Raw genomic sequence first — 72,089 nt, 5'->3', positions numbered from 1 at the left:
GCACAGCCCTAGGCACTAGAAGCACAAAATAATTCCAAGTCCATACAGGAGCTGGACTCGGGATGGAGAGCAAGGGGTAGGGAGGAAGATTCTAGGATTTCCAGCCTGGAGAGAAGCACATGGCAGACAGGAGCGGGGAGGGGGGCGGGGGAGTGTTGGGACAAGTGAGAAAGATGGTTGGCAAGAAGGTATGGATGGCGAACTGGGGTCCTGGAGAGTCAAGAAAGAGCCTAGACTTGATGTAAAAGGCACTGTGGGTTTTTGAGGAGAGAAGCGATGTGAAGAGAGCAGGGAAATGCATTTCAGTCTGGGAACATTGTACAAGATGGTAGAGAAAGAGGCAGAGATGCCCAAATACTCAGGAGACTGGATTCCGGGGCTGAGCTAGAGGGAGCCTGACCCACAGAGGCGGCCCAAGTCACAGCAGGAGGCCGAGTACAAACTGTTCCAGAGGTAGCATGGGGAGGCCCCAGATTCACCAGACCTGGACGACCACGCAGTCAACAGGGACACCAGTGCATGCAGCCTGGGTGAGTAGACAGAGACGGGACACTGGCAGAAGCAGACTAGTTCTTCCTCTTATGAGTAATCAGTTTGTCTACACTGACTGTAATTAGGAATATAGGAAGCCTCGGGCAGAAAGCACTGCAGCTCAGTACAAGCCCTTTTCTTTTTCTTTCTTTTTTTTTTTTTTTTTGAGGAAGATTAGCCCTGAGCTAACTGCTGCCAATCCTCCTCTTTTTTTGCTGAGGAAGCCTGGCCCTGAGCTAACTTCTGCGCCCATCTTCCTCTACTTTATATGTGGGACGCCAACCACAGCATGGCTTGACAAGTGGTGCCATGTCCACACCCTGGATCCGAACCGGCCAACCCTGGGGCCACCAAATCGGAACGTGTGAACTTAACCGCTGCACCACCGGGCCAGCCCCCCTTTTTATTTTTCTTAATTAATAGACTTTATTTTGGGGGGCAGTTTTAGGTTCACGGCAAAACTGAGTGGAAAGTACAGAGAGTTCCCATATACTCCGTCCAAACACACACTCAAGAGTCCCCCGTGGTGAACATCCCCACAATGGTGGGGATGCTTGTCATGATCGATGACCCCACATGGACACATCATCATCACCCAAAGCCCATGGTTTGCATTAGGGTTCACGCGTGGCATTGGAAGTTCTAGGGGCTTTGACAAATGTATAATGACACGGGTCCTCCATTTGGAGAATCCTACAGTATCATTTCACTGCCCTAAATCCTCTGTGCTCCACCTCAGCCCTCCTGCCCCCAAACCACTGCAAACTACTCATCCTCTTGCTGTCTTTATAGTTTTGCCGTTTCCAGAATGTCCTATAACCCTTGTCTTTCGGAAAAATAAGTTACTTGATTCTTAAGTAACACACGCAGAGGTACAACAATCAAAAGTTACAATTTTAAAAAAAAAGTGTCCCTCCTTCTGTCCAGCAGTCACTCACCCAGTCCCCTTGCTACCAGTTTCCACCAGTTCACACTAAACAAGCATGTGTGTCACTTTTGAGGGGAGAGGTTGAAAATGAGGTGCTAGCAAGACAATTAGGTAAAGAGATCAGTAAACATCACAACAATGGAAAAGAAATTCCAGTGACAGGTCAGACCTGAATATGTAGATTCGGACGCCTCTGCCCAGCGTGACAGCTGGGGATGGATGAGCTCTCCCCAGGAGAGCAGGGCGCAGGAAGATTAGCTACCCAGGCCTCCGGGAGTTCCTTCATTACAAATGCTTCTTAGAACCTACTAGAGCGAGGCCCTGTGGGGAGCGCTGGGCTGGCGCAACGAAAGGCACAGACAAACGCAGGAGGTTTGCTCACGAGGCTGCAGGGGGTCTAAATACTGTCCCTTCGTGGAATGAAGCCAAGGAAAGAGCCAGAACAAAAGAGAATGGCATGTCTCGGCCAGCAGATGCAGGAGAAGCAAGACAAACCAAAAGCTAGGGAATCTGGCAAAAAGATACATTGGTGGAGCAATTTTAGCTGGATCCTGGGGGACAAAGCCAGATAACCAAATTACCGGGGAACGCACAGTGAAAAAATGAAGGCTAGGAAGAAAAGTTTTTACGACAGGTCATAACCCTTTATCCAAAACCTTAGGAGTCTGCTGTATTTCAGAATTCAGACCTGTTTGGGTTTTGGAAAGGTAATACAGTGCACAGGCTATATTAGATCCGATGTAACGCACTCGGCTGCCTCTGGGAGAAGACCCCACGATCAAACACACTAATATTTCCGCAGTAAACCATACGAATATTCACACCAAATAGGACAGACAAAGATCATCAAGTTTCAGCTCTATCTTAAGAAAATCCTTTTGGTTTCCAGAGCTTTGTAGGTTTCAGGGCAAGTAAGAGACAGAGAAGGGACCTCGGCTGAATTTCTTTTCAGCTTTTAGGTTGAGCAGCACGGGTTGATTTTTATACCCGGAATAAAGTCTTACACGGCCACCAATCGTGAAGGTTCCCCAAGTGGTTTCACACATGCGTCCTTCCTTTAAGCTGAACCCTCAGTGGCTTGAAGACAGAATTCAAGTCAGATTAGCTTTGGGTCCTCAGCATAGGGCATAGGACCTGGCACATGGGACATGCCCAATGATTCTGGCTCACTGAGTTTTCACTGCTTCTAATTCCTCAGCACTGGCCTGATCACTGTCCCAACTTGACTCTTTCCACAGCCCACCCTCCAGCCCCTGTCAGCCCACGCTCCAGAATTACTCCGCTATTGATATGCAGCTGGCGCATCCTATTTCTCTTCTTAAATCCAAACTCAATAGCCATCTGTTTGTTCTGGTATTCTAGCACTAATTGCCATTCCTGATTTTGTTTGATATGTTTGACCTGGTCTTTTAGAACTAACTCTTAATTGTGTTTTTATTTAATATGGAGAGCACATAGAAAGCGAGAGCATACGGAGTGCTATATAAATGCAAATTTTATTGTATTTCACTCCAGACCTCAGAGACTTGCCAAACTTGGTTCTGTTCTCAAGAAGTTTTCCCCCTCAAGGGGTTAGGGAGGGTTCCTCCCTCTCCCTAACACAGCGTCCTCAAGGCTGGGCAAATAGACAAACACCCATCACAGACAAGCCAACATCTCACCAAGTGGTTCACCGGCACTAAGGGCTTCAAAATTCTACCGAGTTTTGCATAAAATTAACAAATCTTACATTAGGTTATGACATTTTTTTCATCCCGCTTTTGCAAACTGATTGAGCGTTTTGCATGAAGAAGGGCCATCCTAACTGGGTCACTATGACATTATTTAAAGTTTGTTTGCCATGTGGAAAAAGACTACTTTAATTTTCTGCTTTTTGAAGAAGAGATGCCTTATTACAAAAAATGTGCCATTAACCAGTGGATAATTGGTACAACTTGTAAGGCTCCCCTGAAATTGTTCAAGATAAGCTGTTCCACTTGCAGGAAGTGCCTAAAGTGATTATTTTAATGAGATTTCAGAGCCTGGAAGAATTGAGTAAGGCATCAAGCCACATAGCAAAGGAGTAACGCTTGTGACTTGTGAATCATCCCGTTCAGGGGCCACTGAGTCACCACACTTGGTCCCTATGCTCTAAGCAGCCAAGCTGGGCCCCATGCCCCTAAGAGTTCAGTGCTTCCACTGTCCAGGGTCTCAATATTGAACTTCTTGCCCTGCCCCCTCCCTCGGGCCACATTCCATGCAGCTCTCATGGCTTCTGGCTTTTTACATCATTGCTCGTTCTTCCATTTCTGGCTTTCTCCTTTCTTTAGACTTGGCCCTCAGATTATCTTCCTAGCTATGACCTTGGCTCACTCTCAGCCTATCTACGGCCGGATGAATGAATGGATTTTATTTTCTATTCTCTCTTAGTCACGGATTCCATCCCATTGTGCTCTTGAAACAGTCTGCAATGTGAACAACATATTTGACTTCCCTTACTGGGGACAGAAAATGCTTGCCATTTCAGGAATCTTTATATATTTAATAGTTTACTTAATAGCATTCTTTGTAGCCCAGAGCTGGTCATGGAAAACTACGAATATTCTCCATTAGTGGAGCATGGCCAGGTCAATGAAATGCTACCAATATTGTCATGAAGTCTCCACTGATGTTATATCTGAAGAGAAGTGCCATATTAAGAAAGATATTCTGTTATTCCATATGTTATCTTGCACGTGTCACCATGAGGTTGAATATGTCTTTACTATTGCTGGCCTTCAGAAAACCAGATGTAGACCACACCTGTAAAGATTGTAGGAATTGTACAGAAACTGAAAATGCCATCTTTGCTCACACTGGGGTGGAGGCAACAGTAATGACAAGAATGACCGAGAAAGGATGGTGGGAGGCAGATGGTGAGGGCCAGAGGATTACTGGAAGCAGAAATCAGATAAAGGGTCAAGATCCAAGTAATTAAGGTGAGAACCTGAGTGGGATTCTATGATGAGACACCAAGTCCAAGGAAGGGTTCTAGAAGTTGAAGAACCACAAGCAGAAGTAATCAGTAAAGACAAGCAAGCTTTGGCATCCAGAAAATCATGAAGGTGATCCGGAAGTCAGCAAAGGCATGTCATGGTTGAGAACTCAGGAAGTCATCAGAAGCCCATTGAGAGGGATAGTTGAGGGTCTTGGCTAAGAGTCAGAAATAGTCTATGTTCATATCCATTGACCACATGAGTGATGCTGGGCAGGCTGCTAATCTCTCAGAGCCTCGATTTTCTCATCTGAAAAAAAGGAATACTAACAGTGCATGTATCCCCATGGGGTTGTGAGAACGAAATGAGATAGTGCACATAGAGCGCATGGCCAAGTACCCGGCATTTAGGAACCACTAAATAAATGGCGATCGACATGACGCCAGTCATCAAGGGGTGAAGCAATAATAAGACATAAAAATAATTGCCATCTGACTTCTTTTATGTTTTGTGATAGAGCAGGAATCGGGACTTAAGCCCAGGCAGTCCTGAACCTGAAAGAATGAACGAGGACATAACTGCCCCTGGTTGAATGAGGGCCTTGTAGCTACAGGAGAATCCGAGACCTGCCTGAAGCTCAATGTGAGAAGAACAACTCAGTTTTCAAGGAGGACTGTCTGTAAGAAAACCATGCAGCTCATTCCTTCAACTACCAGGTCTCCATTTCACATTGATTCAAGCCTGACCACCAGCAATCCTAGGGAAGTGCCTTATGTCCTCAAATTAATTTTTCTGAACTGTGCTTTGGAATCATGCCCTTGGCCCACTTAGAGGGATGCTTAACAGCCATGCTATAAAACTGGCTCTTGAAAGTATGACGCTGTGGACTTTGTCCCTTATATCATATAATGCCCCTTTCTCAGGATCTCTAGGAGATTATCAAAGCCATGTCAACGTAAATAATCCATAATCAATCTATAAATCAAAATTGGGGTGAGTTTTTTGTGAGCCAGGTCTGAGGCCTATATAGCCCAGGTCCTTCTTTCTCCAAAGAAGGAAAGACCAAAGAAGTGGGGTCCACAGACTGGTTATATGCCATCTTGGAACACAGAGCATACATCACATATGATAGGAATATCCCTTTTACAGTAGTCACAAGAGTGCTTAGCACAGCAGATTAGTGGTCACAAGATAAGTACAGCAGGTTGGTAATTAATCCTTAGTTTCTAGGAAGAGATGCTTATCCTTAAGGAAATGCCGATATGGGAGACGATGCATCCCTATCTTTAAGGGCATCATTCCTGCCTTTGAGACATTGTAAATGTTTAAAGCAGATGTACAGTGCATGCTCAACAGGCCATGTCCAGCCCTTTTGGAGAAACAAGGGCAGGCCGAATTAGTTCTAAACCAAATGGCTTCCTCATACACTCCAACATATCCTACTGCTTCTCATTTAGTTATCAGCCACAATGCCAGAATTTCTCCAGAGCAACTGGTGTGTGTTAATTTCACGGAAAGTGTGATTTTTAAACATAAGACCAGTTTTCCTCTTTGCTTTGACCTTTAGGAAACCCATAACTAAATTCGAACCACTTTGAGCAATTATATAGGCCCTTCGGCTATACAGTTCACTGTAGTCTATTTTCGTTACCTCAATTTTAATATTCTGAGTCTAGAACAGGAGTCAGAAAATTACACCCCATGGGCAAACCCATCCTGCTGCCTGTTTATAGTTCCAATGAAATCGCTTGTCCATTTGATGACTGTCTATAGCTGCTTTTGTGACACAACAGCAGAACTGATAATTGTGACAGAAACTGTGTGGCTGGAAAAGCCAAAAGTCTGTACTCTCTGGCCCTTTACAGAAAGAGTTTGCCACCCTCTACTCTAGACTTATTTTCTTTCAACCTTGTTCTCTTGATTTTTCCTTGTGTTTTTTTGTTTGTTTGAGGAAGATTAGCCCTGAGCTAACTGCTGCCAGTCCTCTCCTTTTTGCTGAGGAAGACTGGCCCTGAGCTAACATCCATGCCCATCTTCCTCTACTTTATATGTGGGACGCCTACCACAGCATGGCTTGTAAGTGGTGCCATGTCCATACCCGGGATCCGAACCAGCGAACCCTCGGCCCCCGCAGTGGAACGTGCATGCACCCTTAACCACTGTGCCACCGGGCCAGCCCCTCCTTGTGTTTTATAAGCTGCCTCAAATCCATTTTGGAAGAAAGCAGGTTATAAACAATTTAACATTAAAGATAGCCAGTGGGGCGTCTGATTCACTGAGGTCTTCAACAACACCCGTCGTCACAGCAAAAGGAACTATCCCATTTGCCCATCCTGGATTTCAGCCCGAGGTCTTGAGGATCCCTCTCTCCTAGACTTCATTAAAGTTGCTCTTCTCCTTAAGAGCTTCACTAAGTTTCTCCAAACGATCAGCTTTCAGCAGGTCCCACTAGAAGCTAAAAGAAGAATGGTGGGCAAGGAGAAAGGGGTGCCACAGAGGCTAAGAAGGCAAGAGAGCTGGAAGCTGCTTCTCATTCTTCCCACTCAGCGCCAGGCTTGACACGGTAATTGGATCATGATGATGACAATTATGAAAAATAAAAACCTTAATTTTTTTTCATAATTAAACCCACATGCAGATGATAATTGCTGTGACGAGTTTAATGCCCAGACTTGTTTCTCTTCCAAAAAAAAGTGAAAAAGCAGTCAGGCTATAACTTAGTAATGCTCTTAAACCTGACTTAATTAGGGGCAAAATATCTGATTTTCAAGGTATTTGGTGTCTTGTTCTCTCCAGCTGAAAGTGGTTTTATTTCTCTCTCCACACAGGATATTTCTAGGGAGACTATCATCAAAAACAACCCGTGGAAGGGCGGGTGTTTACTTTGTGTAAGATTTACATGTGTTCCAAGATCAAGTTTTAATTAACAAAGCATTGTATGGTCTTATCTGGCAAAATCGTGAAAATGCAAGTTGGCCATTAAAGTCATCCCTCATTGAAATTGCACAATGATCTTACACTCTCACACCGCCTCACGTCAATGCAAAGGACTGCATTTAGGAAGAAAATTTACGGCTGGGGTTAAAATAAACATGAGGACCCTGAGAAATTTACTGAAATTTACTGAGAAAGTAACTTTAGGGACTTTTTTCCGAAAATGGTTCAAGCCTTAAGCAACGGCAATTACACTTTTAATCTTACAGTAAATACTGTCTTTATAATTAAGAAAAACATCCCTTGTGCCTAGTCTTTTAAAAGGACCCCTCCTCATTTACCTAAATCTAGTGAAATCATAAGAAAAACTATGAAGGTGTCTACCTTGTGAAAGAAAAGCACGTAGGCATCAAAGGTAGAATTGAATATTGACAGAATCGGAAAGACAGATTGCTTTGTGTTGTTTCCTTACAGCAGAAGAGAATTTGAATCACTTACATTCTTGGCCGTTTTTCCACCCACACAGGGAACCAGGAGGAATGCGGGAATCAAAGAGAGCGGCATTCCTCTTTGCCACAAAGTGCTCACACTTGGCAAGTTGCAAAGATTTGGGTCATCGTTTTTAGAAGACTGCCAAGGAGTGAGGAGCTCAGGCTGAGCGCAAATAACAGTCTCCATGGTCCCTTCCAGCACTTGCATCTGTGGCATCGACAGCAGAGCATGTTGCAGGAAACAATCCAAATTTCTGTGTCCAGAGGGGAGGCATTTATTACTCAGGAGCACCCGCTTTGACATCGTAAGTAGGACAGGAGCCGTTCGCTTGGGCAGGATTCTGATGTCCTTTAAAATGTTTTCTGCCTCTAGTCCAATCGAATGAATGTGGAAGTGTATTTATTGCAACCACAAGGATGTGCAAATTTATTTAGAGTATTAACGTCCTTTCCGCAAGTCCTAGCTGTCAACGACTGCTTATTTTCCTGGAGTGCCTGAGGAGCCAAGAATGTTTTGTTTCTTAAACATGGTACCTGGAGAGTTAAAATAACAATCTTGTTAATGAGAAGACAATGGGGCTCCTGCTGTTCCGGGGTGTTTCCACAGGCCATACCTTTTAATTGCAGAGTGCTGGCAACTTAGCAGACTGTAATGAATACATTGTTCCTCTTTTTTGCACACAGCCCCTTCAGCGCGTTGGAAGGAGTTTGTTTTGTGTACAGAGCAGAGAAGATTCTTATTAAAAGCTGACGGAGGCATTTGGAATGAGGAGTTTATTTTGACTGGTGAGGTATGTCTTGATAGCTTGCATTCAGATGCAAGAGGAAAAAGACAGAAAGTGGATTAGCCTCAATCATCTGGGAGATGACATTTCTCCCCGTGTTTGAAGTATTTTATGAATTAAGAATGGGACTGATTTTGAAGCCTAAATTAATTTAATCTGTTTGCTTTTGTTTGATGCAGCAGCTGCAGTGACACACCCCACTTCTTTGAAAATCTTCAGCTTCAAGGGTCTAGGCTTGGAAGAGTGAGTGGGGCAAAGTGGCGGCGCCTTCCTTGGGTGGGGAAGGGAATGGGTTTTCAGTTCCCCCGGTGGACGTCTGGCATTCTCCGATGGAGTTTTGTCTCAAACGTCGAGCAAGTTCAAAAACCCTTTCCCTCCTAGCACATTTTCCTTAGGAAAAAAGCTTCAGGGGGAAGATGAAAGAGACAGACATGTTCCCATAGGTCATGGCCCATTGACAGTGACTGACACCCAGTTTGCCACACATTCGGTACTTCCCGCAGCATCTCCAGTTGTGTTTAGAATTGGGATTTCTTTGGTGTTGTTCAAGAACTTGATAATAACCATGCATATACGTCCCGCAATCTTCATAAATCCTCCTCGGAAGATAAGGACTGTGTCTTTCCTGGCAGGACGGAGAGAAAGTGTCTTCACGCACTGTCTGAATGTTCTCGGGGAAATTTTCCAAAAACTCTCAGTTACTTAAGAAGACAGTAGGTTAACGGGTTCATCTCAATATCGATCAATCACCAAATCAGGTTGGCTTTTCACAGACTCATACACTGATGAGCATCAGCCAATTTCAGAGTTGAGGGAAGAAATGTGATATTTGCCTATCATGGTGCTTTATCAGATAACCTAATTCCCCCCCCCCCCCCAACTTGGTCTGGAAGGAAAACAGGCTGGCCGATTTGAGAAAAAGAGCTTCTAGAAATCCAGAAGAGACAAGAAGTGTCCAAGGACGGTCACATCAGACTGGGCAGCTTCTGGTGGCAGAACATTATTAAAAGTCCACATGGCATTTATGGGTTCACTCCTACGAGGACGTTCGAAGTTGCAAGGAGGATAAAAAAAACTTGATGAATTTTCTGATGAGTAACTCATTTGTTAGGCATTTGTCTTGTAAGGCAGGTCCAGCTGGACCTGTGTTCCGTGGTCTGCTACCTGAGGTGGACATGGGCCTGAATGCCCAGTTGCCTCTTTTCCACCAGGAGCAGCTGTTACAGAGATTCATAGCCCTGTCCCCTCCACCTGGGCCCAAGGTAAGCTCAGGACTTTAAGTGAGGTTAAAGGGGGGACCTTGTCTCCAGAGCAATTCAGCTTGTCCTGAGCAGTAATGCTCCCTGTGCATAATAAACACAACCCATCAGCAGCCTCCTTCTTAAAATTTTCTCTCTACATTGTGGAATAGTGTTTAATGTTGGCTTTTTAAAAAAAAATCACTGCTTACATCTTTGAAAAGAAACGATCGTTTCCTAAAATCAATGCAAACGTGTTGCCTTCGCTTTCACAAGTCTGTCCTTTCCAAGATACACATTCTTTCTCCGCTCAGACTAAATGGCACAGAAATTGGAGGCAAAAATATGTGAGCGAGCTTTTCTCCATTCTACAACTGGTTCGGGTAGACCATTGGCACAAACACCTCCACTGATCACGTTTTAAATGGTGAAGGATCGCCCCAAAATCCTACTGTAGGAGTTCAGGACAGCCACCCCCCAAATACGCTGCTTTGGTATGTTGGTTATTTTGAGCTGTAGGCACTTGAAAAATAGCAATCCAGGGAGAGGCTTTGTCTGAACTCCCTCATCTGCCTCAAGGCGGATCCTCCAAAAGGAACTCAGTTGTCATAGGTCCCCTCCCCGGGAGTTTCCTCAACCAGAGAGGATGGACTTGCCACAGGAGAGGAGCCTAGAAGTCAACACCACACTCAGACACACTGTCACAAGCTATCACACCCCCATCTATTCTTCTGAGGGCCCATTCATCTTTCCTAAACGTCTCTTACTCTCCCCTAAGAGCCCAACATCCCCTCTCCCCTTTCCCTATTAAGATGGTATTTAAGTCTGAATTCCAATCCACTTCCGGGAGCCAGTCTTCCGTCCCTGAGTCTCTCCCATGTATACATGAGGGCTGCGCGTTAATAAACTTGTGTTCTTCTCCCCTTGTCTTTATTACAGGAGTCTCCGCCAAGTACTCACAAGGGTAGAGAAAAAATTATTTTTCCTCCCCTCCAATGGGCAGTTTTATAATTCTCTGTTTCCTGGATCAAGTATTTCTACGTGGTGAGGAGGAGAGAGTAAAAACAGGAGTGGCAGTAAGAAGGAAAGGTGACCTGGTATGCCCAGGGTATCAGGCGTCGAAAACAACCATGAAGGGGGGCCGGCCCACCGGGTGGCATAGCAGTTGGGTTCATGCACTCCACTTTGGCGGCCTGGGGTTCGCCGGTTCAGATCCCGGGCGTGGACCTATGGGCCACTTATCAGGCCATGCTGTGGCAGGCATCCCACATGTAAAGTAGAGGAAGATGGGCATGGATGTTAGCTCAAGGCCAATCTGCCCCAGCAAAAAGAAGAGGATTGGCAGCGGTTGTTGGCAGTGGGCTAATCTTCCTCAAAATAAATAAATAAATAAAAAATAACCATGAAGTGGGGCCAGCCCCATGGCCTAGGGTTAAGTTTGGCAAACTCCCCTTCAGCAGCCCGGGTTTGCAGGTTCGAATCCCAGGTGTGGATTTACATCACTCATTAGCCATGCAGTGGCGGCAACCCAATATAAAGTAGAGGAGGATTGGCAGAGATGTTAGCTCAGGTCTAATCTTCCTCAGCAAAAAAATAATAATAATAATAACAATGAAGCTGGTGCAAGGGATGCTCCAGTCAGGCCCTGCTTTTTCTGCCTGCCTCTCTCTCTGTCCTGCCCTGCACGCCTTCACTCCGTCTCTCCCCTCCTCCTCTTCCAAGGAACTATTCGAGCAGGTTTCACTTCAAATAGCAGCTATGGCAAGTAACCAGACAGAGTTGGAATGTCTGCAGTGGGCTCAATCCTAACATGTGGCCAGGCCTGGCAGCTGCGAGCACTGCCAATCACTGGCCCTGCCCCAGTGCCTTTTCACGGCCACCAACCTGGCTGCCATGTCACCACAGGCTTTGGAGGCAGCTCCAGAGCATTCAATAGCAGTTGGTTTTAAAAGAGAGATTCCTACAGCTTGCAGGTCTGTTTGCCAAGCTTTAGGTCAGGAGCTGCTCTCTCCGTGATGTCAAGGGAAGGGCACGCCTGCTCCCGTGTTCCTCCACCTTCCAACAGAAGGGCGCACGGCTCTAGTTAAACGGCTCTTTACTGGCTAAGCAATCGCTTCATCGCCCAAGAACCATTCACGTGGTTTCCACAACGAGGAGATTCCTGACATGAAAAGCTCCACCCTGTATATGAAGTGTTTTGGATTCAGGTTTGGAAAGCTGTGTCTGCCACGTGGAATTGGAAAGAATCAGAGCCCCCTGACTTTTTGGACAGGCACTTTGGGCCTAGAAAGTTTGAAAACAATTTTAAGTCTCCTTAAACCAGTCGGTCTCCCTATGAGATGGCAAAATAACCCCAAATCTGCAGAAAAGGCCCTGAGAGGTTAATGACCTTCCCTCAGCAACGGGGACAACTCCCAAGGGAGCCCAGCAGGAATTCCAGGCTATTCTCTAGGCTCTTGCTCCCGTTTTCCTTTAAATCACACAATCTCTCTAAGCCTCAGTTTCCTTTTCCATGAAATGGAAATGATTGTTTCTGCATGATGGTTATTGTGAAGACACAGTGAAAGGCTTGTGTAAAGCAGTTAAAAGAGCTTTGCATTGTCAATGTTGTGCTGTAATTATTGTTACTGTTATACATCTCCTTCACTCTGGGAATTCATTTTTGAGGTTATATCTCCTTGTCTTTTTTTTTTCGTGAGGAAGATTGGCCCTGAGCTAACATCTGTAAGTGGGACGCCACCACAGCATGGCTTGATGAGTGGTGTGTACGTCCATACCCAGGATCTGAACCTGTGAACCCCAGGCCATCAAAGCAGAGCATGCAAACTTAACCGCCACACCACCGAGCTGGCCCCCTTCTTGTCTTTTTTTGTAAGAAAGTTATTGGCAAGCAACTGAAGGATAGCCTTAGCCAATACAAAATGAGAAACAGTTCTTGCAGGAACACGTACTCCGCCATCACTGGATTTTAATAGCAGTCCCACATTAGGAAGTAAAATACTCCCAATTAATACTCATCCAAGATTGTAGCGTTTGTCCAAATTTGCTTTTCTGTTCTCTTTGTGTGTGTGTTTGTGTGTGAAGGATATCAAGTCAACGAATTTTCTGAACACCTACTGCGTGTAAAATACCATAGATAAATGTTAGAGAAAGCTGTCTTAATTCAATGTTTGAACCCCCCATCAACATAATATAGTCCCTGTGCTAGTCTGTCATTTGCAAGTGACAGAATCCAATTGAGACTGGCTTAGGAATAATTTATTAGTTTGTGTACCCCACGGAGCAACAGAGGAGTTTGCTGGAGGAGAGAAGATGCTCCTAGAAAGAAGACAGACCTCAGCGCAGGCGGTTACAGTCCATCATAGCCCCCAACTCATAATATCGTCATCATCATCATTCACACACACCACACCAGGAGTTCAACGAAAACAGCACGTCAACAAGAAATTCTTTTTTTTCTTTTTTATCTTTTTTTTTTAAGGTTATAAAAGTTAACATCCTTGTGAAATTACAGTTGTACATTATTATTAGTCATGTTGTAGGTACACCACTTCACCCCTGGTGCCCTCCCCCCACCCCCCTTTCCCCTGGCAACCACCGATCAGTTCTCTTTGTCCATATGTTAACTACCACCTATGAGTGAAGTCATACAGAGTTCGTCTTTCTCTGTCTGGCTTATTTCACTCAACATAATACTCTCAAGGTCTATCCATGTTGTTGTGAATGGGACGACTTTGTCCTTTTTTATGGCTGAGTAGTATTCCATTGTATATATATATATATACCACAACTTCTTTATCCAGTCATCAGTTGCTGGGCACTTAGGTTGGTTCCATGACATGGCTATTGTGAATAATGCTGCGATGAACATAGGGGTGCAAGGAACTTCTGGAATTGCTGATTTCAGGTTCTTAGAGTAGATACCCAGTAGTGGGATGGCTGGGTCAAAAGGTATTTCTATTCTTAACTTAAGAAATTCTTTTTTAAGTTGATAAAATAATGATACTTGAATCTTCAGGGAATTAAATCAAAGTGGACAAACGATCTTCCATAGGGAACAGTATTTCAATGCTTCTGCTCAGCCTAATTCTAGAAACCTAGTACCTTTGAACAGAGGGAGAGATGGGAAGAACAAAGATGTGCTGCTTCTACCCTCGGTGGTCTCATGGAGCTGCCGACGGCCGGGTTCTTGCTCCTCCAGGCCCCACTCCAGGCCAGCTGCTGCCCTGCCCGGCCCATACTGGGCCGTGGATGAGGCATTTTTTCCCTGTCAGCTCTCCCTCCCAACAGTAAGCTCTACGAGGGACAGCAGTGAGTCTGGCCTGCTCACAATTTAAGGAGTGCCTACTATGTGCCAAGCAGCACCAGAGAAGAGGAGGAAACACAGCCATTTGTTCTTAGGGAACTTGCATTCCAGGGTATGCAAATGGGCAACCATACATCTGACATGAGAGGTTCTAAGGACGTGGAAAGACAGATGTGGCATCTTTAGGCAGGGTGCTAGGGGGGAAGCTCCAGAAGGAGTGGTCCCGGTGGGAGAGGACACAGCAAACACTGCCATCCGGAGGCAGGGCCCCCTGGCCCATTTGAGGAGCATCATTGGGTGGGGGTCAGGTTAGAGGAGAGAGGCCATGGTAAAGATTTGGATTATACGCTAAGCAAAATGAGAAGCCACTGGAGAGTTTTGAACAGAGTTTTTAGTATTAGGTCTTGGGACATTAATTAAGGGGAACAGGATATGCCACCCCAGATGACGCCACTTTGATGTAAGACTTATTTTAATCCGCAGGCATTTGAGTTACCGAGATCCCTTAAACTCCTAAAAGCAGAGGCGACCCAAACAACTTAATTGTCAGAAATCCTTTCCAGAGAGCGACTCTGATCTCTTCAAGGAGACAGAAGCACCACTCCCAAATGGACATGTCACAAAACTATCCTATTCCCATCTCCCAACTATCCTACTATGGTCCCATTTATCTTTCAAAAAAGTCACTTGTTCTCCCAGAAGGTCCCCTTTGTCCCTCCCCATTCCCTATTACAGTGGCATGGAAGCCCCCAATTCTAACCACCTCCTTGAGTCCCCTCTCTTTGTGAACTCCCATGCCTAAGTGGTCATTAATTGTTTTCTCTTGCTAATCTGTCTTTTGTCAGTTTAATTTGCATGCCCCCAAACATGAACTAAACAGGATAGAGGAAAAGTTTTTTTTCTCCCTGACACTGCCTTCTCCTCTTTAGATGCCTCCTGTTCTACCACTGGGCCATTCATATTTAGGCCAAATATGTGAAAACAGGTTTGTTCTGAGAACTTGTGAAATGATATATTAAAGTACAAATTCCCACCTAAAACCAACAAACGTATAACAATAGTTTAATTCCTCGAAAATGTCTTGCAAATAGTGGGGTTTTTTTTTATTTCAAAAGTTTATTAAGAAGCCTCGGTGCTCACAATCTTTCTCACATCTCTTTCTCGACTAATCTTATAGATGGAGACAGTTCTTTGACGGGTCTACCTCCGCTCTAACCTTACAACTGCTGAATTTCACCCTCTCAGTCTGTTCCTCCTTCTTCAACGGCAGGGGACCAGGCTCCTGCTGGCTAGAGCGATGGGAGAAGGGCGAAGGGAGGGCCCCGAGATAGATGAACCCAGGCCTGGGGCCAATGAGCAGTCTAGGATGGGTTTTTTTCTCCTCAGAATGAATAGCCACTGGGTAGAAGTTCCTTAGTCCTGCATTGACGCATAATCACTGTCACATTCCACTCCAGGAGCAGTCCGTGTAATAACGCTTACACTTTCTTAAGAGGAGATTGAAACCCTCTTCCAGAGACGCCCTGCATTGTCTCACTGGGGAAAACCAGGTGGGTGGAAACTCTGAGGAGTTAAATACTTGACTGAGGTACCCAGAGGTCAGTAGCTGACACCGGCAGGGATCATAGAAAGCAATTCAGCGAGCCTGGTTCCTGTCAATCGGAGACGTTTCATCGTGCTTAAATTACGTTCTTAGTGTCTGTGTAACCATGTCAAGTAAAACTGCACACTCTCTTGGTCATAGTCCTTACACTATTTATTTATCCACTGGGCCCTTTGATGTCTTGATTATATCTGACTTGCCTGGATTTAAAGTTCAGTGGCCAGAAGCCAGGGCCAGGTCTCCCTATGTTCCGAGGAACCCAGAGAGCAACACGATTACGGGGAAAGCAGGGGGTCCCAGGAAAAGGGCTTCCCTGGCCGACTCCTAAATGGATGATTCCCAGGGCGGCATGGGGACCAAGAAAAGGGATCATCTTCACCTCTGCCCCACCTCCACCCCTTCGCTGTAAAAGCCTTACTTCTTCTTACTTTAATTAAGTTTCTGACGTCATCGCTGGTGTAGGCTTTGTATTCATGCAGCCTTGCAGAAAACAGCCCAGAACCCACAACAGCAGCAGTAAACACGAGACCTCAGTCCCCACCAGCCATTAAAACGTTGATGTTATTACATGCAACATGGCAGGCTCAAACTTTACCTGAGGCCATGGCACCTGATTGTGTCTGTCTTGTCTTCCTGTTCCTCCTTCCCCACCCCAAGGTGTCCCTCCACCCATGCAAGGATTGACACCCTAGCTTCCCCAAACCTAGCACAGCTGCTCTCTCCTTGCAGGGACAGCCTTCAGCGGTCCCTGTTGCCCTGGTGGCCCAGCTCAGGGATCACTGCCCGGAAGTGGGGTGCTGAGCCCCACGGAACAGCCATTGGAGCGGGGCCCCCATGTCCTGCCCCCAGACAGAGCAGAGACAGGGCTGGTCCTGGAGGAACCCACCCTTGAAAGAAGCAAAGTGCGTTTCAGGGCACAACAGTGAGTTATCACGGGGAAGTCGTTTGTGGATCTCTAACACGGGGAACTTGTTCTATTTCTGGCTCTCACCAAAAAGAGCCACTGGTCCAAAGATCTCACGTGGTTTTCTACTAAAGACAATAGAGATGCTAATTTTCAATATAATCCATGAGAAGATCTTCAAGTCAGCAGGAGTGACTCGGCTCTTGAATCTGATCCATAGGAATAGCTTGAATTTCTAAAGAACATTCTATTCTAGCTCACGAAGCACTTCCTGAACATTTCTGCATCAGGCCTTGGAGGCAGGTGAGGCAGCTGGAGGAGGCCAGGTTTGACCAGGGCTTCCAGCAGCTGGTGCTGTTACTGCCTCTTAGTTAATATCAGCCCTGATATCGGTTCCCCTTCAGTGAACCTGTCATGTATGGGGTTAAAACTAAAAACCTGCATTCCTGGTTCCCTGGGCCTTTAGTTACACTCATATATAAATGTTTGTGTCTTTAGTCTCTGACTCTCTGAGCTCTACAACCAAATAGAAGTTACAGATTGTTAGGGGCCGGCCCGGTAGCGGAGTGGTTAAGTTCACGCGCTCCGCTGCTGCGGCCCAGGGTTTCACCAGTTTGAATCCTGGGCGCGGACATGGCACCGCTCATCAGGCCATGTTGGGGCGGCATCCCACATGCCGCAACTAGAAGGACCTGCAGCTAGGATATACAACTATGTACTGGGGGGATTTGGGGAGATAAAGCAGAAAAAAGAAAAGATTGGCAACAGTTGTTAGCTCAAGTGCCAATCTTTGAAAAAAAAAAAGAAAAGTTACAGATTGTTAAAGCCCAGATGGCCTCACGCTGGGCTCCCACTAAAGCTGTCGCTGATCCCAGGACCTTGAAGCTCTTTTGCAGAGAAACTAATGTGCAGGGAATATCAAGAAACCGAAGCTTCCCAAACCCAACTCCTCAGCTCCCTGACATCAGAGTCTACCTTCCACCACGGAGATGAAGAGTCAAGGACACTCCTCTGAGAATTCCTTTGTCTCCGCTGGAAGCAGCCCCAGCTGCAGGCAGATGGGAAAATGCCAACCAAGAAGGCCGTAGCCCCCGTGCCCTACCTAAAATCCCAAATAAAAACCCCTACCTGTTTCTTAACGGGGAGCAAGCAACTTTTTGGGGCACTAGCCCTTGCTTTGCTCCCTCTGCCTGGCAAAGACTTCCCTTTTTCTGCCACAACTCTGTTCTCATTATTTGGATTGACGTTGGGATCAGAGACTGACTTTCGGTAACAGGGCGGCCTGCTGCTGGAGTGGGAGTGTTTGAAGGGCACTCGTACTAACCAAGTTCCATTCCAACAAAACTGCACAAAATGCATAGCTACTTTTAAGACTTTGCACACTTCATTCAACAAATACTTATTAAGCCCCTCCTATATGCCAATCTCTGGCTGGGCACTGAGGATACCGTCAAGAAGAAATAAACGAAAGGCATGGTCCCCTTAAATTCTAATGGACAAGATACTCATTAATCTGTAATCAGGCAAAATAAAGGTCAAGTTGCAACTTCTAAAGGTATAGGATGCTGACTTAGTCAAGGAGAGCTTCCCAGAGGAAGAGACTCCTGGGCTGAGATATGGAGGGCTGGGGCAGGGGGAGGGGAAAGACGGGAACAACATTACAAGGAGAGGGACCCTGTGATAGGCAGGCTGTGGACGGTAAAGGGCGCTAAGAAGACAGCCTGGGGGAGCACAGGGCACTGGAGCGTGGGGCGGGCAGGATGAGGCTGGGGAGGGAACGGGGCACCAACACGCGGGGATTTGTAGGATGGCTCACAGAGCTGCGTCGGCAGCATTAGGGTAACAGGAAGCCGTTGATGGGGAGCATCACGATGGGATGGATATTTTAAAACATCGTGCTGTGGGATTGTGAGAGGGAGGATCAGAGCAGGGAAAGGTAAACGAGTTAAGGTGTTATTGAAGCAATTCACGTGAGAGAGAATGAGAGCCAAGACGAGAGTGGTGGGATCGAGAGGGCGACAAATGGGACGATTCCAGAAGCAGGAGGAAAAACCAACAGGAGTTAATCCATATCGCTTGGATATGGGAAATGATGTCAAGGTGTCCTTTTTAAAAGAATACTTTGTGCTTTGATGATATTCACTTAAAATAGTTTTACATATATGTAGACATATATATATAAACAGGTGTCTGGTTTCATGACTGATGCTCCCAAAGGCAAGTTGTATCAGGCTCTTTCTGTGAACCGTGGTGAAGTTCTCAGAGTCAGAATCTGTGAAGGGCTCCAGCAGGTTCTCACAGCTTATGGAGCAGCCATTACCCTCCAGCATCTTACATATCTCGAGGCATAACCATATCAGAACTGACTGGCTCTTTAACGCTCTGAGTGTCTAAGTAACTGGCCCAAAGTGATGACGGAGCCATGATTTACTGCTAAAGACAGAACCAGGGAGGAATTGAGATATCTCGGCTCAGGAAGGACATTACTATTCCCAGAATCTAAGAGTTAATATCATATCAGTTTACAGAGGAGAAGTAAAACGGCATTCAAAGGAATGTTCATTAGCATGCCAATGAATCACTGTTGAAGGAGAAAGATGAGGGGCATTAATCACTTCGAGGAGAAATATTTTTATGCTTTAAGGTATTTAAAGATACTTTAAGGTATTTAAAGCCTGAATGTGGAAATCAATCCAGTTGCGTGTTGAAGAATAAAAATTTCCTCAAGTTCAAACCGACATCATGAAGCTAATGCTTTTTATTTCCTTCAGCAAATATTTATTTAAGTGAACTACCTCGGGAGAGTTGCTTAACATTTTGGGTCTCAGTTTCCACATTAGTAAAAAAAGAGATAATAACAGTATCTGTTTCATAGGAGCGTTGTAAGGATCAAGTGGGTTAATTCACGTAGCATACTTAGACAGACTAGCCCTGGCGCCTGGCTGCCTCTTCAACACCATCTTGGGCCACTCTCCCCAAACTGTCACCTAACCACATTCAGCCTTCTTTTTCTTTCCTCAAAGCCTTCTGATATGCATTTGCCTTCATGAAAATGCTCTGTCTCTGGCTGGCTTACGTCCACCCTTCACATGTTGTCAGAGCGAGGACAGTGGAAAAAGATACAAGGGACAAAGCTGACCACACACACACACACAGAGGATGTAAGCCTGTGTGTGCGTCTGCACACATACACACACTTACATATGTGTATACACCAGCAGTACAGCGCTGTTAGCAGCAGAGGCAGTGTCTACACGAAATCCGGGTGTTCCAGTAAAAGCATGAGATCCTCATGCAGGAAGTAGCCACCCTAATTTCCTCTATATGAACCTGACCTTTATAAGAATATCTCATCCTGTTATGGTCCCTGATGTGTTGGGTTTTTTAAAATGCAATTGTGAATGTGTTAGGGAGTTTCCAAAAAAGTGTACCATAAATTATTAAAAGCATGAAAAATCAGTCCTGTGAAAGAAAGTTGTAATGATTGGAAGAAAGACAAGACTAACAGATGACCAAATGCCTCCCTTTAGAATTACAAGTAGATGCCGTTTCTGGGAATGCTGTGTCTGTGGAAGACAGAAGGAGGCAGCTTCCTCGTGCAACAACACAGACCATTTTTTAACAATACAGCGCACCAACAGCGGGATTCTTGGTATCTAAAACATCTAGATTATCTTCCCTTGGATTTAGAACCTGCCAGCCTAGGGTTGTGTGAGTGAGTCAATAGCAGAGCCCTACCACCAACCAGCTGTGTGACATTGGACAAGGAATTAATCTCTCAAAGTCTCAATTTTCTTTTCCGCCAAATAGAATAATAATATCTACCTCATAGATTTTTGTTAAGTTTAAATTAGATAATCATTCGTTCTTGGCTTTTAGTAACAATTCAAGGAAGCTGCCTCCATTATCCACTTCCTACCTCACTCCCCTCAAAGTTGTTCTGTTAAAAACAAGACAACAGGCCCCAAATGGAGTCATTCATGCTGAGCCCCAATCACCAAACCAAGACTTAACTTAATTACAATTTTGGCTCTCCCAGAAACGGAATCTTAAACCAGTCGAGCAGGAGTCCCCTGGTCAGCACTAGCTTGACAATCTGCCTGATAGACCGTGCCATCCCCGAAAAGGAAGCGACCTTGCAAAAACCCACCCACCTTTTTCCGGTGGAACTTCCTTGTTCCTGCTCCCCTCTGCCTGTAAAAGCCTTTCATTTTGTCCAGCTCCTCGGAGCTCCTTTCAATCTGCTAGATTGGATGCTACCCAATTCATGAGTCACAGAATAAAGTCAATAAGATCTTTAAAGTTTTCTCAGTTGAATTTTGGTTTTTAACAGGATTAAGAAATTGTGATCAAGAAGTACATTTTATTTTTACATAAGCTATATCTAAGAATCATGAGGGCAAAAAATACTGTATCTTTAAGGAAATTGATCTGCAAATGATACATTTGGAAAGAAGATGAATTTGTTCCAGAAGGATCATTTTAAAGAAAAAGAAGAGGCTTAAAAGGTAGGAAAGTCATCCTTGATGGACAAGCAGTAGTCCATAGATCAATAAAAATGTTTAAGCCGTCAGCAATCTGGCTAATTCACACGGCTGATTGACTGGGAGAAGGAAGGTTGAGGAGTTAAATTTAGATAAAGACACAGACTCTTCCTTAGAGAAAGCTTGAACAGAAAGATTGCACCACACATTTTTGAGTGATGGATCGAAACAGAAAGATGCAAGCATCTTTTGTCCTTATCTTTTAAGTAAAGCTGTACAAATGGTACATTCTTAAGGAATAGAGTAAGTGGTGATAAACCATGTGTTTTCTGACACAACCTGGAAAATTAGTGTCAACGTCTGCCGTGGGGCCTCCAGACCCTGGGAGGATCCATAAAGCTGATGTATCAAAATCACAACCGATGACAGAGTTGATTGGTTTCTTTGACGTCAGGTCCATTGTTCATGCAGAATTCATTCCTGGAGGTCAAACAGTCAAACATAAGTTGAACTTATGTGGAAATTCCAAACCATTTGATAGATTCTCAAAAAGAGGGAAATTCTAGCTTAAGCTCCAACTCAAACTGTGCCTTTGTAAAGTACTTTTGATTTAAAAAAAAAAAAAAAAGACAAGATGCCCTCCTTGACCCAAATTTAGTTAGGCTTCTCTGAACCTTTTTCTCAACTAGGCCTCAATCTTTGGACATTCATGCTCATTTTTCGCAAAAACCCTGCTAAGTCGGTTTAGCAGGAACCCCACCCTCAATATCTGATCAGAGTCCTCATGCCCTCCCCTTGGCATCTGATCATCCTGGCCTGCCTTCAGCAAGAATCCTATTAAGTCAGTTTAGCCAGAATCCCCTTTATCCCTAGTGTAATTTCAGTGATTTTCCATCCCCTGGCCCCCAAGCTATGACTTGGCCCTGCTGTGGCCAGAATTGAGCTCAGTTCTATACTGAGATCTCTCTTCCCCTATTGCTATAATAGTTCTGGAATAAAACCTATTTTCACCACTGTAAATTCTGTCCAGCTTTAGTTTTCTTTAACACTTCCCAGGCTGATCACACACCTATTCCCCAGTCTTGGCTCCAATTACTTCTAACTGTTCCTCCAAATCAAATACATCTCCCTTTATTGGTGAGATTCCCCACCCATAAAGACGTGTGAAAGTCTGTCTGCGCTGTAGGCTTAGAAAGTACAAACAAAAGAGGAGTTGTGGAAACCTTCACATTGGTTGAACAAATGATCCCAGGTGACTGCTTTAAAGGTGACAATGGTTCTTTGACTGTTTGCGTTTAGTTTTTTAAAGATTATACTGCTTCCTATCACAGCTCTTGTACACATTAGGTAAGTCACGGATGCATGGCATCCAATTCCTTGAACTAACTTGACTGAGGGTCTTAAGTGGAGTCATCTCCAGTTTGACTTCCTAGCTCACTTCTGCAGACTCTCAGCCTTTAAATAAAGCTCCTTTTTAACTCTTTGGTCTCTGACAAAGCGAAGCTGTTTCTGTGTGAGTTCTCCAGTCTTCTTTACCCTCACTTTCTTTTAGGCCAACCGCAGTCTAAGGAGTAAGGGAGAGATGGAGAGACACGGGGGTGGGGGTGGGGGCAGGGGCATATTTTTACTAATATGCATACTGATCACATCCCAGGATCTCATACCTTGCCTTAGACTTTCTCTCTCTCTCTCCCCTTCTCTCTCCCTCTCTCTCCCTCCCTCTCTCCACCCCCCCATCTCTCCATCTCTCCTTCTTCCTCTCTCTCTATCTCTCCATCTCTCTCTCTCTCCCCTTCTCTCTCCCCACTCTCTCCCTCTCTCTCTCTCCCTCTTTCCACACCCCCATCTCTCCATCTCTCTCTCTCTCCCACTCCTCACTCTCTCCCTCTCTCTCCCTCTCTCTCTGTCTCACTCTCTTTCTCTCTCTCCGTCTCTCCATCTCTCCGTCTCTTCGTCTCTCCGTCTCTCCGCTTTTGATTCCCCTGAGCTGCCGCATCCTGTTCACAGTACGTCTGTCTCTTTGCCAGCCTTTCCCCCACCTCCATCAGCAGTTTGTCCCGAAGTTTGGTGAGCATCTGTCACTCTAACCACCCTACAGATCTTCACCCTCAGCCATCCCCAGTCATCCACTGGGCCCTCAGTCTCACATGCTAGGGCCCCTGGGCCCCCTAACTCCACTCTCCGGTCACTTCTGCCCTCAATCCCACCCCCACTAACAAGGCAAAGCACCAGAGGCATCGTTCTTCTCAATATAACCATTAGCCTTTTGTGAACTTAATTTTTCTTTCCTTTCTTAAAAAAAGAGATTTTTTCACTATAAGCAACCAGGGTTTAGATTGCCCATTCTGTCCGAGAGAAGTCCAGATGAGACAATACGGGGACAAGAGTTCATTTGGTCAGTCTTGGCCTTCCGAACGTCAGGTGCTAGTTTAGCCCAAGGTGAGCCAGCGCTGGGCCAGGCTCACGCTATCTTCCAGCGGTCCAGCCATGAGCCCGCTGGCCTCTTCAGGCTGCTCAGACCCTCAGGCACAGCCTGGCCCCTGGAGTCGAGGCTCCAGAAGCCACCCAGCCAGTGGGAGCAGCAAGGTTTGCGGTAAGGTGAGAGGGCTGCCAGCACTGAGTACATCTAAAGCCCCTTCTGTTGTTTTCCTTCAAATAACTTCCAAAGGGGAATCTCTTAGAAAAATCGGAGAGCATTCAAAGAACAAAGATGTGAAAGGGGCTGGGAAATAGGACCCATGAGGAATGGGAAAAAGAAACTATGATTCTTAGTCTGAGGAAGAGAAAACTAGAGGCCATTTAACAATGCCCGCAAGGTTTAAAGGGATATTCCTCAGAGGCTGGAGACCAGCTGTTCACCGTCTCCAGTGAGGACGGAACAAAAGGAATGGCTTCAGCTTCCACATGAGTGATTTCAGCTAGAAAACCATCTCTGCCAACGAGGACGTGGGACTTAGGATAAGTTATCCAGGGAGATCGCGGCCTCTCCTCCCCATCGAAAAGCCAAGGGGCCCATCTTCCTGGGCAGGTCAGGGGCGATCCTGTCAGCCAAGGGGAGGAGAGGACCTGTGTCCGCTGTCTCACCAGCCACGTGAGTCTATGACCCTGTTTTACAAATAGCGGGCGCTTTTGTCCTCGCAGTGTGTCCCACAGCATAATAGTTTTTTGGACTCTGGCATTTGCAGAATTGAGTCGGGGAAGAGGTAAAAGAGAAGGCATGCAAGGAATGAGAAAAAGGAAGAGAAATTGATTCATTTTCCATGGGAGAGGGAGGGAGAAACGGCAAATAGCTAAACGTGGGCCCTTAGTAACTGTCCATTTCTAAAGTAAGAATCTCTTACTTTTTCATATGAAAATTACCTTCCACCTAAACACACTAATTGGCCATTCTTTCAGGTTTCCTGGCACCCCTTTGTGTGCCCTCTTTACGCTTTGAATATTAGCTTGTTGCAGGTTCCTGCACAACAAAAGCCACTGACAGATTCTGACTCTCAAATACGATGCTGTACAAATCCAGAACCGAAATCTTTGGTATGCCATTACCCATCTATTAAACTCAAACCCAGCACCTCTTCCTAGATATTTTTCTTATTTTTAATTCCTTAAGACCCGTGAGTGTCTCTCCGGCCTTCAGCCTTCCTCATTAAGTCCAGCCCCAAGGGCTGACTCCTGTGTCCCCAGAGTCAGCATCTTTGATCTGAAGGGCATCCAGGGACTGCCATGTCCACTGGCTGAAATGCCACCTCTCCGTGGACAGCAGGGCCACTCCAGAAGCTGGCCAGCGGCCACAGCACTCATGGAATGGGGGAATGACATTGTCCGTCTCTGGCACCTCCTCTCACTCAGAGCAGGCCCTGAGGATGATGACAGGAAGGAAGGGACGTTGTGTTTGAGTCTCATCCAGTGTCCAGTGGTCTGCCTCTGGGGCGGCCACACTCAGGACCACCTTCCCCAGGCAGCTGCAATTGCAGGTCCCAGGCTGGGACCCCACCAGAGCTGGACCTTCTCTGTCTTGTCCACTGTGTGTTCTCCCTGGCGCCCAGAACAGTCCCTGGCACACAGTAGGAGAGCAATCAATATTAATATTCACGGACCGAACAAACAGATGCCAGAGCAGGAACAGGCCTTGGAGAGCTTCCATTCCCACCCTCATTCCAGACAGAGAAAGTTCGGCTCAAGACCTTTCCCAGACCTGTCAGAATCCTTGAAGATCTATCTGCACTGTCTCATTCCCTCGCCACTGGAAATACATACCTTTCTGAGGAATTAGTCCACGCTAAAATGTTAATGGGGGCTAATGGCTTAGTGTGTGGTTTTCTCTCTCTCTGACTCTAGGCCTGAGGCTGACCTCCCCCCAGACCCTCTTGCACCAGCGCCCCCCCTTGCCGGGCAATGGGCATTTACCCCCAGACACAGAGAAGAAAGGAGGCTCCTCCTTCGCCGCGCCTGAATTCTTGAGTTGATGCCAAGAAACAGCCAGCTGGAGCAGAACGGGTTGAGATTAAAGTTTCACACGTCTGCCAAGGACAGATTCTGCTGGCTGCCCCAGGAACTCACACAGCCTTGCCTAAGTAGAGTGAACACAGAGCTAGCCCTCACAAGATGCAGGAAGCAAGAGAGTGACATGCAGGGGCCGGAGGAGCCCTGCCATCACCTGCCCTGGGACTGCCAGCCAGCCCGCACCCAAGGAGCCAGGCGGTGCTGAGGTGAGAGACACAGGGAAAAGCAACTGCGTGGTGGCACTTTCAGCTCCCAAACCTGGTGCTGCATGTCCCAGAACCACCTGGGAGCTTTTTAAAAGCCGATCTGCTGTGCCCTGGCCCAGATCCACCAAGTGCATCAGAATCTCAGAGGTAGGCCCCAGAATCTGTGTTTTTAATACTGTAAGTCATTCCGTACAACCCAGTTTGGGAATAACTACCCCACAGGCCAACGGACCTGCCTCCTCTCCCCGTCTTCTACAGCTCGTTTCTCCCCACGGGAAGGGAACTGGACTCATCAAGTTACACCAGCTGACTGTCCGTGTCACTAAGCCTTTTCTGTGGTTTCCAGGATGAGCCCAAGTCTGTGCTCACATGTGAGTGGACAGCCCGAAGCCAGAATCTCCCCTGAGGAAGTGACGTGAGTTTGACTTCTCCTCTGTTGTGAGTTAGGAGATGAAAGGCAAGTGCAAAAAATTATTCAATTCAAGACATGCCAGCTGCCTCTCTATCTTGGAGAGGGGGGCAAAGGTGAGCAAGCCACGTGCTTAATCTCGGGAGCTGAGCATGTACGCGGCTGAGCAGGAAGAGGATGCTGGTGGAAGCAGCAGTTCCTGGGTGGAAGCCATCTTTGTTGGGACTGTGCTCTGGGAGGAGTACGCTCAATCAGAACCTGAAAAGTAAGGTTCCTTAGACTGTGCCTGCAGGCCCTGCTCCCAAGCATATTCCAGGTGAGGGGACAGCCAAGGATTTCTGGGGTTAGCTTTCTCAGTTTCTCTGCTCGGCTGGCTCCAGCCCTCTCCAGCGCCCATTCACCCACAGCTGGGCTCTTGACTGATTCCATGGGTTGGAGCCCTTGTGCTTAAGCTCCACTGGAGGATCTGAGGCTCCATCTCCTTGTGTGGCCGAGATGTTGTTTTGACACCTGCCCTTGACTCCAGTTCCTCCTTTGGCTTCTCTCTCCCCTTCTAGGATTCCCTGAATCCTAGTCTCTCTGCCTCACAGCCTCTAATCCACTGCTCCACTTCATCTGTGGCAGGCTGCCAATTCCCACTGTCACTACCCTCCCCCACCTGTTGCCTCTTGCTGGCTCTCCATAACCCTGGCCACCTGCCCTCGGAAAGGTCACTCTCCCCCGCCACCCCCATCTCCTGATACTATGCTCTGCCTGCTTCATTTCCTGCTGTTCCCTTCATCTGTCATTCCTCCCTCCCCCACCCCACATCCCTTATTCTATCTCTAATGGGAGCAGCTGATAATATGAATCTTCCATTGAAAGGGCACGCTTAGAGGATTTTATGTTATAAATGAACTCCATGTCTTCTTTCTTTACTATTACTGCCATGCAATTAGTTGCCCTTTTAACCAAAGATTTCTCTTAAAACAATGCCCTTTTTTTAAGCAATGCCCTCCTAATGTTTTCATCTCTGTAAGTTTTCTATTCTTTGATAATAATGGCAGTTGCTGCTTCGTTTATAGACCTAAAGAGCTCGAGAATGTTCTTTTATAGGAATTCTCAACCTTCACGACACCTCATAATTACCTGGGATGCTTTTAAAAAACACAATGCCTGGCCTCCACCTTCAGACGCTTCAGTCAGTTGGTCTGAAGTTGGGCTCTGCATCAATATTTTAAATATACTTTCCAGAAGAGGCTAATGTGCAGCTAGGCTTGAGATTCACTGATTTTTAGGAAAATCACTCATGATAAATGTATATTCAAATAGTCAAGTCCTGGAAGTCTTGATTTAAAGCAGCGCTTCCTAATCACATCCTTTTGAGGCAAGGCAAAAGATCCTGAAGCTCACCCTACCCCACTCATTCCCAATTACCAGTGGGAAAGAATTCTGTGATAAAGAATTGAAAGGTGACAAAGACGTGGTTTCCCATTCTAAAGCAATGCTGTACGTACCTTCAAGGTAACCCCCCAACTTTATAATTTGCTAGTGTTTCGTAAGTTACATAAAGAACACAAGTTATTCAGCGAACACATTCACTGGTAGCATATCACCGATGATCTGTCCCTGGGCAAGTAAATGTGAGGGAGATTATATATATTCGTCAGCTTCAGCAATAGGCATGTGGATGCCTAGCGCTGGAATGATAGCACATCCACACGTGGATTAGAGACTAGCTACTGGGAAATAATAGGCCAAAAATAATGATGATGAGAACAAGCACCATGAGCGTTATCAACAGCACCAAACATCACTTAAACTAACAAGACTTTATTATTTAAAAGCATGACTAGCAGCCATTTGAAATCACAGCCACATGTACACAAGCTATAAAAGGCATCCTTTGCCCAGTTTGCAAGCATTCCTCGAGTGCCTGCACAGTGCTTGCTTAATGTTACGACACAATCAGAGCGGCAGACAACATCTTAGAATATGGATGTGGTAGCATTAGTAAGTGCTGGAAATGAAATAGACTTAATATGAGACATAACTACTCAATTACTCACTAAGTAGTTAATGGCCAGTAGCTTTATAATTGAACATAAAAATGAAAATCAATGAAATTTTGCCTCATTTGCCCAAAAGAATCCCCCCAAAAGCACATATATTTTTTAATCTGTATCAGTCCATAAGGAGAACTCTCCTGGTCAAGGATCACACTATGAGATTCCTAGTTTTTTGAGGGATGTAATTTCTGTCTTTCGAGACAGGAAATAGGGTTTTTTGGGTTTTATTTTAATGCACATTCAGGTATAAATTTGACCTGCTTGGTTATAAATACCCCCAGGAGCAAACATCTTTTATTCTAATGAATATATTTTTATTCACCTAATCTTTCAGACAAAAAATCATGTCTTTAATCATTGAGAAGGTGTACATACCAAGTGATAAAAAAAAATCACTTTGAATAGAAAATTTTCCAAAGGGAAATTTGGCATAGCCTGAAGAACTTATCCAAGTCTTTGATGGAAAACAATTTTTCCCCCAAAATGGCAATTTCTTTTCTTTTCTTTTTTTTTTTAAAGATTGGCACCTGGGCTAACAACTGTTGCCAATCTTTCTTTTTTTTTTTTTATGCTTTATCTCCCCAAACCCCCCCCCGGCACACAGTTGTGTATCTTAGTTGCATGTCCTTCTAGTTGTGGGATGTGGGACGCCGCCTCAACGTGGCCTGACGAACGGTGCCATGTCTGAGCCCAGGATCCGAACCCTGGGCCGCTGCAGCAGAGCGCACAGACTTAACCACTCGGCCACAGAGCCAGCCCCAAAATGACAATTTCTGAAGATTAAGAAATAGAAAAAAAAATCAGCCTAAAAAAATAGAACCAGTATAAATCAGTATAATCCAGATCAAATAAGACCAGTAAGATATGAATATTAAAAAATCCAGAAAACCTTAGAAAATCTAGAGTTTCTGAGCCCCTTTGCAAAGATACTAGAATTTTAAGACTTAGCTGAAATGGAAAAATAAAAGCTTAATTTTTGTTCATTCTCATTCTTCACTTTTCAGAAACAAAGTAGCCGCCAGGTCCTGAAACTTTAAGAGCCTGCAATTTGTGCGTAATTACTTTAATAAATATAAAACATATCCTATAAAACCCTCACACACTGCTGGTGGGAATGCAAACTGGTGCAGCCACTATGGAAAACAGTATGGAGATTCCTCAAAAACTAAAAATAGAAATACCATATGACCCAGCCATCCCACTACTGGGTATCTACCCAAACAACTTGAAATCCACAATCCAAAGTAACACATGCACCCCTGTGTTCATTGCAGCACTATTCACAATAGCCAAGACATGGAAACAATCCAGGTGCCCATCGACTGATGATCGGATAAAGAAGATGTGGTATATGTATGCAATGGAATACTACTCGGCCATAAAAAAGACAAAATCATCCCATTTGCAACACCATGGATGGACCTGGAGGGAATTATGGTTAGCGAGATAAGCCAGACTGAGAAAGACAAACACCAGATGATTTCACTCATATGTGGAATATAAACAAATATATGGACAAAGAAAACAGTTCAGTGGTTACCAGGGGAAGGGGGGTGGCACAGGGGGTGAAGGGGAGCACTTATGTGGTGACAGGCAAGAAATAATTTACAACTGAAATTTCACAATGATGTAAACTTACGAACTCAATAAAAAAAATTTTTTAAATAATAAAGCTGCTGGACATTTGTGTACAGGTTAAATATGTATATATATATATATATATATATATATCCTATAAATACAACACAATTTAAGGCATTCTAATTCTGCAAGTTTAAAACTAAGGTGAGAATTGCTATTTTTAAGTTTCTGGAGAACAGGAAGTTCGTATGGTTTTTCTCTCAGGACCTTCCAATACCTGGCACAATACTTTTTATATTACAGATATTACCGAGACGTAGTGCTGACGTGGCTTAGTGCCTGCGGAGCAGGAAAGATCCTAAGCATAACGGACCCCAAAGAGCCATCTTCCAGAAGTCACCATCAGCACCACAGTTTGGAAAGGACACCCGTCCCAGGGAGTCAGGATGGCGGAGCAGTCTAAGGAACCCGGTCCCTTCTGGGAAGGAAGGGACTCCTGCAGTCAGTTCCTGGCACCTGTATGTAACAGAGCTTTGCCTCAGAGCTCACCGGAACAAGCAACCCCACATGTTTTGTGGGACTCATCGCGACTACTGCTTTCCAACAAGGACTCTGTGACGCAGCAACCGAACCCACATCTGAAAGGAATAAAGCTCGAGCTTTCTAGGGTTTTGCTCCTTTTATAAGATAATCGAACCCATTCTCTCACCGCTCACCAGTATTTGCCAAATGACTTAGTCAGCGGGGCTGCCATAACAAAATACCACTGAGTAGGTGGCTTAAACAGAAATTTATTTCCTCACAGTTCTGAAGGCTGGAAGTGTAAGATCAAGGTGCTGATTCGGTTCCTAATGGAGGCCCCCTTCCTGGCTTGCAGACAGCCACTTTCTCACTGTGTCATCACAGGGCCTTTCTTCCGTGTGTGCACATGCTGAGAGAGAGGGAGGTCTCTGGTGTCTCTTCTTATAAGGACATTAATCCTACTGGATCAGGGCCCTGCCCTCATGACCTCATCTAACCCTGATGACTCCCAAAGGCCCGTCTCCAAATACCATCACATTGGGGGTCAAGCTTCAACATATGAATTTTTCAGGGACACAAATATTCAGTGCATTACACCAAACTTGACTGATCTTTAGGAATCCCCCAAAACATTTGGTTCAAACAAAACCAGATTCCCAGTACCTGCTCATGGATGTTCTGATTTCAGAAGCTTGAGGTGGAGCCCTGGAATCATCCAGGGTGATTCTGATGGTCAGGCAAGTTTGGGAAACACTGACCTGCCCTACAGTGTCTACAGTGGGAGTTAACTTTCTCTTCACTTGGACTCTTTTCCTCATGCTGCTTCTGCAAACAGGCAGGCCGGACTGTGTAGTCACCGCCACGCAGGACTCTAACATAGTTCAGAGCCAGGCACTGGTCTTACACTGGTCACCACAGCATCCTGAGAAGGGTCAGCAGTCTTTGTGCATCGCCCAAACTTTAAGTTTTCTGGATGGGCTGGAGGAGGTGACAGGCTAAAGGGGGCTTTAAGGAAGAGGCGACAGTTGTGGGCTTTGTGTTACTGGGTGGCCTCAGTGATGTCCACAGCTCAGAAAGGCTTCTGAGAGTCCTCAGAAAGCTTCTTTTTATAAAATCACAACGTAAGAGCCTTTCCTTTTCATAACATCAAATTTACCATTTAACTGTTTTTAAGCATACAGCTCTGTGGCATTAAGTATATTCCCATTGCTGTGCAACCATCACCACCATTCATTTCCAGAACTTTTTCATCTTCCCCAACTGAAGCTCTGTACCCATTAGACACTAGCTCCCCATTCCTCCCTCCACAGTCCCTGGCAACCACCATTCTACAGTCTACTTTCTGTCTCTATGAATTTGACTACTCTAGGTACCTCATATAAATGGAATTATACAATATTGTTCTTTTGTGGAATTGTACAATGTTGTTCTTTTGTGATTGGCTTATTTCATTTAACATAATATCTTCAAGGATCACCCATTTTATGGCCTGTATTGGAATTTCCTTCCTCTTGAAGGCTGAACAATATTCCATCGTATGCATACAGCACATTTTGGTTATCCATTCATGGACTGATGGGTTGCTTCCAACTTTTGACTATTGTGAATAATGCTGCTATGAACATGGGTGTGCACATATCTATTCAAGTCCCTGCTTTCAATTATTTTGGGCATATACCCAGAAGTGGAATTGCTGGATCACATGGTAATTCTATCTTTAATGTCTTGAGGAACCGCCATACTGTTTTCCACAGCAGCTGCACTATTTTGCATTCCCTCGAGCAATGCACAAGGGTTCTAACTTTTCCACATCCTCATCAAGATTTGTTTTCTTTTTCTTTATAATAGTCATCCTAATGTGTGTGAAGTGGTATCTCATTGTGGTTTTGATTTGCATTTCCCTAATTATTAGTGAAGAGTCTTTCTTTTAGGGAACAAAAAAAAAGGAAAAATGTAACTCCAAAGATTTAGGTTGAAGGGTGGTCCCAGGAAGTGGAAGCAAATGTGCAGAACCACAATAGAAGAGAGAGAACGATGTGGGAATGCAGCTCTGCAAATGTTAATCTCCAAAACATTCTTTAAAAATAAGTGTATTGTGGGGCCAGCCCCACAGCATAATGGTTAATTTCGGTGTGCTCTACTTTAGCAGCCTGGGTTCATGGGTTCGGATCCCAGGCGTGGACCTACACCACTCATCAGCCATGCTGTGGCGTTGACCCATATATAAAGTGGAGGAAGATTGACATGGATGGAAGCTCAGGGCTAACCTTCCTCACCAAAATAAATAAACAAATAACACACACATACGCACAAAAATAAAAGAATAAATGTATTGTTATCTTCAACAAAACAAAATTAGGAAGATATCACTGAACCCAAGGTATAGAAAGAAATTGAATCGCCATGAATAAGCTTACAACATACACAAGCTATATGTAGAAAAATCAAGAAATAACTATGGCAACATTTCTCCAATATATTAAAAAAAGGATCCGTTTATTCATTTACCACTTAAAAAATTCAGAGGAAATTCAATCTACCATGAGACTACTTTCACAGTGATGAATCAAATTGATCAAAATCTTGCAGCTCTATAGAAGATAGGAACAAAAATTCCTTGTGTCACTTTAAAAATCTAAACCTTGTGGTTTGTCAGGCAACATTCTTTGCCCAGAAGATCTACAGGTGTGGGGTTAAGCAAGACTCCCCAAGGGAGGAATCAGGATAAAGGATTAGCAATAGGAAATTTGGCTCCAGGAGAAGGAATGTGCTGGAAAAATGTCAGTATCTAACTTCTTTCCCATGTACACAGAAAGGAGTGTACATCCGTTACAGGGCCATAATCTTTAAGAATGTGGACTAGTTTAACCTAACGGGTAGGTAAACGCACTTAGAATCGGCATTTGAAAACTTACTCTAAAGGAAATCGATTCTGTTAATTCTGTTCAAAATACAATATAAAAACTGTATTGCATTTTCTGTCATATATACAAAATCAGCCTTATTTTTTGTTGTTTTTTTTATTTCTAAGAGGCAGTCGGCTTGCAATCTACATTATTTGGCCAGAAATTGAATTCTCATGCTTCCCTCTCCCTTCTCAAGTCACATTATTGTCTTAAAAGGTCAAAAATAGAGCCTTAAGAATGTTCTGGGGTTTGCACCTCCTTGAGAATAACAGGCTGAAGTTCCAGAGGAATCATCATTAGAGCTGCCATTTGGGCTCAATCTGATGTTAATTCGACGTTCTCCTGTTCCAAAAGGCTGTCCGCTGGGGTGTCAGGATCACACACCTGTGATTAATCTGGCTGAGCGCTGGGCCTGCAATTGTTTCCTCACGTGGCTGCAGCTGAAACAGCGGTCTTTGTCAGTAAATTAAGTGTCACCCCCTCGAGTGCCTGGATGGGAGGATAATTACGTGGAGAGGTGATAATGAGAGGTGAGGACCCTCCCAGTGGTCAACGAGATTGAGGTGAATGTGAAAAGTCAGGGAGAACCGGAGAACCATTGAACTGAGGGAAAAAATGGTCTCTCCTTTCTAGGCAAGCATTCGAATTCATTTACCTTCATCAAAACCAGCTTCGTATTTTCTGAGTCCAGCTCCTGTTGCGTCCTCCCTCCTTCTGAGACCAGGAGTTCTGTTGGGATAAACTTCCTAGAGCCAATGATTAGGAGTTTTGTCTGAGCTCTTTGAATAGCACTTTCCTCGGGCATGTCTCAAATGGTCACTGCCAAAAGATAAACTGGGCATATTAAAAATTTTAAGAGTTTATTCGAGCCTAAATTGATTGGAATCAGGCAGCACCAAGCTGGAAGTGGTCAGGAGCTCCTGTGACAGGAGCCAGGGGAAAGACGTGTATAGAGAAAAGGCAGAAGCAAAGAAAGGATATTCTTCATTGGCTATAGCTTACAGCCTAGTTGGCTGTTTGTGATTGCTTGTCCCTAGGTTTCAATTTCATAACCTTGAGTCATTTACAGGCTTAGGTTTTGGTTTGCTGACATAGCCACCACGGCGTTAGAGCCACCTCAGTCTAATGGCCTCCTTGTTTAACTAATTTAACATCACTAATACTGAGCAGTAGGAAAACAAAATAAGTAACAGTCCTGTGAGGAGTACTATTTGAAATGCTAATCATTTGTTTAATAACCTATGCCTATAACATAAGAATGAGTTAATAAACTATCTTGACTGAGGGTAGGTACCAGACAAAAAGCAGCCTCGGTAAGACAGAATTCAGGGGAAATTCATACACCTGATTCTGCCTTCTCTGTGTACCAGGGTCATGACTATATTCATTAGATAGGCTACCCCATTTGAGAATCTTTTTTTTAAACAATGCTCAATAGAGTTTTTAACCTAGGACATAATGAAGATGCAAAATATCACCAGCACCAAGGATTTCCGTAAACACCTGGCTATAAGATGGCTCACTCTAAAATCAACTCAGGTATAGGCAAGATCACCCCCAAAACAATAATTCTCAAACTTTCGGTACATTAGATTCAAGTGGTATATTGATTTAAAATTCAGATCCCCAGGCCTGGTCCCCAGAGACACTCATTCAGACCATCTCCAGGACTGAGCTCCAGTAATCTGCATTTCAGCCAGCACCCCATCACACCCACAGACACACAGTTCGCATGCAAGTATTCAGAGGCTTACCCTTTGAGAAACACCTCCTTGAAAGGTGGGATGATTCCCAGACCCCCAAGCTTGACCTAACCTGGCAGTCTGTGTTCCTAAGCCTATGGTGAGCCATAGAAGCTTTAAAAAAAAACAAAAAAAAGTAGACTGTCAGAGGCAAACATTGGCAGTGGCCCCTCAGCCTTGGCCAGGAGAGGGAGCCATCATCTGACCCAACGCCTCTCCCTGCCCGGGCCAGATGGCAGGCATCTCCCACACGGCAGACCCTCTTAGCCTGGCATCATCAAACATCTGAATTATGAAACTAACTCCCCTTGTTCCAATTTCTGTGGTCACTAAGCAACTTCCTCTTATAAAAGTTGGCTTCCCGCGTAGCCTGCCTTTGCTATTGGCCAAAGGCTGCCAGTGTTCAGTCCCCCTTGGCCCTGTTAGTAATAATACATTGGCAGTCACTTTGGTTTCTCCATCATTCTTTGAGGTTGGTTCATAGGATTCCACCCCCAGAAACATTCCACTCTCCACAATTCACAGGTTGATGAATTAGGTTTCTGTGCTTCCGAGGCTTGAGAGCGTACTCTCAACTGTGAAAAACTTCCCAATGAAATGACAAGTTCTGAGACCTGTGGGAGCATGCTAGCAACACCCAACCTCACCGATGACCATTCCCTTCCTACTGAAACCTCCTCACCAAGAAGCTGTTGAGAGCGATTGAATCCACTTTTCGTGAAGAGTCTCTGTGCCATTTACAATAAACTATCATCAAGGGCCAGAGGAGGTTCTGATGTTAGTCTCCTTGCCGATTCAGGGACAGGCCAGACAGGCTGGTGAGAGAAGGACAAATATCAAGTTCTCACATCAGTTCTGCTCCTCATTCAGGAACAGATGGAATCCCCAGGCCAGTGTGGCCAAGAGAAAAGGTGTATTGTGGTCACCATTGAACGTTTCAGGTGTCCTCCAACACTCGTGCCCCCCAGGGCTGGTTGGAGCCTCAATGCCCTCCATCCAGCTTAGGTGTCTTACTCTTTGCTGTTCGCTCCATTAGCGGCTGATACTGCTTCCATTCTGCTGCCCTCTTCCTGGCTGCCATGTTTGCCCTAAGGGATAAGCATTTGGCCACATACTGAGGCAAAGGGAAGGAGGAGCTAACCTCCCTTTAGTGGCAAAACATTACCTCTTGTTTTCATAGGACCATGACACCTTCTGTGTAAGACCATTAAATGTCCTCTCCCACCACCCCCCAACCCCCGAAGTCCAATAGTGTGAGGTTGCCTGGAAAATGTAAGCACATGTGGAGAAATTGACACGCATTCTCTTTATCGAAAGCACTGACGACTTAGAGGCAAGTGTGGGAGCCCTACTCCCCTACATTACACTCCGCGTTCCAACCAGGAGACTCATGGGTGGGCACATTCACGCCCTCCTTTGACTCTCATCCAGCAAGATACCGAGGAGGTGCTTCCTGGTGGATCTGCACCCTTTTGCTTTCTCTTCACCTCCAAACCCAGGGATAGAGGATAAGAGGGTGTGGGGCAGAAGGTGTGGGGTGGGGAGATTGTTCCCTGATTTCTGCCTACTTTCTCGCCAACTGCTGATAGCTTCTGCCTCCATCTCCGTGTTGCTTGAAGGCCCTCTCAGAGTCTGACCCTTCCCTTCAGGCCTTAGCTTTGTTGCCTCCCCCATTCCTTCCTTCTTTCCTGCTCTCAAATCCACAGATACCTTTGATAATCATCATAGCAGCCAACATGGACTGAGTGCTTACTATGTATCTGGCATGCTTTTAAATTCTTTACATGCGTTAACTCATTGAGTCCTCACAACCACCCTTTGAGGACACTTATTGTCATTTTCTTCACATTAAAGCTGAGGATACTGAAGCGCAGGTGTGTTAAGGCTCTTGCCTGAGGCCACACAGACACCTGTTCTCAACAAGACAACAGACAAGCTTCCTTGTTCAAATAAACAAGTAAGAGTTGATCACAGAAGGGACAGGCCTACCTAGTAACTTGTAAGGGTTCTAATCCACTACTCTGGGGTTTGCCCCGTTTGAATAAGTCATTTCAAATTTTGGGGGCGAGGCAGGGAAAGTGGAAAGTATATATAAGCTTTGAAGTTGAAATCACTGTTAAGCCACTTGCTATGTGAACATGAACAAGTTATGTAGCCACTTTGAAGATATGTTTTTAGGTGTGAAATGGGGATAATGTGACACTATCTACCTCACTGAGGTATTGTGACTTTAAAAGATCCTGTACGTGGAGCATTGGGTACAGTGACGGGCACATAGAAGGTTATCAATAAATGAGAGAGTTTTTTTCCATCTACACACACACACACACACACACACACACACACCCTTATATAATTGCTTTGTCCTCTTATTTTATTTTTTATTTTATTGAGGTCATATTGGCTTATACCATTGTGTAAATTTCAGGTGTACATTATTATATTTCAGTTTCTGTATAGACTGCATCATGCTCACCACCAATAGTCCAGTTTTTATCTATCACCATATGTATGTGCCCTTTTACCCCTTATGCTATCCCACAACCCCTTTCCCCTCTAGTAACCACTAATCTGTTCTCTTTGTCCATGTGTTTGTTTAGCTTCCACATATGGGTGAAATCATACAGTTTCTCTGTCTAACATATTTTGCTTAGCATAATACCCTCAAGGTCCATCCATGTTGTTGCAAATGGGACGATTTTCTCCTTTTTTATGTCTGAGTAGTATTCCTTTGTGTACGCATATAGCACACCTTCTTTATCCATTCATCTGTTGACGGGCACTTGGGTTGCTTCCACATCTTAGCTATTGTGAATAGTGCTGCAATGAACATAGGAGTGTGTAAATCTCTTTGAATTGTTGATTTCATGTTCTTTGGATAAATACCCAGTAGTGGGATAGCTGGATCATATGGTATTTCTATTTTTAATTTTTTGAGAAATCTCCATACTGTTTTCCGTAGTGGCTGCACCAGTTTGCATTCCCACCAGCAGTATATGAGGGTTTCCTTTTTTCCACAACCTCTCCAACAATTGTTGTTTCTTATCTTTGTAATTATAGCCATTCTGATGGATGAGAGGTGATATCTCATTGTAGTTTTGATTTGCATTTCCCTAATAATTAGTGATGTTGAGCATCTTTTCACATGCCTCTTGGTCACCTGTGTATCTTCCTTGGAAAAATGTCTGTTCATAACCTCTGCCCATTTTTTTTTATTGGGCCATTCATTTTTTTTGTTGTTGAGTTCTATGAGTTCTTTAAATAGTTTGGAAATTAACCCATTAGATATATGATTTGAAAATAATTTCTCCCAGTTGGTGGGTTGTCTTTTTGTTTTGTGCATGGTTTCCTTCACCTTGCAGAAAATTTTTAATCTGATGTAGTCCCATTTGTTTATTTTGTTTGTTTGTTTCCTTTGCTTGAGTAGACGTGGTATTCAGAAAGATCCTTCAAGGACCAATGTCAAAGGGGGTACTGCCTATATTTTCTTGTAAGAGTTTTATGGTTTCAGGTCTTACATTCAAGTCCTTAATCCATTTTAAGTTAAGTTTTGTGTATAGTGTAAGATAATGGTCTACTTTCATTCTTTTGCACATGGCTGTCCAGTTTGTCCTTTTAAATAGCATAGCACATTGTGCCTCTCTCTCAAATGGTACAAACCATATCCTCTAGTTTTCAGGTCATTCGTACTCATGATTTATCCACCCCCTGCCATACTTCCAGAGACAGGAAACATGTTTATTCATCCCTGATCTTTCAAGGATACCCAAAGTATATTTTTGAATGAAAAAGTGCAAAATACAAGGTTAAAAATAGAGAGAGAGAAATACCATTTATTTGTGTTTTTAAATAATATACACATGCATCCAAAATTTTGGGAAAGATAAATAAGAGACTATTATCAGGATTTACTCCTGGGGATGGGAAGGAGGAAGGACAGGAGACTTTTATTTTTTCTGTTTTCTCTTTATTTTTACCATGTCATGTATTAATTTTATAATTAAAAAGAAGTTACATACATCATAACACATAAATGTTAAGATCACTCATCTGAAAATACAGCTCAAAAAGAGGAAATCTGAGAATCTCTAAATCCATTCCAACCGACCAGGACACAGGGAGGATGGCTGGATGGGACTGTAACCAAAAAGGCTGCAGCTTAGACCTCGATGATGAGGATGTTTTAGCAGAAGAAGGACATTCAGCATGGAGACCAGAAAAATCAGTTCTAAGAGCAAGAATTGTCAGCGTTTATCCAGTACTGTCTGGGTAGAGAGACACTAGCTATGAGAACATAAATACACGGTTTCTGGAGAGCTGGACTCCATTGTGGGGAAGGAGAAGTTCACCAGATTTACCACTATGGATGGAACATTCTTCATGGTTACTTAAATCCCTTCACTCTAATTTTAGGCTCATCAAATGTGTTACTTGGGGTAAGTTACTCCAGCTGCTGTAATGGATAACCCTGAAATCGTATTGGCTTAAAGCAATAGAAGTTTACGTCTCCGTCATGTCACATTCCAGTGAAGGTTGGGACACAGGTAGGCTCTGCTCCACGCAGTCATTCAGGGACTGAGGACCATTTAATATTGTGGCGCCACCTTCCCCAGGGTCCTTGGAGTACTAGCCACTGAGCAGGTGGATGAGGAAGGAGAGGGTAGAGAAAGCACACCCATTCTTAAGACTCTTGGCTCAGAGGTAACACCTCACTTTTGCTCACATTCCAGTAGAGAGAACTCTTGTACAGCCCCATGCCAAGAAAGAGGAGGAGAACATGGATATGAGTGAGCATCAACAGTTACTCTCATAGCACGCAATTTTCCAATGATTAATTTGGTTTACTTAGGACCCCAAATTCAGAAAGAGGGAGTCTTGAACAATGTATATGGGCATTCCCATCACTAAGGAGCTATGTCTCCTGTCTTCAATTAACACATCATCTTTTTATACTTGATCTTAGTCAAAAGACCAAGAAGCGATAACACATCATCTTTTTAGTTTATAATTCTCTCTGTCATGACTTTACCTTTTTTGCAAATTTTCCAGCAGGAACTTATTCACTTTTAGGTGTACTAATAAGATGAAACTTTCTGGATTTGTAAACCTGAGGACAGAACTTTGGATTATGGTGGTCTCACCAGGACACTATGGACCTGTGAGTTCCCTTCTAACTGGCCAGATGGCCAACCTCTATAATCTCTCTCTCTCTTCTCTAGAAAACTTTGAAGAAAACCATTTCTCTAGAAAACCATTTCAAGAACTGTCAGCTCCTGCCCACAGAAAAGTATGCTTTGAGGTTTACCTGAACAGGGGAATAACTCTTCAAACTTCAATTCCTCTCAAGTGATCAAGGGGCAGGCAAAAGGTGAAGTCTTCACACAGGCCAAGTGCGTTAGCCTGGTCTGGAAGCCTGAATCCTGAAACCCTGGTGTCAGCAGGGGCATGCTTCCTCAAAGGATCAAGGAAAATCTCCTTCCTTGCCTAGTCTAACCTCTAACGGTTCAAGGCGTTCCTTGGCTTGTGGGAGCATCACTCCAGTCTCTGCCTGTCTTCACTTGGCCTTCTCCCTTGTCTTTCTGTAGGCTCCTTTTCCGCCTCATTAGGAGAATGTCATTGGATTTAGAGCCCACCCTAATCTCATCTCCAGATTCTTACGTTAATTATATCTGCAAAGGCCCTTATTCCAAATAAGGCCACATTCTGAGGTTGCAGGTAGACGTATCTTTTGGGGGGACACCATGCAACCTCTATACTAAATAAAAATATTCCTTGCCCAATGTCACGGTCCTTTTAGATAGGCCCTTAGCAAATGCTGACTGAGTGACCCAGTGTTTCTTGCGTAAATGGTGCTATGTGTTGACTGACGTTGGGAGGGGTACTAAGGTTTGAAAGCAGTCCTGCCAGAACACAGGGCAAACTCCAAACCCAAAGGGCTTTTCTTTGCGTTCTAAATATTGAAATTAGTTTTCACTCTCTCAAAGTTCAAAAGCTGCCCTGAGCTTTCACATTTGGCTGTGGAGTCAAATCTCAACAGTGTACATGGCAACCAACCTTGGTGTAACTAAGCACTTCCACGTCCATTTAGGGCAGGAGATGCTGACCATAAAAGTCTTGAGAGCAACAAGAGAGGGAACCCTGCACTGGGCCACACTCAGCAATCCTTGTTTGTAAAGAGAATGGTGCTATGGGCAGGCAGGTGGCAAGGAGGACAATGGGGAAACATCAATAAATTGGATGGCAATCGTGACTTGAGATTTCAGGGTCTGTCGATGGAAGCTGAGAGGTCACCTGTCACCTATTCAGACATCATATCATCACCCTATGCCAGGCAGTTTTCCACACCGTAATGTTCTTTTCATCCTATTTTATTGATATCACACCATCAAGCATAAGGAATCAGCCAGATCGCTACCTGGTACTCACAGTTATTGGAAGTAGTAATGAAGAAGAAAAACACGCTAAGCTTAACGTGATGTGACACTTCTAATTGAATTGTATTGCTTTTTCACACCCTTCTCTACCATTTAGGTCAAGATACCTTGATATACAAACAGAGAAGAAAAGAACGATATTGATCTCTGTAGCCAAAGAATTCATACCTTCTCCCACGTGTCACGAAAGCTTTGTATTTCTAAATTTGCTGTATTCTTACCAGCCTAAGTTTTTCTAACCATTCTTATATAGTGCTTTTTTCCTAAGAACTATAATACTTAGCACACAAAGGACCTCATGGCATCCTAAAGATAGGACAAATTATTACCATCCTTTCAGACAAAAATAAAAGCATGCATGGGGGTGGGAGGCAGGCATTTATGTATAAAGAACATAAGTGACTTGTCCAAAGTAACACAGTCAATAACAGGACCAGAACTCACAGCCTGTTCTCTAGGCCAAACTAAAACGTCTGCTGAAAGATCTGACACAGATTAAGTTAAGTGACACCACAACAAAGAAATCTAACAAATCCAAGGTATAGTCATGAGATAGGACAAATGACGTGGTTTGACCAATAAATCAGTGAAAGTCAGGAAGAAGGGATGAGCACTGATATAGTGGGAAAAAACATGTAAGAGACATAAAAGTCAAATGCAGGGGGCCAGCCGTGTGGCCAAGTGGTTAAGTTCAGGTGCTCTGCTTCAGCAGCCTGTGGTTCACCAGTTCAGATCCTGGGCACAGACCTACACACCACTCATCAAGCCATGCTGTGGCGGCCTCCCACATGGAAGAAGTAGAATGACCTACAACTAGGATATACAACTCTGCACTGGGGCTCTGGGGAGAAAAGAAAAAAAAGTCAAATGCAATGTGGGGACCTTGTTTGGATACTAATTTTAAAAATCCAATTGTAAAAATACATTTTAGGAATCATCAGGAAAGTCTGAATACAAACTGGGTACCAGATAATATTAAGGAATTCTTATTAATTTTGTTATATGTGACAATGGTATTGTGGTTCTTTAAGAAAAATGTCTTGGGGCCAGTCCCATGGCCAAGGGGTTAAGTTCATGTGCTCCACTTCAGCAGCCCAGGGTTTCGCCAGTTTGGATCCTGGGCACGGACCTAGTGTTACCAAAACTTCAGTCTCTGATCCCAATGTCAATCCAAATAACAAGAACAAAGTTTTGGGAGAAAAAGGGAAGCTTTATTTTGCCAGGCAGAGGGAGCAAAGCAAGGGCTAGTGCCCCAAAACTTGCTTGCTTTCCGTTAAGAAACAGGTAGGAGTTTTTATTTGGGGTTTTAGGTAGGGGAAGGGGGCTATGCTCTTCTTGGTTGGCATTTTCCCATATGCCTGCATCTGGGGCTGCTTCCAGCGGAGACAAAGGATTTCTCAGATGAGTGTCCTTGACTGTTTATCTCCATGGTGGAAGGTAGACTCTGATGTCAGGAAGCCGAGCAGTTGGGCCCGGGAAGCTTTGGTTTCTTGATATTCTGTGGACATTAGTTTCTCTGTAAAAGAACTTCAAGGTCCTGGGATTAGCTACAACTTTAGTGGGAGCCCAGCGTGAGGCCATCTGGACTTTGATAATTTGTAACTTCTATTTGGTTGTAAAGCTCAGGGAGTCAGACGTTAAAGAAACATATTTACATATGCATGTAACTAAAGACCCAGGGACCTGGGAATGTGTGCTTTTAGTTTTAACCCAGATATGCTGGGTTCACTGTAGGGGAACCAATATCAGGGCAGATATTAACTAAGAGCTGGTAACAGTAGCACTGCTCGTCAGGCCATGCTGAGGCGGCATCCCACAGCAGAACCAGAAGGACCTACAACGAGCATATACAACTATGTACTTTGGGGAGAAAAAAAAAAAGCGGAAGATTGGCAACAGATGTTAGCTCAGGACCAATCTTCCTCAAAAAAAAAAAAATCCAAAAAAATGTCTTTAGTTTTTGGAATACAATGGTATGATGCCAAGGCTTTTCTCTAAAATTCATTTCTTACTTAGAAAAGCTTCAACATAAGAGGGTTAGTCAGGCTGGAGGGGAGGGGACATGCCTACCTGCTGAGCAAATGCCGTGGTCCTTAGCTTGGAAGTGACCGCATCAGACTGTCATTTCAGGGAGCTCACCAGCTGCCACACAGAGGGGGGATTTGAAGAGAAAGGTGCCAAAGAGGTGGGGCCAGATCAGAGCCCGTAACAATAGTCTAGGTGAAAAAATGAGGAGGTCCCCACCTCAGGCAGTGGTGTTAGAGGGGATCGTACAGAGAAAGAGACTAAAAGGCAACATAGTTAGAAGAGGAAAAAAAGAAGGGACTCAAGGATTGATGAAAAATGTCTTTATGTCTCGCGCATCCCATGGCCAGTTTGGGAATGCCAGGTGGGTTTGCCCCCGCTTCCAGGCTGAAAAACGGCAGTCCTTCAACACATGGCTTCCAAGGCTGTCCAAGTTGCGGCCAAAACAGACAGACAGAAAGGTGGAAAGAACTGCGTCTAAGGCCAGAGATTCCCTCTCACGCAGGTGAACCGGAAGCTGCTCCCAACATTTCTGCGCATGCTCCACTGGGGAGGGCGAGTCACGTGGTCACACTTTGCCGCAGGGTCGGGAGGGGACGGAAACACAGTCCCTGGAAATGCGGCCAAGATCCCCACAACCATTCTAATACCGAAGCAGAACAGCAGCATGGAGGGTGGCGACAGCCAGCAGTTTCTCTTCACCTGATGGATGCCTCCGTGATGAACACCTGACTCCGCCTTTTTTTGTTTTGCAAAACAAAATGCCCAACTTATTGCTAGACCAGATTAATGTCTATTCCAAATTGTGATTAAGATATAAGAATTGATTAAGTACTTACTTTATATGATGAAAATTACCATTCCCTGTTAGCATATAATGTTTTCTAAATTTATTGATACCATGTTAATATGGAAATAAATAGATATTAATAGGCGGTGCATGCACTTGCTGTAGCTTTGGTTTCTTTCTGTTTTAGGATAGTACTTAATTCTTTAAGTGTGTATGTGAGTGTAGGAAGCAAATCGTAGTAAGTTAAAACAATGACATATGAGAGAGAGAAATATAGAAAAGGATTACATTTCATTCGTTACATTCCTACCAACTATTTTTAGTGGGAGATACATAAAACAATTTTTAAAGTTATAAAAAACACTTTGCTAAAGACTCATTTAATTACACCATAGATTTTTTCTAAGGCAATTATAATATTTTATATTTTCTTACAGTAATTCTTTTCTTCCCTTTTCCTTAGTTTTCTTTCATATTTTTCTAATATATTCAAAAATTATTTCCAAGCATAAGATTGCTTTGTAAAAATACCTACATACTGTGTGAGGTGATCATTATCATTTTTTTTCTGACTACCTTCTCATCAAATAAGGAAAGCCAAGAATGATGAAAAAATTGCCAAAGAAATGAATGGCATCTCAGCTATTTTTGTGCCGGGATGGATCCTGGCTTGCTGTTGTTAAAAGGTAATAAGATAGAGCCAAGAAGCTGTGCTATTGCTGCTTAGTTGGAAAGAAATTTCAGGGCACATAGAAGGTTCGAGATGACCTTCAAGGAGAACACAATGTCAGCATCCTCCAAGTCACACACAAGGGAATAAAATGTAGATCACAGTGAAAATCTTAATTCCCCCCAGTAATTTGTGCCACCTCAGTCACAAACAGAAACAATAGCACAGGAAATATCTAGTCCTTTAACCCCTGGTTATTGCCATTTCCTACTTGGCTAATTGCTTGAGCTTCTGAAAACCAGGAACTACTTCAGAAACCTCATTATGAGAAGAGATATTTGCAACTTACAGGTCAATGAAGCAAGTATTGTGTGTGCCCAGATGTGCCCAGGGCTCTGTTAACACAAACTCTGGCGTGTGTAACAGGCTGTGTGTTATCCTTTGAGGCAGTTAAGAATGCCCCAGCTCACCACAATGCTGAGAGGTTCCTTGGGGAAAGGTTTGAGAACAGAGATGAAAGATGCTCCCTAACCCACAATGCTATCACTGCAGTTGTTAACGAGATAAAGTAAATACTCTACACCTAAACTCTCCGTGAACTTACTTCCCAGTTTATTGAACTGAGTTCTCTGACACATCGTGCTAGGTGCCCGGGATGCAAAGATGAACAAGGCCCAGGTCAGTGAGGAAGATGGTTACAGAGACAGATGATGACAGTACCCAGGGAACAGTCTAGGTCAGATTCCAGGGAGAAGACGAGATATCTGCCTGAAGACCAGGAAAGGTTCCAGCCAGGGATGCTCGAGCTGAGACAGACAGGGAGCGAGGGGATTCCCATAGTCTGCACTGAACGAAGAAAGCAACTAATTTGCATGTGACTCATGAGATAACCTTCATTTTTTTTCAGCTTTGTCAGAAAAGTTGCATAATAGTTATAATGACTATCATTTATTGAGCTAGGCACGTGTAAGCAATATATGTGTACAGACACATATATTGTATCAATCTGCTCAGGCTGCCATAACAAATTACCCCAGGCTGTGGGGCTGAAACAACAAACAGTGATTTTCTCACAGTTCTGGAGGCTGGAAGTCCAAGATCAAGGTGCAGGCAGGCTGGGTTCTTCTGAGGCCTCTCTCCTCGGCTTGCAGACGGCCACCCTCTTGCTGCCTCTTCACATGGTGGTCTCTCTGAGCCAGCGCGCCCCTGGCTCTCTCTGGATGTCCTATTACAAGGACACCAGTCATACTGGATTAGGGCCCATCCTAATGGTCTCATTTTAATTTAATTACCTCCTTAAAGGGCCCCATCTCCAGATACAGTCACATTGAGACACTGTGGGTTAGGACTTCAGCATACACATTGGGGGGGCATGCAATTCAGTTTATAACAGATATACACGTATGTATGTATTTAAACATATAACTTAATCTCCCGCACACCTGGAATGCTGCAGCTTCCCATTTTACAGATGAGGAACTGAAGCTTAGAAAGGTTTAACAATTCACCCAACATCACACTCTATGTGTCAGGAACTGAGAACCCAGGACTGTCTGCCGGCAAAGCCCATGCTTAATCACCATGTGATCCTTTTCAGAGAGAGAAAAATTAAGCAGCAATTATGAAAATTCTTCTGTGTTACCTGATATCCATTTGCACACCCAGCCATGGCATCCATTGAGCCAACATGAACTGGGCATGTACCACCTGTCCCAGGTAACAGTGGAATGGCTTGGAAGCAGTGACTCTTCTAGGAGAGAGCTGCAGAATTAAGTTGGAAAGAGTTTTCACGTCTGTAAGAATTGTGAGCTTCTCCCAGACAGGAAATCTATCGGGGCAGGGCGGGCGGGGGGGGGGGAGGAGCGGAATTGACAGCGTTCTGTCAATTTGAAGGGTCTTTAGAGCTAAGAGAAGAGATTAGCATGCAAAATCCAATCAAAGGATGTCGGGTTATCTACACTGTAAGGAGATAGAAGATTTGGTAATTACTTGAATCTAAAGGATATGGAATTAGGTGGCCACCTTCTTTAAGTTACAAGTCACTGACACAGCAACTAGGCTGGGGTGAGATTACTCCAAGCATGTTGCAGATAGGGATTCTGCTGTATTTGCCCCAAAAGATTATCTGGGGAAGACAATCCCTAACTGTGATTGCTCTGAACCTTGGGGGGGATGTAGCATTAAATGTAGAATGAAACTTGTATTACCAATATCTTGATATTAAGGACTCTGTACATACTAATAGTGCAGAACTCATAATACTTAGAATTTGGCCTTTGAGAGTTATTTGTCAACCTGTAGTTCCTATTTTAGATATATAATTGAAAAGTGAATTTAGACTTACAATTTTAAATTGAAATTTTATGAAATTTGTATATAATATTGACACAGAATTAAGGCTGGCCATGTTTATACGTTTAATTATCAGATTTATAGGAATTAAACATTTAGGAATATTTAACAGCCAGACATCTAAAGTACTTTAAAAAGGAATCAACATTTTTATTGGTTATGATTACAGTTTCAAATAAGTAAAAGTTTAGATTTCTAAATGGGACCAAATATTAATCAAGACACCCCCACTTAAAGTGTGGAGATTTCCTAGATTTATAAATAGAATAATATTTTTTAATTGACCTTAAAAGAGAGAACTTGATTTTTTGATACTTAACCTAAATGAGCGATAGTTTTTAAAATCACAGTAAACCCCTGAATGGGCTTTTCTGTGGACAAAACTCCCCTCAGAGACACCGAAAACCTCTTATTTCACACCAGGAACAGTACTAGGCATAAAGGTACAATGATGAGAAGGGAGTCCCTGCTCTTGAAACTCCTGAAGTATATTAAGAAAAGCAGACGGTTACAACACAATATTGGCTGTAACGGGTACATGTACGAGTGCTGTAGGAACACGAGGAAGGAGCTGCTGGGAGACCTGGAGATGGGCATGAGTTTGTCCAGGAGATTAAATGGGGAAGGGGGTCCATTCCAAGCAGAGGTAAGGAAACGTGACAGCAACGGCTCCACTATGTTCAGCATTCCTGAGTCACAATGGGTAAGTAGGCAGGGGCCAGAGCATGACGACTTGTGTCCCAGGAAAAGACGGTTCTGTTTTAACCTGCAGGCCATGGTGACACATTGAAGAATTTTCATCAGATTTGAGGGAGAGAAGCTGAGGCATAAATTGAGAGGCTTGGACTTGATGTTTCAGACATCAAGAACAACCAGAGGGTAATTGGAGCCATGGGTATAGATGAGATTTTTCCAAAGAGAGCGTGTAGAAGATAGGGGGAAAGAACAGGGCTAAGGATGAAGTCAGAGGAGAGTCCACATTTCTGCAGGGAACAGAAGAAGAATCAGCTCAAGGTGATTGAGAAAGTTCAGCCCAAGAGGCGGGAGGTAATTTGGAGAGTGAAGGGTAAAGTCTCCAGTGAGGGAAGGCTTTAAGAAGGTGGAGGAAAGTGAGCTCAGATGTCAGAGAGAAGATCGACAAGACAAAAACTAGTATTGTATGGATCTGCCCCACCCCGTGTGTGATCAACCTACCCTTACCTTTTAACATTCCTGATAAAATAATAAAGGGGAAACGGGTTTTCTCTGCTTTTGAGTTCCCTTCTTTTCTCCTCCTTATCAGCCCAAGATCCATTAAACTCCTTGACCAACACTCACTCGTCAATGACCCTTCTACAGCGTTTCAGCCCCATCACCACCTCTGCCTTAAGAAACTCTGCCCTTTTGTGGCCCCATAACAAAGCCTTTTTGTGAGTTTTTCCCTCCCTCTCTCTTACCCCTCCCCTCCCCCGCCTTTCTTTTTCCTTCTCTCACCCCCTCACTGCAGGTATTTCTCAAGGCTGAGTGTTCACTCCTCTGCTGGGCTTGTTCTCCCTGCCTGGAATAATTCTGCCAGACTGATTTAATTTCCTTCTTCAGTTATAATTTCTTGGCTCATATTTCCATGAAACCACAAAATGCTGTTGTTGCTGTTCAATACATCGTCGCAGGGAAAGAACTGCTACATGTGTATGTTCTGCCTTCAGAATTACAGATACAAAGAGCTGCACCTACCCCATCCATCATTCCTCTAGCCTCTTTTTCTATTCTTATTTTCAAGGAGCTCTAGGCAGCTTGGTGCTTCCAAGCTTCTGGGACCGTTGGCAGGAATATCAATGACTTAGCCAACTGCAGCAACCAATCCAACCACACACCACTATTTCTGCAAATGAGCTGAAGATTGTGTATTGTCCTGCCTGCTAGAGGTCACTTGTGAGTGTATCTACTTCTAGGACCCACCAAGGAGCCACACTGTCAGCACCGCCCATGCAAGTGGGTTCCATAGCATTAGCCTCTTATTTCTAGAAGTAGCTCTACAATTTTATCATATTTCTAAGACTTACATACTTTTCACGTTATAACTTCTCAGAAATTGAGATGCATCTTACAGTTGTAGTTAGCAGCATTTTTCTTTGTTATTGGAATATGAAATAATGATGTGTCGTATAATCTATGGTATCATAGATTTGATGGAATTCGGGTGTTTGAAGAATAAGATGCAGAAGTAAATTAGTTTTGCTCTGGGAGACAATGATTAAAATGATTAAAAGGTGGGCTTAGAAATCACAGACTGGGTTTAAATTTCAGCTCTGACACACACTAGCTCTAACAACTTGGAAAAGTTGCTTAATCTCTGAGTCTCCTTTTCTAATGTAAATAACGAGACTAAAGGATTAGTAATATCTCCCCATAGGGTTTTGTGAGGTTTGAACGTTACTATGTGACCTGCTTACACAGTGTCTGGTAAATGCTAGAACATCACTACATTCCAGTCCTCTTGCTTTTTCAAAAGGAAAAGCTGGAAGAAGCACACGAACAATTTTGAATTCTTATTTTGAATGAACTAGATAAACAACTCTCTCATCATTATAATCAAAGAAAAAATCAATAACCTGCAATTGAATTGAACAGAGTCATAAAACAGGCTAAGCAGATTCTCATGCTCGTAAATCCTGAGCCAAGTTTCTGCAGAGGATAGATAGGTCAATGCTGTTCCTCTTCCCTACCTCACACCACTAACAGACACATAGAGCGTATGAGCACGTTAAACCCAAATTCACGGGGTAGGAGACCCACCATCCCAGTGGGACAGCCCAGTCTGGCTTCTGCAGCTACTCAAGTGGCCACCTTACTCAGTCAAATTGAGATATTTACCAAAATATCTGGTTTTTCTTTTAAGGAAGAAGTTATAAAACTATATACAATATAGTCTAATTTTAGTGAATATACATATATTCATAGAAAAAGAATTGGAAGGCTATCTACCAAATTGCTAACTGGATAGTAGGATTATGAGACTTTTTTGTTTTCTTTTTTTTCACTCTATTTTTTAATTTGTCAATAAGCAAAATGAATTGCTTTTGTTAAAAAAAAATGTTAATCTTTTTCTTTCGTGAAGGAAATAAAAAATGACTTGTTTTCAACAGGATTTAGGAGTGATTCTCTTCAGTCGATGTCCTCGAGGTTATTTATATGAATTTAAACACACTTAGGAGACATTAATTTGGTCTCTCTTATGAGGGCTATTAAGGAATCCCCTACAGGCTATTGCAGGGTGGACCCATAGCAGTGAAATGTTCATACCAATTAATGAAAACCTCACTCTAGCAACTTAGAGGGAAACAGAACTTTCTAAGAACGCATGAGTGATCCCAGCGTGGAAGACAAAATAATCAGCTTCCACAGACACAGTTTGGGATAACTACTTTCTTTTGGAGTATGCAGGAGAATTGTTTTTAAAAAATTATCTAGCAACACAAAGCAATATTAATCTGTCATCCAACACGTCTTATCAAACAGACAAACAGCAGTAGCTGAAACCAGAAAATAAGCTGCTTTCCTAATCTTGTCTGCATATTAGTTCATATATAAGCTAAGCCTCTGTAACAAAGGAATCCCAAAATGAAGACTCAAATGATACAGTTTACTCCCCCCTCCTGTGGTTCCCAGAGGTAAGTGGGTGGCAGCTCTGCTTCAGGAGGCCGTCTCTCTCATTGTTCTACCATCCAGAAGGTGTAATCTCACCCCAGTGGCCAGACTGGCTCACCATCACGTCAGCACCCCTTCCCAAAGGAAGGGAAGGGAGAGGAAGTAGAAGGCAATCGATTTCTCTTCAAGAAAGTGATGTGGAAGTTGCCCACATCACTTCAACTCACACCCAGTACTGAGAACTCAGTCATACAGCCCCACCAGCCACAAAAGATGCTGGGCACTATGGTCTCTACCTGGTCACCACCGTCCCTACCTGCAAAAGCTCCGGGAGGGGGGTGGACACAACTAAAAGGAAAGGGGGTGCAGGCTGCTAGCAGATAGTTGCACCTTCTGCTGCAGACAGCAATTCTTCATGGCGTGTTTCTGTCTGAAAACTTTACATTCTTTTCTGTCCACCCACTTTCAAAATATGATTGATAAATATTTCAGGTGCAGCAGCCAAGCAGAGCTGGCAGCCACCAGAAGCAGGAAGAGACAAGGAACAGACTCTCTTCTCGAGCATCTGGAGGGAGCGTGGCCCTGCCAACACCTCGGTTTCAGTCCGGTGATACTGACTTTGGAATTCTGGCCTCCAGCACCGTGAGAAAGTAAATTTCTGTTGCTTTAAGCCACCCACCCCCTTGCAATTTTCACAGCAGCCGCAGGAAATTAATACAGTGCCATTCGCTTTGCCTTTGGTCTTAGAAGTTTTTTTCACAGCTGTAGCCCTTGGCCAAATGTTCTGATTCTAACATTACCTGTAAATTGGAGTTAGTGATTTGAATTTAACTGAGCATTTACCTAAGACAAATAAATCTCTAAATCTCTCTAGGCAAAAGGAGTGGTCTGTAATTGATATTCAGAGTTTCATAAAAACCAGCATAAACAAGGGTGCCCTCTTTGGGGAATCCGGGGTTGGAAAGAGGAAAGAAAATTCCCAAAGTTCATTTTCGCTCATTAACTGATTCAGTAAACATTCATTGGACACCTGCCACGGGCCAGGCACTGTGCTTGGAATTGGGAAAACAATGACGTATAAGATAAAGTTCCCCAAGGGACTTTGTCTAGTTCAGCTTTCATAAAGAGAAAAAAAGGAAGAAGGCCTAAGACGGCATAAATAAATCTGAGAAGCCCACTTTGTAAAAAGATGCAGAAAAACGTGAAATACTTCATAACACCTCTCCAAACATTTGAATACTGTCTGTGAACAAAATAAATGTTTTATGAAAAAAGGAAGCCTTCCTGAGTGTGGAAATCAAGCCAAGAGAAGGTTGGCATGTCACCTGACACAGAACAAGGCCCCAGGGCAGACATAGAAATGAAATATCCCAAAACACAAGATATTACGAGGAAAATGAAGGCAGAGCAGATGTATTTGCTTTCTATTATGTCGTATTTTGCAAAGGATCTCAAAATCATATAAAAGACAAAAACGTGAATAGAGTTTCTTAATTTCTAAAGCTGAACTCTCTTTAACAGTTGAGTCAAATGAAATAAAAACTAAATCACCATATTCATCAACCTACGTAAAACAATTTTCCTATATTTCAAGCCTACCATAATCCAAATTCTACTATAGGTTTAAAAGTCTGAAGCTGACACAATTATCTTCATATATGGAGGGGAGGGAAGTCATAATAATCTAGGGGGCAAGCCTGAATTACACCAGGGAGCTGACAACATAATCAAATTATCCAGTTCAAAGGGCAGGTTGTATAATTCAAGACCATAAAGGAAAAGAAAAACCCTCCTGTATCACTCAATAAGTTTCCGTGGCTTAATATTTTCGTGTGAAATTGCCTGGATTCTTCATTTTATTTTGCATTTTTAGACACAATCAGTGGGAATTTTTTCATTGGAAAGTGGCGAAGTGACAAGCATTCTTGCTAAAGAAATCTAATATCACACATCCTGACAAATCTCTTTGGACTCTCCTCACTTCATTCAAAGATTCAGAAGTGTCTGACAGACTGGTGGGCAGGCCAGCAGGAACTTTATTTGCCTGAGGGCCTGAATAGCTTCCTGGGAAATTCTACCACCCAAGGGATGCTCTCAAAGGTCAGGAATAAGCTTGGCCCAGGAACAATGCCTCCCCGGTCCCAGAGGAAGGGTGATTCTGAGTGCAGCCTGGTCTGTGAATTAGATTTGTCCGCCAGCCCAGCCCCCATGGACTCAGGTCAGACCCCTAGAAAGGGACATAAAAAACTACTACAGCATTTTTGACTAAGATTTGCTGATCAACTGTAACATTACTAAAAGGGGACAGCCAGACATTACGTGTCTCTTAACAAGATGCATGAGGAAGTACTCTGCACCACCTACCACATATTCTTGCCCCCCCAAATCTGAACACTTATAACTGAAGCAGGATCTAATCAAGCCTCTAGACCTCATTATTACCAATTTCCAGGAAACGTGGGGAAAAGAGGAGCATTTTGAACTACACCATGATGACATAATCAGCCAAATCCAGGACGTGGAAAATTCCAAGAGACAAATTACCAACTTCCTTTAAGCAATACATAGTTTTTAAGAGGAGGAGTGGGAATTATTAGAAGAAACAAGAGACTTGAGAGACAACCAAATATATGTGTGGGTCTTCTTTAGATCCTGATTCAAACAAATCTTCTTTACAAAGACATTTTTGAGACAATTGGATAAAACTGAACATGGAATGAGAATTAGATAATATATGAAGAAATTATTCTTTTTTTAAGATATACTAATGTTATTGTGTTTATATTGGGGAAAGAGGCCCTTACTTTTTAAAGATAAGAACGAAGTACTTAAGGGTAAAATGATATGATGTTTGGGATTTGCTTTAAAATATTCCAGCGGGAGGGGCTGGCCCGGTGGCACAGCAGTTAAGTTCGAACGTTCTGCTTCAGCGGCCCGGGTTCGCCGGTTGGGATCCTGGGTGTGGACATGGCACTGCTTGGCAAGCCATGCTGTGGTAGGCATCCCACATATAAAGTAGAGGAAGATGGGCACGGATGTTACCTCAGGGCCAGTCTTCCTCAACAAAAAAGAGGACGACTGGCAGTAGTTAGCTCAGGGCTAATCTTCCTCAAAAAAAAAAAATTGGGGGGCTGGCCCATGGCCGAGTGGTTAAGTTCGAGCGTTCTGCTGCAGGCAGCCCAGTGTTTTGTTGGTTCGAATCCTGGGCACGGACATGGTACTGCTCATCGAGCCACGCTGAGGCGCTGTCCCACATGCCACAACTAGAAGGACCCACAACTAAGAATATACAACTATGTACCGGGAGGCTTTGGGGATAAAAAGGAAAAAAATAAAATCTTTAAAAAAAAAATTTAAAAAAAATATTCCAGTGGGAGGATGGGGGTAAGAAGATGATGAAGAGTAAGGTGGTTAGAAATACAACAATAATAAAATATTGATAATTGTTGCAGCTCGTTAATATTGGCAGGTGATTCATTATACCACTCTTTCTATGTTTGGATACGTTTGAAGTCTCCATATAGAATTTTCCAAAAATATGTAAAGCACCATTGTACCTTTCCACTCTTACCTCTCACTACCCTGCAACAGAAAATCTCCACCCTAGATATCCTTGCCAGCTCCACCCATCTACACCCACGGCAACACGGTCTTGCAATTCTCTCTAAAAGCACTTTTCCGAACTGTCCTTCAACACCCAGCTGAAATCCCTGCCTCCTCACCAAAGGCTTCCCTGAGTGTCCGCAGATATCAGGAGCCTTTTCTCCCTTCTCTGGACTCGCAGAGCACTTCAAGTCAGTGGGTGTTTGTCAGTTTGCTTTATTTTCTCAGTTGACTTTACAGAGTTTTGCGTCCCTGATTGAATTGAGGCTCTCATAGGGCAGGGCGCGTGTGTGTTTGTTATTCTCTTGGCTCAAACTTCACCTCAGAAACTGTCCTAAATAATCTCAACTAATTAGTAAATCATGGGGACGCCTCTTGAAAAGTCCTGACATAAGGAATAACGCGTTGAGATAAGAATCTGGAAACCCGCATTAGTCCTTGCATTAGTCAGGGTTGCAAGCGACAGAAAATTGGAATGTGTTGATTCAAATAACTGGAAAGTTGAGGTGTCCATTCAGACCCCTGCTGGTATTTCAGTTCCCCCTTCCCCTCCCCTTTCCCCTCTCTCCCAACTTTGCTATTTGTGACAGACTTGGCTCTTAACAGTCTAGTTTTGAAATGCTGAAAGAAAGAGAAGGTAATTTTTTTCCTCCCAACATGCCTATATACAAGCCTCAATGAAAGATTCTGATTGGTCCAGATTACAACTCGGTGCCCATCCGTCAACCAGTCACTGTGGCTAGGGGAAGGGGGCACTACAACTGGCCAGATCTGGCTTACCTGTGGTCCCTGTGGCCAGCGGATAAGCGGACCCATGAGAACTGCATGAAGTGAGGGAGTGACAGCGCCCCAACGGAAGGGGAGGTACCATTACCAAAAGAATGGGGAAAGGAATGCTGGGAAGAACTCATCGATTCTCACCCCCAGAAAAGATCACCACAGCCCTGCTTCTCCCCCGAGAAATGGTCCTGAGCCTGCTATTTAATAATGACATAATAATTGTCACACTGTTGCACACTCACTATGTATCAGCTAATGTACCAATACTTTGTAATGTAATTACGATGACACTTATAAAGTAATATATTTACATTATCTCTAGCTCTCTGAACAACTCAGCAAGGTAGATGTTATCAGGCCCATTTTACAGATGAAAACACTAAGACAAATAATTCAATGGACCTGTGTCTTAGTTTGAGCTGCTATAACCAAGTACCACAGACTGGGAGCTTATAATTTCTTACCGTTCTGGAGGCTGGAAGCCCAAGATCAGAGGGACAGCATGGTTGAGTTCTGGTGAGGGCCCTCTTCTGGGTTACTGACAGGTGACTTATTGCATCCTCACATGGTGGAGAGGGAGAAAAGAAGCGACCTCTCTCCTGACTCTTATAAAGGAACTAATGCCATTCTTTTTTTTTTTTTTAAAGATTGCCAGTGCACTAACATCCATTGCCAATCTTTTCTTTTCTTCTTCTCTTCTTCTCCCCAAAGCCCCCTGGTACATAGTTGTATATTTTAGTCGTGAGTGCCTCTGGTTGTGCCATGTGGGACATGGCCTCAGCGTGGCCTGATGAGCAGTGGCATGTCCACGCCCAGGATGGGAACCAGGGAAACCCTGGGCCTCCGAAGGGGAGCACATGAACTTAACCACTCGGCCACAGGGTGGTCCCACTAATCCCATTCTGAGGGTTCCACCCTCATGACCTCATCAAAACTGAATCACCTCCCAAAGGCGCCACCGCCTAACACCATCATATTGGGGGGTAGGGTTTCAAGATATGAATTGGGGGTGGGGAGGATACTTTTCACCCATAACAACCTGTTGAAGGCTTTACCACAACTGTATCTTTGTGCTTCAGTTTCTACCTGGGGCTTCCCATTATCTCTCAACCTCACAGAGATATTTTTAACATGAAGGGAAAAGTATGCCAAAGTTTTGAGATTTACTCATTCTTCCCAGCATGCCCTGCCCTGCGTCTTCCCATGTGTGGCCTTCCAAGGCTCCAAGGCCGTGCCCTCCACAGAGCCCTCCTGACTCCTCCACGATAGCAGCCACGTCTCTTTGCTCTGGACTCCCTGCTCTGCACCCATGGTGCTCTCCTGACACGTCCACCTTCTCTTCCATATCATACACATGCGGTTTAGCTCCCCCACCAGACTGTAAGTTATTGAGAAAGGCGACCATTTCTAATTCAATTTCATTTAGAGCGTGTGGTTAGCCTATACGTGATGGGTTTTAAAATAAACATTTTAAAATCAATTAATCCATTTTAATTAATCGATGCATGGCTGAAAAGTTCTGTAAATGCAAAGCACAGTGATTTGGACTTCTAATAAAAGCACAGAATGTTAGAACCATAAAAGGTCACTGAAACCCAGGGCCAGTCTGCAAACTATTTGTCACTGGTCCACAACAAAATAGGTCAAAAAATTGAGAGTAAGCATTTAAAAACTTTTATAGCCATTTGGCAGATTAAGTTTATGTCTGTTGAATCTAATAATAAGGAAAAAGTTAGACTTGTATTCTGTATGTCTTTCCTTTTTAAATATATTTTTCTAATAATTTATTTTTACTATATTTTACAAAATATCAGTCCAAAATGAATTGGGAAGTATAAAAACTAATGCTTTGCTAGAGATCATCTTAGGATCTTGTCTAAAGTCTCACTCAGAGCCTTTTCTCTATTTCTGGCCAACTAGCCTCTTGTTAACACTTTCCCATGGAACATTCGCACCATCCAATTTCCTCTTGCAGATTGTTCTGTAACTTAATTATTTGTATTCTGACTTTTGAAGGTTCTCCAGCTCTGTCAGAGAAGAAAGTAGATGTCTCCAGCCTAGAATGGATTTGAGAGGAGTGACAGGCTTCAGCAAGGAAAAGGGGAAATTTCTCTGACCTCGGTTCTCAGGCTCAGTTTTCTCATCTGCAGAATAAGAACCTTCCATTTCTGACATTTTATGATCTCAGGATTCATTCATGAGCTTTTCTATCCCTCTGAGATATAAGGCAAGTTCCAGCCTCTGAAGAATAGTCCACTGCAGCCTCCTCCCTTGAAAAAAGCTCCCTTTTTGACATTAGTGATTTGATTATACAACTATAGCACATCTTATGTATCATTTGTTTACATGGGATAAATAATATTAGATTATTCAAAATCCAAATAAAATAAAGGTTAATAGTTAGAGTTGCTGTAGAAAGTAGATCTCTGCTCTCTTATAAATTTTTAATTTAATAGTAGTAATAAATAATAATAATAGCACACCTATCATATACCAGGCATTGGGTTAAGATACTCAGTGAATTTTAAACACATATACAAATTAATTCTAGAATAATGGCATCTTATAACTATAAAAAACTGTAGATGAGAGGCCAGCACTGTGGCATAGTGGTTGAGTTCGCGCACTCTGCTTCAGCAGCCCCAGCGTTTGCAGGTTCACATCCCGGGCATGGACTTACATACTGTTCATCAAGCCATGTTGTGGTGGTGTCCCACATACAAAATAGAGGAAGATTGTCACTGGCACAGATACTAGCTTGGGGACAATCTTTCTCAAGCAAAAAACATGGAAGATTAGCAACAGATGTTAGCTCAGGGTCAACCTTCCTTACCAAAATAAAAAAACTGTAGATGAAAACACAAAGATTTAAATAGATGAAATGGAACAGACATACATTTAAAAAAATGAATGCAATGCAAAACAAGTTATTTGTGCTTCAGAAATAAGAATACTCTATTTATTAAGCCCTATAAGGAAAAAATATAGTAGCAACAAATATATTCAGATGACTTCTAAAATATAGGGGAAATTAAAATTGGATGATATTTGTAAATTAATCACATAAAATGTCACAGATAACAACACCAGCATTATCACACTGAGAATAAATTTTAAATGTGGAGATAATTGATTTTACAAGTCATCTATGAAATCGTTTTTTAATTCTGGATGATATGGGAATTTCAATACATTTTGTAATTGTCCAGAAACAAATTTGATCATGTTTTTTCAGTAATATATTACTCAAAATAGTAAGTACCTATATACTTGTGATATAAAATTAAGGTATCGGAAGTTATCCTGCCTGATCTAAGCAGGCTGTCCCTGGTTAAATAAAGCCGTCCTCATGTGACGGCTCATGACATGTGAGTGCCCCAGCTGAGGTCTGTAGAGCTGCCCCAGCCACCCTCAGACACATGCGTTATAAACAGTTACAGTTTCACGCTGCTGAGGTTTTGCGGTTGTTTCTTGCACAGCATTATTGGGATAATATTTAAAAGCTGTGGTAGGTTTAAAATATGTCCACAGATTCTGTGAGACTTCGCCCCTGAGGAGGTGGAGCCTAATTACCCTCCCCTTGAGTGTGGGCTGGACTTCGTGATTCACATCTAATGAACAGAAGAAAGTGGAAGTGATGCTGTGTGCTTTTGAAAGGCAGATCATAAAAGACACTGCTCCTTCCTCTCTCTCTCTCTCTTAGATTGCTCCCTCTGGGGGAGGTCAGCTGACATGCCATGAGGACTCTCGAATGGCCTATGGAGAGGCCTGCATGGTGAGGAACCGAGTGCTCCTGCCAATGATCGTGTGAGGGGGCCATCTTGGAAGCAGACCCTCCCTCCCCAGCCAACCATTCAGGTGACTCCAGCCACTTCCAACATCCCCACCACCATCACAAAAGAGACCCTGAGCCAGACCTGCCCAGCTAAGCCTGACCCACAATTACTGTGAGATTTTAAAAAAGGTTTGCTGTTTTAAAACCACTGCATTTTGGGGTGATTTGTCATGCAGCAATATATAACTAACATACCACTATGTCAGGACACGTTACACAGCAAGTTGAAAAGTAGAGAATACTAACTACATTTGTCGTCCATAAAAATATAATTTGTCTACTTGCAGCCATGATGGAATAACTGGTATTGCACTAACCCTCCACAATAGACATCTATTAAATGGGACAAAATGTATGAAATAACTGTTTTCAGATATTGAATAACAGACAGTGCAAGACAGTGATCCCAGGGAGCAGAGAAACAACTGAGCTGAGCAGAGAAACAACTGACCAACCTAGCTTTCTGCCTGGACACACTGTCCTGACTGTGGCACGGTGAAGGAGGACCAAAGAGAGCACAGAGATCTGGCTGGGTTGAGGAAACAGAGACTGACTTTCAAAGCTACTAAAGTGACTAAAACTTGTGGGGCAGGATGCCAGAGAGGAAGAACTACAGAAATCTACAGATGGGTCCCCTTGAGTATCAAATGAATACCAAGCTGTGCACAGAAGGAATGAGACTCCACAAGATCAGTAAACTTGAAGACGGGGCAATAAAAACAATCAAAACTGAAACACAGGTAGGAAAAGGCTGAAAAATGAACAGAGCCCTAATGGCCCATGGACAATATCAAGTAGTTTAAGAGATAATTAGAGTCCTAAAGGAGAGGAGAAATTGGGGCAGAAGAAAATTGTTTGAAAAAAAAATGACCAAGCACTTATCATATCTGATGAACAATATAAACGCACATATCCAAGAAGCTCAAGAAAGCACAAGTGAGAAAAACACAAAGAAAATCCCATCAGAGCCTCTCCCTCTGCATGTGCTGTCTCCATGTATCTGTCTAGCAGGTAGCCAGATTTCTTACACGGCAGCTCAGGACCCCAAAGGTGCGAAAGCTGAAGACTCTTGGCCTTCTGAAGACACAGGCCCAGAACTGGCAGAGCATTGATCCCACCACACTTTACTGGTTAAAATGAGTCACAGGGCTATCCCCAATGGGATGGGTTCACATAGGAGTTGTGGTTCACAGGAGGTCATCTTTGGAGACAAGCTACCTCTTTAATGAGCCAATAGAGAGAAGATAAAATACAATAATACAATACTAAAAAATAATCAATTAAGTCAGAGAAAGCAGGAAAGGAGGGAAAATAATAACAAAGAATAGATGGGACAACCAAAAAAATGGCAAGATGGTAGATTTAAACCTAAACATATCAATAATTACATTAAATATAAATGGACTAAAAAATCCAATTGTAAGACAGAGATTGTTGGACTAGATAAAAAAGCAAGGCCTAACTAAACGCAATCTATAAGGAACCCACTTTAATATTAAGATATAGATTAGTTAAAAATAAAACAACAGAAAAAGATATAGCATGAAAGCACTAGTCACAAGAAAGCAGGAATGACCATATTAATATCAGCCAAAGCAGACTTTAGGTCAGCATATGTCATCAGAGACAAAGACAGACATTTCATATTGACAAAAGGTCAATTCATCCCAAAGACACAGTGATTCTAAATGTGTATGCACTTAAAAACAGGGCTTTACAATACATGAAACAAAAACTGACAGAACTAAAGGGATAAATAGACTAATCTACGTTTGCTACAGGAGATTTCAACACTCCTTATTCGGTAATTGATAGAACAAGCATCTGAAAATGAGTAAGGATATATAAAACCTCACTAACAAAATCAGTCAAATTGACTCAGTTGACATTTATGGAAGCTACATCTAATAACTGTAGAATACACGTTTTTTTAAAATGACATGGAACTTTCATCAGTAGAGGTCATATGTTCAGATATAAGATAAGTCCAAACAAATTTTAAAAGATTGAAGTCATGCAGAGTATATTTTCTAACTATATTAATTAAGTTAGAAATTGATAACAAAAAGAAATATGTGAAATATCTGATTATTTTAATATTAATAAATACAACATAAATAACATGGCTCAAAGAAGAAACTAAAACGGAAATTCAAAAATATTTTGAAGTGAATGATAATGAAAGCATAACATATCAAAAGTCATGAAATGCAAACTAAAGCAAGGCTTAGGAAATGTATAGCTCTAAATGTTTATATTAGAAAGGAAGGGAAGTTTAAAAGCAGTGATCTATGCTTCCACCTTAAGAAGCTGGGAAAAGATGAGCACATAAAAGTAAGAAGAGGAAGGAAATCAAGATAAGAACAAAAAGCAATAAACTAGAGATAGGCAAAGAATAAAATCAAAATGGTTTTTGAGCAAAATAAATAAAATTTATAAACCTCTAGCTAGACCTATCACAGAAAAAAGAAGACAAAACACAAATTATCAATATCAGAAATGAAAGAGTACCTAACACCACGGTTTCTACAGATATCAAAAGAGAATATTATGAAAATATTTATGCCAGTGAATGTGACAACTTACGTAAAACAGAAACATTTCTTGAAAGATATAAATTATCAAAATTAACACAAAATAAATAGAGAATCTGAATGATCTTGCATCTATTAAAGCTGAATTTGTAATTTAAAACTTTTTCATGAAGAAAATTCCAAGATTTCACTGGTGAATTCTATCAAACATTTAAGGATGAAATACAACCACTTTTATACAAATTCTTTCAGAAAATAGAGGAAAGGAACATTTTCCAACTCATTTTATGAGGCCAGCATTACGTTAATATCAAAACCAGGCAAAGAAAAAAAAACAGGCAAAGACATTGCAAGAAAAAGAAACTATGGATTAATATCCCTCGTGATCATAGATACAAAAATCCTCAAAGATAAGCACATTGAATATTAAATGTTAAGGGATATATTAAAAGGATGGTAGCATCATAACCAAGTAAGGTTTATCTTAGCAATGCAAGATTATTTCAATATTTAAAATTCAATCAATATAATTCACCACAATAGCAGAATGAAGAAGAAAAATCATATGGTTGTTTCAGTAGATGAAGAAACAGAATTTGACAAAATTCAACAACCATTTATGGTAAAAATAAATGCATAGGAAAACAAATCAAAGAACATCTACAAAAAACCGACAGTTGACATCATATTTAACGTGAAATGCTGAATGTTTTGTCTACTCTCACCACTTCCATTCAACATTTTATTGAAATTCTTAGTTATTGAAATAAGACAAGAAAAATAAATAAAAGACATACAGATTGGGAAGGGAAAAAAACCATCTTACACATAAATGAAATAATTATGCACATAGAAGTCATGAAGAATCCATAAAAATATAATTCTCTCAGTTCAGTGCTTCTTGGTTTTGAATAAGCCAACTTTGAAGTGTTGGAAAGGCACTTGCATGAATAAACTGAACAAATTTTTCAGGCATTATCATCTGGAAATTCTATTCTCAAGTGCAAGCCAATCAACTATATAAATGCTTTTTATCCCAGATATATTTACCCAAGCATCTATAGGTTTAACTAACATGCAAGTGAATAAATGGATCTATACGTGGAAATCAATTTTGAGAAATTCCATGCAAAAATGTAGGGAAACGTCTAAGAACTCTGAGTTTAGAAACCAAAATTCAGACATCCTAGGGGGCCAATCCCGTGGCCTAGTGGTTGGTTTGGCATGCTCTGCTTGAGGGGCCTGGGTTTGGATCTTGGATGCAGGCCTAAACCACTGGTTGTGGCCATGCTGTGGTGGTGACCCACAGACAAAACAGAGGAAGATTGGCACAGATGTTAGCTCAGGGCGAATCTTCCTCAGCAAAAAAAACAATAAAATAAAACGTGAATCTTACCCAGTAAGCCTTGATTAAACCCTTCAATAGTCCTCTTCACCTAGAGAATAAAGACCCTAGTTTCTAAAAAAAATAACATTCAGGGATGCTAGATGCTTCCTAGGTAGTATGCCCAGAACAAAACTGATAGTATCAGGTAAATTAAGACCTAAGCAACAGTCTTTGGTTTATGACTGTGCATGGAAAAGGAAATAACCTTGGAGAACAGAGTAGATTCCATAATTGGAGAACTAGTTAAGCCCTTTCTTGAAACATTGTTACACATTTTATTAAATATTTAAGAAACATATGTAATAAGTTAACTAATAATATGTCATAGGCTTTACCACAACTAAATAAACCATTAAGTATAGAAAATTTATTTTACAATAAAACACATACATACAGATTCAAGAGCCTATCCTTAAACCTAATAATTCTATTCCTGGGATTTTAGCCTAAAGAAATACAAAATTCATAAATTGTTTATGGACCAAAATGCTCATTGTAACATTTTGTATAATCATTTAAAAAAGTGGATTCTGCCTAGATGTCCAACAAAAGTAAACCAGAGTTCAACCACAGGACGGACTATTATGTAGACATATAGGATGCTCAGGCAGATGCAATAATGTGGGGAAATAATCATTGCCAAATTTATTGAGTACTTTCTGAAAGGCTGGAATAGTGTTAAGAGTTTCGCACACACTAGCTCAGTCCATCTTCATAAGAATCCTGTTAGAAATGTCTTTGCATTGTCCCCTTTTTAGAAATGAGAAAGTAAGGTGTAGAAAGATAATAACTTGTCTAAGTCACACAGATATTAAGAGGAAGCTAGCATTTGAACCCAAGCTGACATTGGACTCCACAGCCTGCACTTTACCATTGCGTTAAATGAAAAATACAGGATGTAAAACTAAAGAAAGAGATCGTCTCGCCTACATTTTCTAAAGGGGAGAGGGGTACAAAGGGGAAAAAGCATCAGAAGATTTTAACAATGGTTTTCTCCAAGTGGGGAGACCATAGGTTTGTTTTTTCCTTTCTACTTTCTGCATATTCCAGTTTTTCAATAATTTAAATACAGACGTCTGTCACTGGTATTCATTTTAATCCACCTTCTAGTCCTTGCTTAGGCATGATCTTTTGAGTTAAAAAGATTTCCCTCCCCCAAGTCTGCCCTCCAGGCCCACACCTGGGAAGACTTGTTGCATCAGTTCACGGGGCCCAGGAAAAATCTGCCGGGAGACGGTGTTAGAACGTGGTCCTCAGTGCTGAAGTTTCATCCCATTCGCCTGCACAAAGTCCTTCCCTCTATTTCTACTTTCCCTGACCCTCTCTGCCACACCCCTCCCTCCCCCACCACCATTCCCCAACCTCTGAATCCCTTTGAGGAAAACCACCTAATTTAATTCACCTTTCTGTTCCTCTCCAGATCTATAATTCACATATAATTCCCATATGATTTAATAAATAAAAATTTATTAAATAAAAACTCGAAAAGCCAAGAGGCTATGTCAGAAGAATTTCCCAGAACAAAATACGAGGCTATACACTTCAAAGGAGAAGAGGATTTCTTTGACCAGTTGCATCAGATCCAACTCTAAGAAGGCATGAGGATAATGTCTTTAGCTTTGCAGCGCCTGTTACGATGCAGTGCCTGGATTCCCTCTGGTGGCATGGCTTGGGGTGGGGTGGGGTGGGGGACAGGAAGGGCAGGAGAACACAGGCATTGCTCCTCCAGCTTCTAGAAATACCGGCTGCTAAAGGTCACAGCTGAATCTCTCCCCTCTGCCAAAGGGAAGCTGCCTCACCCAAGGTCATGACCCCTTTCCAGAGGAAAACACATCCAATGACTGGTCCATGTCCTGGTACAAAGACTCAGCCCCCCATGCCTCAATGAGGGACAATTCCAAAGGGCCATCCCAGCTCCTGAGCTCCCCTTGAGGTTGGCTGAGGCCTTTGCTATTACTGCATTGCAGCTCAACTTCGCCCTCTGCTCAATCCTGCTGCTTGCACTCCTCAGAGCTATTGACACCAACAGCACTCGATAGTGCTACATGCAAATCTCCATCTCTGAGTCTGGTTCCCAGAAACCTGACCCAAGAGATCTGCTGGAAAACAGCAGGTCCCACCGGGGCCTGGTTGTTAATAAGACAGAGATATCTGGGGTAAGTCCAAGCCAGGAGTTCAGCCAAGTGGGAGGGCTCCCAATGGCTTTCCAAGTCTTAGGAAGGCAAGGGCCAAGTTCAGGAAGGCAGAGAGTGGGGACTATCGGGGTACAGATGGGGAGGCATGAGCAAGCACTGATGGACGTAGCCAGATAGAGCCTGGTAGGTAAGAGGGGCAGGGAGGGAGGGAGCCACTTTAAAAGAACCCCAGTAAGGAGGCTGGTTAACCATGATCCTAAGACAAAAACAGATTTCATACTGCCTGCTAGAAATCAGCAATAGTGGTCCCAGGGGTGTTGATCATATAGTCACAAGGTCAGAGGCTCCAGAATAAAATTGTGCCTGATTGAGGCAAATAGAGAAATGTTAGCATTACCTCTCAGAACTCCATAAAGACTCTAGTTGCAGTGAGCATGCAACAGGAGCTAACGTCTTTTTCCCATTAAATCCAGGTGCTAGCCAGACTCTGATAATTCCTGAAATTACTGTTGACACCTACCCACGGCATATCATCATTTCACACAACACTCAGACAACACGTATGGGAGGCACCAACACTACCCCCTCTACGCCTGTGTCATGAAACCACAGCCATTTAGCTAATTGCACGGCTAAAGTTTTCCAACCACAGTATCTAAGGCACATGAATATTTATATCTTCTGCCTCCACTCAGCTGTCCCCACACACTCACAGGCTGGTCTAGGGAAAACCCAGGGCCTGCATGACTAAAATCTGCTTATCCAGATGGGACTATGGCCCTTCACAGCCCCCAGGTACCACTACAGCAGCCAGAAGCTTCCAAGGCAGACAAAAAGCAGACCCCTGAGATAATTTGTAAAAGCAGGAAATGTACCAAGTGCACAGAAAAGGCTATCAGATCCTGTCGATCAACTTAGAGTCAACCAACCCCACAGCAGTCGAAAGCATTACAAATACCCTTGACCCCACTTTCAGAAATTTACCACAGAGTGACTCTGCACATGTGTCCAAGAATGATAAGCAAGGATAGTCACTGTGTGTGTCACCAAGATGTCAGCTAGAGGCTCCCAATGTCTTGGGATTCATGTAAGATCAGATGAAAGCCCCATAGAGGACCAAAGCACCTTCGTATCCATCCCCCAAGAGTTCTTCAAACTCCAAGGAGGTCTTATATTCTTCCGGCCATTTCTAGTTTCAGCTTCCTGCCTCCGCATTTTGTTATTCTTTTATCTCCATTCTGAAAATAATGTAGTGAGGGCCACAGCCCCTTATACTAAGCTTCTCTCCATGGCAGCCACTGGTAGAATAAGCAACCTTTTACCAAAAGTTTGTGGGTCCTGGAGAAGGATCACATCACTCATAGCAAACAACTTAGCTCACGTTTTATTCACTCTTGTTCTTAAAAGTCACCCTATCTAGGAAAAATGCACTGTGTTTTCCTTTACTCTCACACTCACAATACTTCCGACACCATGTGTGTGGGGTTTTTCCCACACTAACCAATTCTCCGACACCAGCTGGGTGTCCTACAATTCAACTCAATTCTGATACTATCCACCTGGAGTTAGCATCAGATCGCACAAGTTGAGGGCTCGTCCCACAAGAATGCCCTCACTTCAGATGCCAATCTCAAGTCCAAGGCTGTCACCTGTACTTCTGACTCAGATTCAATAATTTACTAGGTTCGCTCACAGAACTCAGGGAAACACTTACTTACATTTACCAGTTTATTATATGATAAAGGACACAGATGAGTAGCCAAATGAAGAGATATACAGACCAAGGTCCAGAAGAGTCCCAAGCACAAGAGTTTCTATCCCTGTGGCATTGGGGTGCACCACTCTCCCAGCACGTAGATGTGTTCACCAACCCAGAAGCTCTCCGAACCTCACTGTTCAGGACTTTTCACTGAGGCTTCATCACTGGGGCATGATCAATTGTTAACTCAATTTCCAACGCCTCTGCCCTCTCCAGAGTATAGGGAGCTGAAAATTCCAAGCTTCTAATTATAGGTTGGTCTTTCGGATGACCAGCCCCGACCAAGAGTCACCTCATTAGAACAAAAGACTCTCCTATCATACAGGAAAGTCCAAGGGATTTCAGAGCCCTGTGTCAGATGCCTCTATCACCTAGGAAATTACAAGTATTTTAGGAGCTCTGTGTCAGGAACTGGGGCCAAAGACCACGTATTAGCAGGCACTGGGGGCAGAGACCAATATATATATTTCTTATTCTTTCACATATCCTATGGTAGATCTCTCATTGGCTGCCTCGTTTCATGCTACACCCAATCCTGCCTGATTTCAGTGAATGTGTGCCAAGCACTGTGCTAATCACTTTGCATATTGTATCCCCTGTCATCCTCACAGAAACCCTATAAAGAGGAAATTACTTTTATTATAAAGAAACTAAGCTTAGCATAATGATATACAGTCACACACTACATGGTGAGGATTCAGTCAACAACAGATCACATATATGACAGTGGTCCCATAAGATTAGCACCATATAGCCTAGGTGTGTAGTAGGCTATATACATGGTAGGTTTGTGTAAGTACACGCTATGATGTTCGCACATGACAAAATTGCCTAACCACACATTTCTCGGAACATATCCCCGTCATTAAGCAACGCGTAACTGCAATTTATCCAAGGTCACACAATGTATTAGTTAAGGGATGAGCTAAACTGCTATAACAAAAAGACCCAAATATACAGGGGCTTAAATAAGTCAGAAATTTATTTCTCTCTCACCTGACAATCGGAGGTAAGAGGTGGATCTGCTTTCCTCACCACGTAGCTTCCAAACGTGCTCCAATTATGCCCATTGCCCAGCCAGTGGAAAGGGTGAGAGAGTTAGAATCAAGGTCATTAAGATGATCCAGAAGTTGTACACATCACCCCTGCCCACATCCCACTGGTCCAAATTTAGTCACATCTCCAGAGTTAGCTGGACTATATAGCCTGTATTAAGAAACCACATAGCAGGTGAAAACTCCAGGACACGCTTTTACTAAAAGGAAGACGAGGAAATGGATACCAGGAGAGTTAACAGTCTCAGAAGATCAACTAATAAGTAAAGAGCTGTAACTGAACCCCTGGCCTGTTTAGATCCAGAGCCCTCTTTCTTAACCACATCAAAGTGCCTCTCTAAACACTTGAAAACCTTTCCTTCCTTGGCATCAGTGATTTTCCTCTGACTGTTCAGGTTCTCTTCAGCCTGAGGGAGGGGATCCCACTGCCTTACCCTCCATTCCTTCCACCCTCCACCCTCCCCGTGTAACTGTTACTGGTTCCTCGGGTACAAAATTATCCTGTGGTTTTCCTATACCCTGCCCACACCTTTGTAAATAGTCCTTTAATAGATTCTCTGCAAAGTTCCCAGTTCAAATGTGCCATCTGTTTCCTCTGAATGTTCCGCCTTGACTGATTCTCCTCATTCGTGGTCCACCCCGCAGGGCAGTGGTCAGAGAAGGCTTTTAGGCTCATCAGAGTGAAATATCTACAAAGCTTAGACATGTCTCCTGCTAACATTGACCTGCCTTCCCCAATGGACAATGAGCTCCAAGGGGACCGTGACCCTCTCTTTTACTATTTATTCTTAGAGCCCAGCGCAATGCCTAGTACGCACACTAAATATTAGGTATAAATGGGTACTGAGTCCTACATATGGTAGTTTCTCAACAATTGTGTGTCTGATATTAATTGAATGACGTCAATCTTTTTTATAAGACTTTAAACAATTCCTTATGAAGCCGTAAGAGATTTTTTTTTTTTTGGCACAGAAAACACTGTGGAATATGTACCTTATTTAGCTATGATGCTCCTACAATCTCAAATCCTCTTGCACCTTTATAGGTTTTAATACTTCCTGTCATTGCAACATGTTTACCAGACTTTTCAGGCCCCCGTTGTAATGCTTTGAAGTAGAGTATGATTGAAAAAACCGTTGTTTGAACTTGAACAAAGTTCGTAGTAAACAGATTGCATACAATTTCCTTTAAATGTGACCTTAAAAGCTAGGAATACATTAAGCACATCAGAACAAGGAATTTACCAAGAAAAGGACATGAGATTCAAATTTTCAATCCAAAGCAAATACTGCCATATTTCATTAAATCTAAGATACCATTGATCTTTAGCTATCCCATTATGTACTACTAAAAAAGGAGAAAACAGTGCCATTTAATGCTTTCTTATCATTTAGAATTATTTTTTACATATGAAAAGAGGTCTTTTAGACTTCTTTGGTCATAGATTTTCATTATATATCACACTGCTCTTTTTCCACGCATTTAGGCAAATATAACTTTTCCTTTCAATGCCAAATTACACTGAGATTATTTTGAAGACATTGTAAATGGCAATTAAGTGCATATAACTCAATTAAAGTGACAACTGAATGAGCAGTTATGACCAGATTCCTGCAACTACATCACAACTGTGACTTGGACGACAGTAATTGTAAGATGCCATCAATTGTAAGATGCATCTTGCCTTCAGAGATGTTAAAATGAGGGGATAGAGGGTGGAGTAAGTGTTGGAATCAGTGAAATGGGAGACTCAGCCCAGAAGCAAGCTTTGGGGGCTAAGCCTCTTGTTTCTAATTGTATCCTTGGTAACGTCTCTAGTTAGGGAAGAGTCGGGGAAGACAAGGAGGATGGGTCAGGGAGGCAATACTTAGATAATGCAAATACTCTTTAGCTGCAAATTCTTTAGCAAGTCAGATTACATATTACTCTTTTAAAAAGTTATTTACTAAATATTACACATTAAGTATTTGCTGGTTAATGATTGCTTAAGGTGAAGTTCAGAACTGAAGAATGATCCAATGACTGAATCAGTGGAGAGAGCAGTCTAGACCACAGGGGATGCCCCAAGATGCTCAGTAGGAAATGCTTCTTATGCTCTAACGTAAGCCTAGGTGTTTCCAAAGTTAATCCTCAGAAAAGATGGTAAAATTTTATATTTGAGTCCTGATGAAGTCTGTCATATCATAAAGTACTCTCTCCATTACTTTATTTTGAACTACAAAGTATTATTTGAGGAAGACACATTAGCCTAACTTTAATTAATACTAGTTTGGATGCTTATAGATATAACCTAATGAAATTGATTGTTTAAAGGGCATATTGTTGTACATTAATTGTGCCTGGAGGTGTGAAAATGATAAGTGTTGGATGTCATTGTAATCAAGCCTTTCAAAAATCACCTAAAGCAATATAGAAAGTAGTTAGGCTGTAGTGAGCGTAGATGAGTCAGGAGGCCAAGAGGAGAAATAAAAACCCATTGGCTATAACATTATATGAATGACAACTTGTGACTTGGGTAGAATTTCCGGTGACTCTCATCATGCATGGATTCCAAAATGCTCTATCTCAAACAATTTAGACAGAAATACAGATAAAGTGCTCTGAAAAACTGTAACCCTCGTAATGATGAAAGAAACAAGATGCCGAAGATGTCTGTCATCGTGTAAATTAAAATTTTTCCATCCATATTTTTAGTTATTTTATGTGATTCTAAATATTACATTTTAAATATGTAATTAAATTAATAATCAAATATTATGAGCAGACGTTGCACTATTTCCTCTATATCCCTGGAACTGTGTATTTTTGAGTTGACCAAAACACAGCTTCTCATTGTGAAAAATGCAAATAGCGTTACATTCAATGTTGCCTTACATTTGACCATATATACTTTTTGTCCTGAGTTTACTGGATAATTTCCCAAATTCTTTATTTCACTTGGTCTTGTAAAATGTCCCTTTGCCTTCAAAAATTATAATGAAGACTTTAAAGAGAATGAGCATGAAATGATTAAACAGGAGAACTCCTAAGTGACTGCAGTTAAAGTTACATCTATTTATCATAGCATCTAATTTATCATACCATCCAATTTATCATAGCATAGAATCTGTCTAATGGGAAATCTTGTCAAGTCCAACTCAGCCTAGAAGTTTCTCTTTCCACCAAAATAAGCAAGTATATAGCTTACTCCCTTACACCCCAGTGTGGAAGAGACACTCATTCAACGACCATTGATGGAAGGCCCTCTATGGGCAAGATGGTAGTCTAGAGGCTGCAGATGCAACGGTGAACAGGAGAGACTGCTCCCTGCCCTCCTGACTTTAGACGGGAGACAATAAGTTGACAGTTAGCCACACAATAAATTATTTAATTACAGCACAGGCTGAGCTAGGAGAGCATTTTGTAGGGTGGCTCAGAGCTTGTGAGCAGTTGAACAACCAAAAAACAACACCAGGAGGTGGGAGACTGCATCTGCCTAGAACTTAGAGCTCTTGTAGGTTTCGCAAAGTAAAAAGATGCAGAGTTAAGCCATTCCTGGCATCAAGTAGACAACAGGCACTTAGCCACGCCCATTGGAGCATGCCTAACAGCCTTGACTCGTTAACAAGGACTCTGTTCTTTGAGCTCTAAGGAGCATTTTTGCAGTATGAGATGTTCAGTTAGTAGCAGAAAAAGAAAAGGCTCCTGATAGGATGAAGCACCATTCCAGTGCAAACTGGTGCGGGATAAGAGTGACATGGGACATTCTGAAAAGGTCAGCAGACAAAACAGAATCTGGCTGACAAAAGAGGATAAGGCACACAGTGGAGATCCTTCCATTAGGCGCGCACAGCTCAAGGTTTCACCAAGTCTCCAGCAGCAAAGGATTATAAATTATAGCAGAACCACACTGCAAGCTATTTGTAGTTGTTATATATAAAATGTTACTTATACCGAGTGTCGAGTAAATTGGATCTAGGTCCCCTTCCATGTGTGGGTTTGGGCATTCTTAATTAATGCTTTTATTAGCTCTATGAAATTCCAAGCTAATG

At 43.0% G+C, this 72,089-nt stretch overlaps 2 long non-coding RNA genes across 2 annotated transcripts; one reads left to right on the top strand and one right to left on the bottom strand.

Moving 5' to 3' along the window:
- Window positions 1-25,669: 25,669 nt before the first annotated feature.
- Window positions 25,670-33,340, top strand: LOC111771210 (uncharacterized). The gene is made up of 3 exons (XR_002804907.2): window positions 25,670-26,011; window positions 26,123-26,589; window positions 29,596-33,340. It is a non-coding gene; the product is annotated as an uncharacterized lncRNA (long non-coding RNA).
- A 9,355-nt stretch (window positions 33,341-42,695) lies between these two features.
- On the bottom strand, window positions 42,696-44,054 carry LOC111771232 (uncharacterized). Its single transcript, XR_002804944.2, has 2 exons — window positions 43,577-44,054; window positions 42,696-43,033 (listed from the first exon to the last, which is right to left on the bottom strand). It is a non-coding gene; the product is annotated as an uncharacterized lncRNA (long non-coding RNA).
- Between the last annotated feature and the right edge of the window lie 28,035 nt (window positions 44,055-72,089).

The sequence above is a fragment of the Equus caballus genome, chromosome 29 (assembly GCF_041296265.1).
Source record: "Equus caballus isolate H_3958 breed thoroughbred chromosome 29, TB-T2T, whole genome shotgun sequence".
Lineage (NCBI taxonomy): Eukaryota > Metazoa > Chordata > Mammalia > Perissodactyla > Equidae > Equus > Equus caballus.
The sequence above is the reverse complement of the archived record's forward strand: the minus strand, read 5'-3'. Positions and strand labels throughout refer to the sequence as shown.